Genomic DNA, 64,852 nt, shown 5'->3' on the forward strand with positions numbered 1-64,852 from the left:
ACTTTCTGGATCTGCCCTTGGTTTGGTTGCTGCTCTGTTGCACCGGATACTTAAAGTATGTTCAGGTTTGTAAATCCTGTTCGTGTTTTTGCATCTGGGATATAAAAATTGTGCGTGAATGATTGCACATGACTAAACTGTAACTACCAAAAAGCTAAATGCTTCAAAAAATACTAAAGGGGTAAATTTAGCCACTGTACACAGCATTCTGGGAAATAACTAAGAGGCTAGTTTGTCACGCTGCCTTTGCTGCTAAAAACATCTATTCATGTAAACAATGTTCCAAAGGGAGGGTTCAGGATCCTGTCTTTAAAGCAGGACTAAAATAAAGCTGTTGCCACAGAGGACACATGTTTCTGCAGGACATCGCCTGCCATGACAACATAAACACAGCGAGAACACTGCATGTTTTGTTCAGTTAGTTTATGAAGATGGCTCAGTATAGACACATCAGCATTAATCAGCTTCCTCACTCTTCCGCCTATCCGCAGATAATCTCATTTAGTCATTCAGTGCAGATGTGTTTTCCACTATCAACCGTTTATAATGAAGAGTCATCTCTGCTGCCCCCGATCCAATCTGCAAGCAACGCCCCAGATATAAATAGAAGAAATCACTTTGACGCACTTTGATTTCCTGTCAAAGTTTCGTCAATTTTTCACCTGCTTGGGCCTTTAACACCTCAATCAATGTGTTGAGCCAATTTGTGCAAATACCTTTAATAATAAGGCGTATTAACCCTTAAATGTGGAGCGTGCACTCTGGAAAGGAAGTTTAAATGTGTTGAGCAACATGTGTCAATGTAAAAAATGTAGTGATGCCTTTAGGTGAGCTTTGGCAGCAGATGCTGAGCTGGATTTGATGTTTAAGTCAAGAACAAACAATATATTTAATAAAAATGTTCGGAGAATAATAAGGAAAATTGTGATTTACAGCTGAATGTTTCTCAAAATTCAAATCATAGTACACCGGTATAGCTTGGCAGGTAAATTGTGCGTCCCAAATACAGAGGCTACAGTCCTCGATGTAGCAGCCCTGGGTTTGACACCCACCCTCGGCCCCTCATCCCCTTATCCCCTTGGCCCCTCGCCATGTGTCGTCCCCACCCTCTCCTCCCCTGTTTCCATCACTATCCACTGTCTCCTCTCTCAAATAAAGGCAGAAAAAGCCAAAAGAAACATCTTAAAAGTAACAAGAAAAGCAATTTTTATTTGTCATTTTCTTTTTATAAATGTGACAATTTGCATAACAAAATCTTACAAAGCAATTTACAGCTAGCGGAAATCATAGAACAAAAAAAAACAGCAGTTAGCAGCTGTAGTTAGTGTCTTAAAAAGAAAAGAAGGTAAACACACTGAGAGAATATTTTTGCCAAGGTTGCACAATCCACTAAATTTGCACTTTTAGAAAATGTAATTATTATCATATTTGGAATTCTGAGCCTGAAATGTTGAGAAATGTTTGACCTTTAAAGAAGGAAAGAATTTTTTAAAAAGCAAATAGTGAAGGAATGTGTCTGTTGGAGTTTTATCTTGAATTAATGTCTTTACTAAAGATAAATGAAACAAAAAAGACTTTCCCATCACTTCAGCTCTCTATGTTTGAGTGTCCCCATTGCAGGGGATTTCCAGTCTGAATATGCAGAATGATAAATGTGACGGGGCGGAGCATGAACCCAGGGTGGACGACATCCAGTTTGTTATTGTTGTCTGCCTTGGCGCTAACTCCATGTTGTGCAGAGGAGCTGCTGGCTACAAGAAAACTAACCCTTTTAAGCTGAACATTTACTTCTCGTCTGAGATCAAGGTGAGACTTACTTTTACATATAACTGTGAGTATTTGTGGAGTTTTGAAGGGTTAAAATTGAATCACCTGTCAAAACAAAAGGCGTAAAAAGGCACCTGTTGAGTTTGTTTATTGCAATGTTTCAGTCTGCAAACACAGCCTGGATTTCTCTATAACTTTAAAGTCAGATTTACAGAGTTTAGAATTGGTTGTTTATAAACTGTTTATCAGTACCTGCATACAAGTTTAGAATAACTGAAAACTTTAGTTCTTGAAGTGCAGTCTCTGGCACAGATCTCTATTGGAGCTAATAGCATCAGATCAGGTTTACTAGAAGGGGCTTGTACACCTCCTAGATTAAAAATTGTACTTAGCCTACATAAATACAGAATGTGACAATGAAACAAGTGATTTTAAACCTTATTTGTTCCCTGTATCCTTTACTAGACTTCTTGTTTCCCCTTTGTTTAAATTTACAGAACCTACCCTGCAAGATTTTGGGATGATACAGTTGCATGTCATAGTTAGTAGTGTCATAGTTTTTTTTTACTCGATCATTTCAAAAAGTGCTTGAAATGGATCTGACAGACTGCTTCATAGCTTCCACGAATCGAGGAGGGATTTAAAAAATGAGCTGATCTATAAAAAAATGGCGAGTGGATAGAAAGACATCAGAATCTTAAATGCATCACGTGAATATACCAAGTCTTATTATTATCAAGCATTATACAAACTGTTTTGCATTTTACTAAGGTTTTTTTCTTTTTCCATTTTACAAACTTTCTTGCACTTTACAAAAGTTTTTTTTTGCATGTTACAAAGTAGTTTTTTTGCATTTTACAAACTTTTTTTTTTTTTGCATTTTACAAACTTTTTTTTGTTTTTGCATTCTACAAACTTTTTTTGCATTTTACAAATGTTTTTTCTTTTTGCATTTTACAAACTTTTTTGCATTATACAAACACATAAAAATAATAGAGATTACGAGAAAAAAGATGTACTATTATGAGAATAAAGTCATCATTTTACAAGTAATTTTAATACGTAATACTTTAATTTTTTCCCTAAATGTGGCCCTTATACTCCATCGTATTTTACAAACTTTTTTGCATTTTACAAACATGTTTTTGCATTTGACAAACTTTTATGCATTTTACAAACTTGTTTTTGCAATGTAAAACGTTTTTTTTTTGCATGTTCCAAACTTTTTTTGCATGTTACAAGTTTTTTTTTTTCTTTTTTTGCATGTTACAAACCTTTTTTTTTTTTTCAAATGTGCGAAGAACATAATGTACATGAGGGACAAAGTGACTGTGTGAGTTTTGAACAGGAGGTAATTGTGTATTACAGAATGAAATAACTGAAAATGAAGAGTGCGTCATAAATTTGATGAGCGCTTAAGTTGTGTTAAATTGGGGCCAAAAATTAGATTTAACTTTATCAGCTGTTTTAATGAGGATTTTAATTATAAAAATACTTTGTTACACACCTGATCTTGTGTGACAATGAACTTGTATAAATGTAGATTATATCATAAAAAATAAAAAAAAATGCATACTGGAAAAAGACGTTGAACGAGGGTACAAGAGTTTGATCCCTTCATCAGGTTTGATTCTTTGGGATGTAAATTGGATTATCTCCCTCTGTGGGTAACACTTTATGTAATTAGTTTATCTACCAGGGCTAATGTACTTATATAGTCATAAACTGCAGCGCCTATTATGTAATAATCATTTCCTCTTTCCTTGCAGAGACAGATGACTGTCAGCTCAGAAACAGACAACCAGAAGTTACATTTTTAGTCCATTATTGGCACAGGGAGGAAGACGAGCGGAAACATCTGAAACAATAACTGGACAAACATGTCAGAATCAGACTTCAAGAGTCTGGAGCTCTGTAGAAACTTCCTGAATGTTTGCACTTCAGGCCTGTCGATGAATAACTCCCACTCGATTTTTAATAACAGCGGCCTGGGCAGGGGGCTGGGGATCCCGGATGATGGCTCCGCCTGGCTGAGAATCACCATCTCTGTGGTTTACTTTGTCGTGGCTACAGCAGGAGTGTTAGGGAACCTGTTGGTGATGTTCCTCATGTATTCTACTCACACCATCACCACTGGAACCATCAACTTCTTTGTCTTTAACCTAGCTTTAGCTCACTTGCTCTTCTCCCTTGCTTTGCCATTCTGGGCTGTCGACATTGCATTAGACTACAGCTGGCCTTTTAGCTCAGCCACATGCAAAGCTGTGTCCCTTCTCACCGGGCTGAACGTCTTTGCAAGCTGCTTCTTCCTCACAGCTATGAGTCTGACCCGGTACTGCTACGTGGCTGCAGCTCTCAGGCCCAGTGCCTCCCTCTGCAGCAGGTCCTGCACCTCCCCTGTTGCTACAGCTTTTATCTGGGCTGGAGCTCTCATAGCAGCGACCCCCAGAGCTATGTTTGCAGACCTGAAAAACGTAGGAAGTGGAAACGACACAGCATGCCTGCTCCGCTTCCCAGATGGCACTGCCTGGCTCGGGATAAACCAGCTCCTGAGACTGGTGCTGGGATTTCTGCTGCCCTACGTCACCATCATCCTCTCCTATCTTCTTCTTCTGCGCTTTCTGTGTAGGCACAAGCTGAAAGGCGGCAGCTCCAGGAGAAAGGCTGATATATCTAAGTCTGTAGCAGTGGTGGTGCTTTCATTCTGCGCCTGCTGGTTCCCTTACAACATCCTCACTCTTTGGAGCGCCCTCATCCAGCTCGACATCGTTGATATCAGCGACTCCTACTACTCGGCTCAAACCTACTTCTTCCCTCTTGCAAACTGCCTGGCCTTCACCAGCAGCTGCTTCAACCCTGTAATCTACTGCCTGGTGAGGAAGGAGTACCGCGTGGCTCTCCGCAATGTGCTCTTCAAGCTGAGCATGGCTATCATGTCCAAGATGCCAAGGGCAGGGCAGGCGGGGCAGCTGGCTATTCCTCTCGACAACGTTTACAGCCAGACGAGCCAAACCGACACGAGGAAGTACGCGCCTCTGTCCGCACTGCCAACTGTAGTTTCTACTCTGTAAAGCCACAAAAAGATGATCAAACTCTGAAGCTGTATTTTGGATGGTTTATTGTGAAAGGTTTTGACTTTGACTTTGTGCTGTAGGAGAGTCTTTTCCTCTAAGGATGTACAGAATGTATATTTCACAATGAAAGTCTCAGCTTATGTAAATTCTTTAACTAATTCACTACAAAATGAACCACCATTCCTTTTCTTCTCCTTCGAATATGACGAGTAGTTTGCTGCTGTATAAAGATAATGTACACATGTTAATTACTCCACTTCAGAATAACTATTATTACTGCACTATGTGTCTGGATCGTTGCTGTCTTGTCCAGGTGTGAACACTTTTTTGTCATTTGGTTGAATAAAAGTAAATCAAGTTCCAAATGTGCTTTTATTTTTACTTCTTATTGTGTCACCAAGACCCATCACAAGTTAACAGGTCAAATTGCGCTTTATATTTCAGTCAAACAACTCATGTTTGATAGTTTGAAATGTTTATTGAAGCAGCAGAACATGCAGAAATTTGAAGAGTGATGAGATAATATCTTAAACCCCTCCAGCTGGAGCCTGCAGGTGGATGCTGGTGGTGGTGGTGGGGCTGAAAGTATGACCGCAGTACTGGTGCAGGGCAGCGGTGGCAATGACAGAGCAGAGGAAATCTTGCAGCTTAAATTGGGAGGAAGCGTTGTGGAGAGTGACACATGTCAAGTGTGAAATCAGTGCAGCTCGAGTTGTCTGCCTGAACCAATGACTGTATATATATACTGTATATCTTTTTATACAGTCTATGGCCTGAACCAGCTCGCGGACGTCGCTCCATTTTAAGGAATGCAACAGTGAAATTTGAACACACTTTATACCTATTGTATCAATGTAAATGTAGTTTAGAGCCTTGCTTTAATTTTAACATTAAAGTGTTTGCACAGGCTTAAAAAAGGTCGGACAAAATCAATCAGATTATTTTTAACTCTTGATGCAACTTCAATCATAACATAAAATAAAAAAAAGAAATGTAACGTATGAGTGATGACTATAGCGCCGAAAAAAATCTGTTTTTCTCTGATTCTACTTTTTAAAGGTTTGTGTAAAATGAACTTTTGCTATATTGTAAACATTTCTCACTACTTCCAGATAAAATGTTCTAATTTAGGTCTTTTATTTGCAGAAAATGACAGCTGGTTAAGACAACAAAAAGATGCAAAAAAAAAAAAAAAAAAGACCTTGAGTAATGCAAGAAAACAGGTGTTCAAACAACAAAATACTAATGTTTTAACTCTGTTGGGTGACGTTAGGCTGCTTTGTTCGATGACTTGTGACCATCCATCTTGCTCTTGGTCACATTCAGGAGGTTTTCAGTTGGGTACAGATCTGGATTGGGCTGGCCGTGACATGAAGAGAGAGATGCTGATTTAAGCAAAACTTTAAGTGGTCACTTAATTGTTTTTCAGAGCTGTACAGTATGACTTTACTGATGCCAATCCGGCCCTCTCCTGTCCCAGTCGTCCACAGGATGGTGCTGTTGTTCAACTTTAAAACACTAATGAGACTCCATCTGATCCCACGCGTTCAAAGACTCTTCAGATTTTTAATTATTGGATAACATTAAAATCAACAACATTTTTATAGGAGTGAACATTTTTAATTCAGTTTAAAAAAAACATTTTGAAGTTCATCTCGATTTAATTTCCTTCTTTCATTTTCATTTCAGACGCTGTAAGATACTGCACTGATATTTGATGCTGTGCAGAATTGTACGACAGTTTAATAAGCATGAATATATAACATGCATTCATGGCTTGTCTAATGAGTGTGATAATAACTGAGGAGAAATAGCCGGAGCAGTGGGAGCTGTGAAAAAGCTTCCTGCAGAGGGCAGTGTGTCAGGCAGGTGGCTGTCTGCAGTCCTCTGGCATCACACTTCTCTCTGATGGAGAGCAGCTGACATCACACCGCCCGCTCAGCCTTTCACGTGACATACAGTAAGAGGCCTTTCATGTGAGACGTGAGGGGGCATCGTGCATTATTCAGGGCATGTCGGGTCATGAGCTCGCAGAGGTGAAAACACCCATCCCATGTGATTGACTTCAATCTGAATGAAAAAGGTGTGTCTGTGTGTGTGTGAGAGAGAGATAGAGTATAAATCAGGTTACCTTTTCATTGGATCACTTTTAATTGATACATTTTAAAAGTAATCAGAATGCTTCTTAATCAGGTTACTTCTAATCAGATCACAATCACATCATCTTCGTAAAGCCTTATTTAATGTTATGCATATGTAATGTCATCGATCTCAATGCATTCTCGGAACTAATCGGCTATCATCCGACGACCGATATAGCCTCTCAGAGCAACAGTAAACATTTCGGGCATGTACGGTTTAGCGAGCATTCAGCCACAAAGACTTCCAGTCATGACTTCCTTTTCCGTGCGCCGCATCGTTTACAGTCCAGTCAGCAACATGCGAAGCGACTGTGCGTTCAGATCAAATGTGAAGCGAAATTCGTCCCTCCATGTTTGTTAGCAAAACAAACGGCGTAACTTCTTGGTTCATTAAATAATGTGTTCATCTGTTTCTGGTGAGTCTCAGTTTCACTGTAAACAGTAAGTTACACGCTGCACTCTGGCTAACTTCCACAGCATGACCCCCGAAAAAGAAGCTTCTATTCTTGCGATTTACTTAGAAGTAATGCGCCTTACTTTTGCCTAAATTGCAACATCATGATGTAGATTAGTAAAGAATAAAAATTAAGCTTTGTCAGGTCTGTCCTCAAGAGGAGAAGAAAACTACTTTTAAAAAGCTTGTTTCTTGACGGGAGGTCGGATCGATCATTTGTGATGCATTTGAGGAAGTTAGGGAAATCTAAACGTTGAACGTCTTTTGTGACACAGCATCAAGCGAATTTGTCTCAAGTTGAATTTTTGATCTAGAGCGGATTGATGGCTGAATTTGCTGTAGAACTAGACATAGAGATCAATCTCAATAATATGATGTAAACACCTGAGACACTCTCCGTCACTCCCCTCTTTCAAAACTGCACTCAAAACCCACCTATTTAAATCTGCTTTTAATCTGTGATCTCTAATTATGTCATTGTAACTTTTTCTTTCCTTTATATACATATATTTATATATATATTTATATTTAAACTGTAAGTCTAGTACTTTGATTCTTTTTCATTGCATTTGCTCTTGTCTTTGTTATTTACTACTAGGGCCACATTGAGGAAAAAAAAACATATCTAACATTTGAAGAATTAAGTCGTAATTTAACGAGAAAAAAATTTAAAAAAAATTAAAATAAAAAAATTACGACTTTCTTCTCGTAATCTATTTTTTGTTCTTTAAGTGCCTTGTGACTTTATTCTCTTTTGATTTTATTCTCATAAAATGACGACTTTATTCTCGTAATATTACTTCTTTTTTCTCGTAATCTATTTTTTGTTCTTTAAATGCCTTTGAGTACTTTTTATAAAGCGCAATACAAATAAAATGTATTATTATTATTATTATTATTATTAAATGAGACTTTTAAACCAATAACTTGTTATTGAATGACTTGATATCTGATTCTTGATATCTGAACCTTACATTTCTTGCTCTCACCTCTACACTAAAAATAAAAGCTCTCCAATTAGGGATTTATATGTTTATTTAAATCACTCAGAAAAAATCACCTGAAAAATGAATACATTCCCTTTGTTCAAACAAAACAAATCATATCAATCAAGTATACTTACACTAATAATAATAATTACAAGCGCAATCATACCTACAATAACTACCATTATAAATAAAACTACCAACATTAAACATCCACCATACTACATCAGGGGACTGGAGGGTATGGCTTATCCATGGGGCATGGCTTATTTCAAAATAAAAGTCAAGTAAATTAAGGTTATACATCCAGTAGGCCCAATTCAAGTCAGAAATCCCAACAACTATATATTTGTGACACAGTAGATCAATTGTGCAGAATAATAGCTGCCGAGAAAAATACTTTGTTTCATTCCATAATTCTATACATCCATTTTAGAAACATAAATATGTTGATCGATGTTAAATAACCTTATTCAAAATATACAAGATATCTCATTTCTTTTATTAGGTCCTGCTTGAGCTGCAGCAAAGCAACAAATGTTCATACATCCTCTAAAACGTTGTGGTTCTGTAAACATAAAGCACTTTCAATTCTGTTCTTCACCAGGTTTTATTACACTAGAGCTTTGTCACATTTTTCATTTGGACCAAGAAATGCAACTCTTGTTCTCTCTTATGTAACAAATAATACAAGAGAAGGTGTAAATTAAACTATTTATATGGATGAGATGATCGCCAGGGAACAACTGAAATAAAAGCAGTGTAGTTGCCTCAGCATAGACCCCTCGTTTCATGTGCTTTTTGAGTTTAGCTTCGATGGTCACTGTCTTTCTATATATATGCACATTTTAGATTGAAAATATCAAACGTGCTTTCTAGAGATATCTCTGTGTTCTTGTAACGCCTGATGAACAAATGGAACACAATCAATCTCATGTGTAATTAATCTATGTATGTAATGGTAACGGCACTTAAATAGTAAACAGGACAGACTTTAGAAATGGCCCTGTGATGGCAGAAGAATCCACATTTTGCGTAGTCATTACTATTTTTAAAATAGCAATAAACAAGCAACCAAAAATTAAGCCTGACTCTGCATTTGATCACAAACATAGACTGTATAAAAAGATGGACGACATGGCAGCTCCCCAAAAGTGAAGCTAAAACATTTAGCGCGCCCCCTGCTGGCTGGCTGCAGTATAGGTCATAAAGCCCGCCTCCTCCATGCTAACAAATGGGGCATAAACTATAAAATCTAAATACACGTCACATAATATTTCTCAATCATGGTTTCATTGTTGATTTATGTCCAAGTGTTCATATTTTTGGGGGAAGTTTTAATTAGTTATTTAATGCTATAAAAAGGGCTCTACCGCCATTATTGACAGCTCTGTTGACAAATCGGGCTCCTGCAGCCGAGTAGAGGAGGAACGCGAGAGGAGATGTAGCTAACACAATGACTACAGTCATTGTACTTCCTACAGCCGTGAATCCGCTTCAGACCGACAGAGGAAGCTGTTCTTCTATCAAATACTTGGACATGAGGAATCTTTGTATTTTCAGTTAGTTAAATGTGCGTTTTGGTTAGCAGAAGGGGTGGGACGTCAGTACCACAGCTCCCCCAGCCGATCTCTACCGCGCACGCTCGGCTTGAAATGCACAAGGTGGCAGCACCCGCTTCTGGGGGGTATATTGGCTTCACTTTTGTACGACGAGAGGAGTTTTTAAATAAAATAAATAAATAATAATAATGATAATAATAAAATAATCTTAAAAATAATTAAAATTTAAAATTTAAAAGCAAGAACAATTAAATTAATAAATACATTTAATTATAACAATAATAATAATAATAATAATAATAAAACAGTTCAAAAATAATTATTATTATAAAACATAAAAATAATAATAATGATAATAATAAAAAATTGGAGATGCTTTGTCCATCTTTATATACAGTCATTGGTCACAAAGGAAAACAAACTCTTTGTCAGCATTTTCTTAAATAAATTGAGGTTTTAAAGCCACATGGAAGAAATAATCCTCCAAATTTTGTGGCATAAAGCAGAATAAATAAGATCCTTAATTCCAACAGAGAAGGGAAACGAGGGCACAAGATCAGAGGTAGCACACTGTACCACTGCAGCTAATACAGAGAGTTTCAATATTACATGGGAATAATATATTTTCATGTCTTTATAAATATTTTTTTTTTCAAATAATGGATTGCAGCTTCTCATAAAATGAAAACAGAAGTGCAGTATAACATTTCAAAATACTGTATTGCAATGCAGGCCAAATAAATAAACGCAATATTTCAAAATAAAGGTTACTTAAAACTGCAATCCAGTATTGTTGAAAGCACCACTGCTATTTTGGTTTCATAGGCGAGATCTTTGCAGGATTTCTCTCGTTGTTCCACAGAGCAGAGATGTGCTATGCTGGAAAGTTATTAAGTTATCATCCCATGAACGACGTCGCGCCATAGCACTGTAGTTTCTGGATTGCAGCATTAAGAGTTCATAATATAAGAGTCAGTTTTAGTACAAGTTTAACATGCCTGAAGGCCTACCCTTGATTTGAATACATTTTACATATAAGAATAGATATACATTAAGCTATTTTATACATTTCTGGTAACATAAACATATAACTTTGATATTTATCTTTAAATAAAATGTCTTTTTAAAGGCAAGAGGTTAAGATAAATTATATCAACCATGAAATTTGTAATATAAATGATTCTGACTAACATACAGAGTTAACCAACACACTGCTTATTAATTCATCACCTGACTACAAAAAAAGGACATTCAATATACAAAGTTTACAAGTTGGCATTGTTATTTTTGGCCCAGTGGCACAGACTGTAAGGCAGTCAAATCCTATGCACATATACTACATATCCCTGCGTGGAAACTCCTTATTGTTCTGTTGTTTTCACTGTCTCGCGTCTTTTATAGTCGGTCTGTGATTTCTGCTCCTTTTTTTCTCAGTACATGTCGTATAATGCAAAAGGCCAAATGCCACCCTCTTCTGAAAAAAACGGAAGAGTCAGCAGGTTGGATAAAAAAAGATGCCTTCCAATGAGAAAGCACGTCAAAGTTTTCATTTTTGTACATTAGGATAATATCTGACAACAAATCGACTTACTCGTCCTCGCAGTTTAAAAAGCACATGCAGAACTGTTGCACATCTATGCTTCAGAAACATTAAACACAACAGATGAGGAATCCACTACTTGCTATAATATGGTTTGTTTCCAGTTGCACATAATGTTTATAATCATACTTAGTAAAAATTGATTCATACAGCACTTTTCAAACCAATGTTACAAAGTGCTGTACAACAAAAAGTCTAAAAAAAAAAGAGATAAATAATGAAAATGGCAGATCGTGTTCTTTCAGGTTGATGCGTCACTTTTGAGGCTTGGTTAGTTGAGGCTGGCTTTAGACCAACACAGTCTCTCCGATATGTCGTCCATGATATGAATATTCATTAGAAACTGCAGATTAAAGATGAGCTGGAGCCAGAAATGCAGCTGACAGTATCATCCTTCAGAAATGTGCGATAGCATAACCTTCCGGAAGAAAATGTCCAATAAAGACGGTTTAGTTTGTTTGACCTAAAAGAAGGAGGGGCACTCCAGTGAGTTTTGAACATGCATTAACTTCCGGGCATTTAAAGAGACGGAGCATAAAAGAATTGAAGCGGCTAAGGCCGAGTGATATAGACATTTCATCCCCATTTACACCTGGATTTAATGTGCTATTTGTATGTGTGGATGAGGAAACACACATGCCAATAAAAGGTTTATAAGCACGCAGAACACACATCAGATTAGCCTGACCACATCTGTAGAGGGTCGGGCTCACGTTGTGATTGGACTTAGTGTAAGTCGTATGTATTTGGTACTCTGACTCCGCATGCTAGCTAAAGCTGCCCTCCAAAAACTACAAGTAGTAGCAACAGCTAGCAAGTCACCCCTTGTAAAACATGGTTTAGAAAGGAAGAATGGGGTCGCTGGTTTTAGCTCAGCGGTTAAATCGGCGGCCACAGTCCCCAATGTGGCGGCCCCGGATTTGACCCCCACCCTGCCCCCTTCTCCCCATTCTCTCTTCCCATGTTTCGAACACTATCCACTGTCCTCTCTGTAAATAAAGGCATAAGAGGCCAAAAAATAAACTGGGTTTTTTCTCTTGTAATGTTTATGTTACCTGCTAAGGGACTATGGACGTACAGTAAATTTGCATTCTCGCTAACTAGCATGTTTATATTCAGTCTTATTCTACTAATGATTATTGCATCCCGAGCCTTATCAAATAAACAAATACATTTTCATATTGACTTCAGGAGAGTAATACTAGGTGTAACTAAAAATGCCCATGGATTAAATGTCGTTATCCAGATACAGATCATATATTAATACCAGGTGTAAACGGGGCCTTAGACTCTAACACAAGTCAATCTCCAAACTGCTGGATCCTACATTTCCCATGACGTAACCAGTGGGATCTTTTCGTCAGCCCCCACTTCCTGGTTAATAACCACTTCAATCAAACTCCATCCCCCTAGTTCTTAACAGACTTTTTGATCTGGAGTCTCCAAGTGAAGCCAAGATATAATTTCTCAGACTTGACTAAGCTCCTCCAGAGTCACAGGGGAAGTTATAAAAAGGTTTCACAGACTGAGAAGTCCTCCTGAACGGTGTGAAATCAGTGGACTGCCCCTTTAAATGAAATATTTTCTTACATTTTAACCCAAGTTTTCCTTCTTTGTATTATCTATAAAGCACTTTGTATCACTGTTTTGAAATGTAATATATATTCCTTATTATGATTAATAATATTTTTACAAAGTGAACAAAACACATTATAATCTCAGATTATTTCAAATATTAAAAAGATTTAGTAGCTTTGAGAAATACTGTTTCTGTACACCTAAAGTCGTTGTTGTTCTGGCTTTACTCTGTGTGCCGATAAAACACGTAGATTGTATTTAAAGCAGTGATTTGATTGTTGATTTGTTTGGCATCTCTTCAGATGTGATGGCTGTATTATAAAGGATGCAAAAAGATGCATAAATCATAAAGATAAGAACCTTTGTCAGTCAAAATATCTTATTTGTCACTAAATGATTGAATCAGATTCACATAGGTCTTTGCGTGTACCCTGTATCCAACGGTCATAGATGGCAAATGATTCAACAACATGCTTGTTGCTCGTCACAGGCTTCACCATGAGGGGATTTTGTGCTTTTAAAAGCCTTTTTGTCTGCAGCAACTAAAGCGAGAAGCCAGTGTGCTGCTCGTAGCTGGGAGAATTATGAATCCATCTTCATAACCAGTGTTTCACACATCTGCTCTCACTTCTTCTCATTAAATAAGGAAACTCATTAGGTTCAGTATTGCCATTGTTGTGGCTTAGATTGGCTTAGATTTCAGTCAAACTGTGCAGATGATTCTCTGCACACATTGGTCCTCACGCTAAACTGATTGTCAACTTCTGGTACAGGCAAAGTTCGAATATGTGCAAAGTTTTTTAAAAATGTTGTGGGATGAAGCCTCCAGTGGTCCGGCTGGATCCACTGCAAAGCTTCTCTTCAGGGGGTTTGTAGGAGGATCTGAATCAGTCTTCTTACACCCGAGTGACCATCATGAACTCTGGTCACTTTGGAAGTGGCAGTCAGGATCCATAGCCGTGGCCGATAGACTGAGGGGAGAGAAAACGGTTGAAATTATGACTTATCTCATTTTTTAGCTCCATAACAGTGCAGCTTTAAAGGAATAGTTTTGGAAAATAGGTTTATTTACTTTCTTGCAGAGTTAGATGAGAATATCATATCTCCCAAATATCACTCTCATGCCTGTACAGTACTAAGCTAACTGAAGACTAAGCTAACAAGCTTACTAAGCTAACTGAAGCCTCAGCTAACAAGCTTAAATAGCTAACTGGATCGTAAGCTACCAAACTTACTAAGATAACTGGAGCCTAAGCTAACAAGTTTACTAAGCTAACTGAAGCCTCAGCTAGCAAGCTTAAATAGCTAACTGGATCCTAAGCTAGCAAACTTACTAAGATAACTGGAGCCTAAGCTAACAAGTTTACTAAGCTAACTGAAGCCTCAGCTAGCAAGCTTAAATAGCTAACTGGATCCTAAGCTACCAAACTTACTAAGATAACTGGAGCCTAAGCTAACAAGTTTACAAAGCTAACTGAAGCCTCAGCTAACAAGCTTAAATAGCTAACTGGATCCTAAGCTACCAAACTTACTCAGATAACTGGAGCCTAAATTAACTCGTTTACGAAGCTAACTGAAGCCTTAGCTAACAAGCTTAAATAGCTAACTGGATCCTAAGCTACCAAACTTACTAAGATAACTGGAGCCAAAGCTAACTCGTTTACTAAGCTAACTGAAGCCTCAGCTAACAAGCTTAAATAGCTAACTGGATCCTAAGCTACCAAACTTACTCAGATAACTGGAGCCTAAATTAACTCGTTTACTAAGAAAGCTTAGGCTCCAGTTAGCTTAGTACTGTTAGCATACAGACTGAAAACAAGGTAACAGCTAGCCTAGCTCTGTCAAAATGTCCCTACCAGCACCTCAAAGACTAACTAACACATTTTAATCTTGTTCATTAACCACACAAAAATTGAAGGGTAAAAATTACAATTTTCTTTTTTACTGGATGGTGTGCGCAGGAGTATTTCTTGGCAGGAAGTGACTGGCAGGCAACCAGAGAGGAGTCCAGGAAATAACCGCTCCAGGCCAAGAAATAGTCCAGAAATCCACCTACGTAAAACAGCTAACTGTCATGAGTCACTTTTTTTTTTTCAATCTTTGTACTAAACCTTTGCTCCTAACTTTTAACTCATCCAGGCTAGCAGTTCCCACCTGTTTCCAGTCTTTGTGCTAAGCTAAGCTACCTGGCTGCTGACTTTACCTACATATTTAGCCTACAGGCATGACAATGGTATCAATATTCTCAGCTAACACTCAGCAAGAAAGTGAATTTACTTATTTCCAAAAATGTTACTTTAAATTCTACATTTTCATTATGCGAGAAAGAACAGCTTAGAGTTGCACACAGACATTCACAAGATCATCTGAAGGAATAGCATCTCTCAACACTTTGCCTATGATTGGTCTTTAATACATTCGTCATCATGAATGTGTCGCTTTTATATCTGTGAAACACCTTGCAAACCAAACTGCAGCCAGCAGCCTGCAGTCCACTTTAAGAGTTTAATGCTGGCAAAGCAGGATTAGACGTCTTCCCTAACCACACACTCGTATTTGTTGAAGAAATCTGCTGTGAAAGAGTTACAATCTCACAGCAGACCTAGTGCAGAAACATTTCTATATATGGCCTGGGTTTTCAAGAGGCTACTTTGTTTCTTTGCTCCCTGCTTTAGGATCTAAAAGAAGAAGGTGACAGCGTATTTCAAGGACAGCAAATGTTGTCTCTCTTGAGTTCATCTCGGTGTAAACACGGCTCACACACGCAGCCTCCTCACCTGCGTCACAATCCAGCCCACATGGTGCATTCACGACGCGGAGCCCTGCAGAATTACTGTGACGCCGCCGGTGAGTCACACAGTCAAGGTTTTCTAGTGATGAATGCGTCCTGCGGTATAAAATCAATCTTTTCATGGTAAATAATATTCCGTTTCAGTGTTGAGGACTTGCTATTCCTTCAGAGACAGGATAGATTAACCTCTGTACATGAATTTATCCAGCCCTGGATTATTGGGATTATTCATCCTCCCATTCTCAGACGTGTGCAGCACATGGTGAAATGTTACCGCAGATGTGACAGAAAGGTACTTTTAAAAGATGAGAATAGGTGAAGTGTATGACAGCGGCAAACTTTTCCCCCCCCTGCACTGGCTTTGGCAATGCTTTGGATGTGATGTAGGAATGATGCAAACTGTTTTAGGACATGACTGGTTTAGCAAATAGGGATGATAAAAGACGTAGACACAGGCACAAACCTGGTCTGTGAGGATTCGAGGCTTAATATCAGGAATGGCACCCCCTCTCAGCTCATCTTCCACAGCCATGAGTCTGACAACAGGGAAATAGAAACAAACAAACCGGTTGACAAAAATAGAATTAGGAAGCCGGTGTTCTTTCAAAAATTTGATGTAGGATTATGCGGCCATATGATGATATTAAGGTCTTGACATGTTTCTCGGTACATTCAGCTATCCTCGGAGCTTCCTGACGCTGAATCTGAACTGAACGGGTTGAGACAGTTCAAATTCAGCTGTTCAGATACAGAACTTGTGAAATGAGTGTGTGCAGGGCAGTTCAGTGTGTGCACCCATCTGCTGCTTTTGTGTTTAATTTAACTGAAGGAGGCTTTTTACAAAATGAGATGAAGGTTTGAACCCTGTGCACTCCAGTTATATAAAATACTCAATTTAAATACATTTTTAATTAGGTAGGACTTCCACTTTGTCGCAATGTAACAGGTCTTTCCTGTACAGGTGACTTGCCTGTTCTAATTTTCCAATTTCCTTGAATTTAACCTTGTTTCAAATCACGTAGGTATTTTAATGGGCTACATTTAAAGGAGCAGTTCCACATTTAAGGAAGATGCGTATTTGCTTTCTCTCTGACAGTTTAATGAAAAGATTGACACCGCTCATTCGTCAGTGCATTAAAGGTACCCTGTGGACTTTTTGACCCACTGGTGCTAAAGAGGGAAATGTTGATGAGTGGGCCCATAGACTGTATAAAAAGATGGACGACATGACAGCTCCCTAAAAGTGAAGCAAAAACATAGCGAGGGCCCCTCATGACTGGCTGCAGTATAGGTCATAAAGGCGGGCTCCTCCATGTTATCAGATGGGACATGAGTCAAATCATAACAAAATAAATCAAATAAATGTTTCTCAAACATGGTTTCTGTCATTATAGTTAGTTCTTATCATGCTGATTTACGTCCAAGTGTTCATTTTTCTGACATGTTTATTTTTAATTAATTATTTGATGCTGTAAAAAGGATGATTGACAGCTCTGTTGACAAATGCGGCTCCTGCAGCCGATCTGTTCCCTATTAGCAGAGTAGAGGAGGATCGGCAAGAGGAGACATAACTAAAACAATCACTACAGTCATTGAAGTTTACATATCTGTGAACGTCTGCTTCAGACCAACACAAGAAGCTGTTCTGCTCTTAAATACACCGGCGTGCGGGATCCTTGCTGTTTTTTTGTTTTTTTTGGCTCCACCTGCCAATCTCGACTGTGCAGACTCTGACTCCAAATGACGTCACCATCACAAGATGGCAGCGCCTGCCTCTGTGTCTATTTTAGCTTCAGTTTCGTACAATGAGAACACATGGAGACACGTCGTCCATCTTTATATTCAGTTATTGAGTTTGCCCCTTGTTTGATTCTGTTTTGTTCACCACTTGCATCGGCTCAAAAGCCCTGTTTCCATCCAAATGTAGCAAAACTTTTCTGAAAATCTGCAAAAGAAAATGCACAAATTCCACTCACTGTTATTATGTTAATAGGTCAAATCATGATTAACAGCTGATTGCGCTGATACTCGAATCAAGTGCCATTAAAGCCTTCCAGAAGAAGAGGGCATGAAGAGATTATGTATTAAGAAGAGTCAATGCAGTTAAAAACACTGTGGAAATTTTTAATGAGTTACAAAGGGTGGGTGAGATTAAAGTCTTGTGCATTATTTGCATGATTTATTCTCTGTTTTCATTGCACTTGGTCGCACTTTGCTTTGATTGATACACAAACTTCTCCACCTCAGCAAAGAGTAAAAAACTTCTGCATTTCCACTCAGGTATTTCTTAATGAAAACTGTAATGAAACAATATAAATGTAATGTCAACATAATCTGTGTTTGTTTACAAGAAAACTCCACAGGGTACCTTTAAGTTTTGAGCTAGAGCTAGGGCACTATCTGCAACTAAAAGCTCCCTCATTAACATGTTGTAACCTGCTTGATAAATCCATACACACACATCAATGTAAAAACAGGGGGGAGTTATTGTCAGGCCAATTGTTTTCCCCGCTTCCGTTCCTTATGCTAAGCTATGCTAAGACTGTTATCATTGGCTCGCCATCTTCGGACATAACACTATGTAGCCCCTTTTATACTGCCAGTTCAAGGCGGGAATATTGCGCCTCTGTTATGCCTCGTCTTCTATGTAAAACGCTGTACAAACGCCTTTAAAAGTCTAGACCCCGAATATAAGATGATCCCACTTTTTCAGATGTATGTCAAGGGGAAAAAAAAGTATTATATTGGGACCGATGCGGTGAGTGGAGAATTTAAACTTCATCATGTTTGTAAAGCATGTTTTGATATGTTGTGTTAAGATCAGATTAGAGTCTGAGATGTTAGTAAAGCTGGTGAACACTTCCTCACCTTCCTTCACTTCTGCTTTCATGTATCTTTTTTTGTAGCACTCAAGCATTTGCTTTCCCTGCTGTAAACGCTACCTTGCTGTGCTTTATAAGCTGCAGAGCTTGTTGTGATGAGGGGAATATCACTGCCTTTCCCAGCTTTATGTAGGGCATACATTTGAGACATGCTGTGGATTTTACGCCTAACAAAAAGTTTGATTATTATATACTAAGTTGGGAGCAACTTGTGTGTGACAAGTCTGATGTAATAGAGAACGCCAAGCAGTAATTGGCACATCCTCCCGTCTGCCAGCTCTGCTTCAACCCGAACACTAATCACCTGTTGATGATGCCTTTGATTTGGGAGTCCTTCTCTAGCTGCTGCTGCTTCAGGCGGCGCTCGCTGTCTTCCAGGCGGTTCTGATACTGCATCAGGATCTTGCTCGTCTGCTGTTCCTGCGACACAAGCCTCTGCTCGTACTCTTCAAGCTTGCGATGAGACATCTTCAGCCGCTCCTTCAAGGAATGTATCTCTTCTTCGTACTCTTTTACCTGAAATAAAGACAAAGTCACTTCACCTGTATCGTCACCGGTGTTCTCAGACACTCCTGAGTGACAAGCGTTTTTATTAAGACAGACACAGATCTGTCGCACAGCTCATTTTTGCCAAGCAGCAAGTGGGATAGATGTGCAGACATAACTGAGGAGGAAGTGTGGTAGGCTTAAATCTGTGCTATCAAACATTTCCATGCTCTGTAATAAGGCTTGTTTCTTATATGGAGAAGAGTGTGGGAGTTGTTCATCATCGCAAACGCAACACAGAACAGAGGAGGGTGAAACAGTCAGGACGTATTCTTCTTCTGAAGTGTGTGTGTGTGTTTGCTTTACATAGTTTTACATGCACAATAAGACTAAAAATAATAATAGTTTTTGCACTTTACCACTCAGGAAAGTTCCATTAATCTGACTTCAGTGTTTGCTCATGATTAGCAACTAGCTAACAATAACATCTTCCTTGAGCAGGCGGTGTTTTCTTTCTCTTTTACCGGGTAAGCTCCCATGACTAGAGCCCTGTCTGTCTTATAACATCTGATTGTTATTCACTGATATAGCATCATGCAGATTAATCAACACTGACATTTAACCACATTAATGCAAACGTGCAAACAGCTAATCTGCACCTGTAGTTCCACCATGTGATGTGTATTCACCGTACAAGTAAGCGTTTTTTGCGCTGGCAGCACCTATTTTCTAGAGATGGACCGATATGGTTTTTTCAGGGCCGATACCGATTATTAGTAGTCAAGGAGGCCGATAACCGATATTTGAAGCCGATATTCATTTGCAGTAAAAGTGAAAATATTGGCGTCAAAATTTAGAATAATACAAACTCCAACACTTAACTTTGTTTAAATGCCTTTAAGCATATGCATCAGAGCCAAAATAACCCAGTTTTAAATTGATCTCTTATCGGCCGTTGGATTAAAAAAAATAAAAAAATATATATTTTTTTATTATTTAAAAAAAAAAATTGTCAGAATGCCGAATATCGGCGCCAATTATCGGCCGGGCCGATTACTATTTTCTTCTCAAAACCAAAGCAGTTCAGCGTCCTCAGCAAAAAAACGCCCTCAGCATCAGCTGTTTTTAGTCACTGTGCTCTCACTTCAAAACAGTTCCACTTCTGGAACACCGCCGCGCTCGTCAATGTCACTTCCCCTCTTACCAACCAATCAAAATCAAGAAGGGGTGGGACTTTAGGTATCAGCTTTGTCAACAACAATGGCAGAGGAGAAGTTAATCCTTTTGCTTTTTCGAGGGTATAATATCCAGGTGTAGAGCTGCTGCTGATGTCAGGACACGATTCCTTTACATCGTTTTCATATTAAGCGTACAGAGCGATTTAAAGCTGCTGTGGGGAGTGTTTTTGCTGGTTATGAAACAGACTGAAATGAATTGTGATAAAGAAGCGCAAATCTACTGTCATGTTTGCATACGTGACATTTGTTATTATGTTGCAGCTTTCTCTTTCATGTGCTAATTTAAGCTTTTCTGTGAAAATACAAAATTTCAGGCCGATTCAGGGAAGGTAAGAGATCTTAATCCTTAACTTTATAGAACATGCACTCTGGCAAAAGACAACAAACAAGACTTAGGATGTAGGTGAGGACAGCGGACAAGCAGCGGAGGAGCAGCCCCACCTGATCCCTGAACAAAGTATCCAGAGCCGTATAGACAGAGAGTTGCGACAGTGGAGGTACAATGTGCTCCATGATCCGCCATTGCGATGTCGCAACACTCTCTCTCTACGGCTCTGAAAGTACCATCACATACAGACCCAAGTGACCCTGGCGGTCAGCCAAAAATACTAACGTCAGTCTGGTTTGGTGTACTTGAAGTTTAAGGGCATTTTAACTGATCCAATGTAGTTTGATTTCAATCCAATTAGACAGTTTCCTTTTGAATCAGTTTAAAGAAAAAACAAACAAAAACGTTTTTTCATCCCAACTTTAAATACTCTATCCTGATGTATGTTTTCATAAAAAGCACCTTAAAAAGGAGGCAGTAAAATACAAAATCAGCTGACCCTCTCGAGTCGTGACTCATCCATGCTCTTGGAGTACTCCTTCAGCTGGCCCTCTCGGTCCGGCCGCAGGCTCTCGATGTCAGCAGAGAGATGAGGCATGTTGGACACCCAGGCGACTGTCCGCTCATTGAGGGCCGATGTGGAACCCTGAAACCAAAACACAGGTCAGTCAAGCTTTGGATTTGTGACTTTATATTGAATATTCTCTTATATTTTTCAGGTAGAAATACTTTTCTACACGGTTTTGTATCATTTTAAATCAAGGATTGTAGTTGGATTGACCTTATTGCCTGGTTTGAGCAAATGCTGCTGCGGCGGCTGCAGTTGTGACTGAGGCTTCTTGGAGTTTTTCGTTGGCGTGTCCGTTGACACTTCCGCAGCCGCCGACTGGCCCTGGTTCTCTTTGGCGGAGCTCGTCTGGTACGGCAGCCCGGGAGCCGGACTGTCCGTGACGCCCAGCTGCGAGTCCTGCTGCTGCTGCTGCGTCTGCTGCTGCTGCTGCTGCTGTTGCTGTTGCGACTGCTGCTGAGTTACCCGCTGTTTCGGCTGACTGCCACTGAAGTTTGTGTCGGAGGAGTCGAGGAGGAGGTTCCTGCTCTGCGGGCGGACCTTGGGAGGAGTGGCGGTGGCTGGAGTGTTGATGGAGCGCTGAGACTTGAGGTGTTGAGGCGGGGCGATGGACGACTGGCGGACGGGATGGACTGTAGTTGGCGGTGTGGCCAGAGAGGCGGGGGTGCCTGTGCCAGTGGTTGTTTGAGATGCGACGCCCATCATGTGCTGCTGCTGGAGAGACTCCTGAGAGGAGAGAGAGAGGTCACAGAAAAGAAAGGACAAAAGTTGATGAATTATGAATTATGAAAGGCAATTTGAGGAGAATTTGAAAATATCAAACTTCAATGCACCCCAGTGTTAAAATGCAATTAAACACAAAAGCCCACATGGATTTGACCCAAGATAAATGAAAGAATCACACTCACTGCACCCGCTTGTTTTACAAGAAAAGTCCTTTTTTCTGTTAAAAAAATGCTTGTTGATTTCAAAAAACAATCTGGCAGGGCAACGCAAGAAACCTTTTCAACAATGCGACCAATTAAGGGCATGAAAAGATATTGCAAAGAGTTGATCTACAAAGACACATATAAGTAAGAAGATGAATAAATAGGATGTAACAGAAGAATAACAACCAGGGTGTAACAGTAGTGCAAGACCCAACTTCTATTTAATAACAGTCAGCGGCAAAAAAGCCTGATTAAAAAAGAACATCTGGGTTTTGTCTCAGAGAGGTGGTGCATAAACACCGAACTGATGTTTAGTTTTTAATGATTTAGTGATGAACTGATGCAAAGAGAGAGAGAGAGAGAGAGACAGGCAGACAGACAGACAGCACCTTCCCTGACACATTATCTGCATTAATGAACAGCGGACCTGTGATGTTTGTTGCATTAAGGCCCACGCAGCAGGACAGAACTAGCTCAATAATAGACGACGGTTTAATTAAAAGCTCTTAAACAGACTTGTTGTAATAAACTAATCAAAGTGAACGATCTGCAGCAGCCGAGAACGCCATCAGGCCATCACAAAGACACACTTTCATTAAAAGCTTTGCCTAAAAAACACAAGAATCTGACTGAGCTTCATCAAACCAGTGACGGTTTAATTAAAGTTTATGATGTAACTGTTGTGCTTTTAATGATGGTACTGCACACGCTCAAACTCAGGGGTCCCCTCTGCACTCAGAGATGTAATTGTGCAGTACGCAGATGGTTAAAGGTTGTATAATATGGTGATATTTGGACTATTTGCATTTCTGACAGTGTTGATTGACAGCTAGTTTTTAGACGTGTTGAAACAAGAACACACAGCGTGATTGATGTCAGGCATCCTACACAGTCCAGCAGAAATTATCCAGCTTCAGCGTGGTGTCTGCAGCGCATCGAGAAGAGTCCCTTCCATTTGCTTGTTGTGCTGCCTAGAAGAGAGTCATTTTCTTTCTTTCTTGTTGGCAAGAATGCAGGTTTTCTTTTTACATTTACTTTGGCTAGTATGAAAACTAAAGTGAATCTAATAAATCTGAATGACGCAATTCATGCAAACCTTTTTTAAGTGCTCAGTGGAGGTGTTGAAATCACACTGAGAGTAAATGACAGGACTCTGAGTTTGGCTTGAAACACGAAAAGACAATCCAGGTCTTTTTATGAAAACTGAGAAAAAGGAATCGTCGGCTGTGACTGTTATCAAAACATTTCTATCCCCGTTGGTGATCACACTGTCCTTTTATTGGATTTAAGAGATTGCAGTCTATTACGGCAGTCCTGCCATAAATCATACCTCCATAAAATCCATCATGTTCAATTTCCCAGAGGGATTCGTTCAACTGTATGATGATTTTGGAGCATTATTGTGCCATCTCTTATTTTTTTTTGTTTATTTAAAGATTATTTTTTTGGCCTTTGCTTTTATTTTTAGGACAGCTGAAGATAGACAGGAAATGTTGGGAGTAGAGAGCGGTGGATGACATGCACCAAATGATCTGCAGACCGGGAGTCGAACCTGCGATCAGTGTGACAAGGGCTGTAGCCTCTGTACATGGGGCGCCTGCTCTACCAACCGAGCTAAACAGCGCCCCTTGCCCTCTCTTATTGATGTAAATGGGATGGACACAATAACAGAAACAGCCTTCAGTGTAATTCAACACAACTAACAGGCAGTGTAAACTGTTTCAGGTCTGACCGCCAAGCAACCAGCAACAACAGCCACTGTTAGCAATAAACAGACAAAAGGTCAGTCGAGTTTGAAGAGTTTATTTTATGATTACAGATCAGAGTTTATCGACCAGCTAACTCGTTCTCTACCTGGTGGTGCCTTTTAAGATGCAACGAGGATTGTTCTGCGGTTTCAGATTTAGGTTTGGGTACATTAGACTGCGCTGTCACAATACCAGAATTTCATACTTCAATACGTTGCGCGCAAAAAAAAAGGATACTCGATACCTGCTTCGACTCCACTGCAACAAAAAATAAGTCAGAGAAACTAAAAATGTTTCTGTTGCTGTGTTTGGGGCATTTCTGGACGTTAGTCGCTAGGCAGCGGTGTGGAGCTCAGCCAACAGCCCGCAGGTCGGGACTACATGAAAACGTAGCATCAAGGTGACATGGCTGTCTCTCTGCTCTGCAACAGACACTGTCTAACACTATCTATCTTTATGAGACGTGAAAAGGACTTCACAAAACGCCTTCATTTTCCGTTCTGTGAATGAGAACAGTCCGCTGTGACGTGCTGTATAAGAGCTCCAGGTGTGACGGAGGGTGGAGCAGACACACACACACACACACAGTGGACTTATAAAAACTAAACCCTGTACCTTCCTGCGGGGTTGTACGGAGGTGTAGGCGTGTTAGTTTGTTGTTTATAGCGTAACCACTGTGGAACTATAAGAAAATAATGCTTTATTTCTCTGTTTCACTGCTTTATTTACATTAACGGCGCTCGCTCTCCTCACTTCCTGTCTATGTCGCTCGACCACAGCTGTTCTCTCTTTGTTGCTTTGGGTTGAGACAGAGCTGTGGTGTCACATCCATAAACATACAAGATATTTGTGGTTTCTGCTATAATATGCTGTGTTGATAAAAGGGTAAAGCTACAATATATGGCACAGATCTGTAAATGTATTGTATAATGTTAGAAGGTATCTCTTTTGAGCAAAGAAGAAGGTCCTTTTGTTGCTTGTTATAACAAACATGAATCTGTATTTCTGTGATATTTCACATGTGAAGATCAGTGAGAGATTCCTACCTGCACCTGCAGAGACAGCTGGTGCCAGGCGTAGTCGTTGTTCTGATTCTGCCGTGTGAAATCATCGCTGTAGCTGTGTGAGTGCACGATGCTGGGCTGCACCAGACTGCTCTGTGACCGCAGGCCGGACAAGTCCTCGCTGCGGGAGAAGGCGTTGTTGCCAAAGGCCGGCTGGTAGTCGTGGTGGCCGTTCTCGGGCTCCGGGGCGAGGAGGAGAGGAGGGGGATGCTGAGACTGAGCAGGGGAGTTCTGGGCGGCCAGATGGAATAGCGGGTTCTGGAAAGACAGCGGGTAGTGCATGGCGGCTGCCGCCTGCTGCTGCTGTTGGGAGATGGATTCGGTGGGTCCTCCTATGTGGCCCATCTGGCTCAGTCTCAAACCGGAGCCAGCTGAGCCCGCAGGCATGTGCCCTCCCATCCGCAGAGGGCCGCAGAGGTTCCCGAAGCTGTGGCCCAAGCCGGCGATGGAGGCCTGAGAGGAAGTTAGCATGTCTCCCACAGAGTTCAGGTTTGAGATGCTGTTCATACGGGAGTCCTGAAGGTCCATCATGGACACACTTTTATTCACACTGTGGACCTGAGAGACACAACAAAAACAAGACTCATTGTATATCTATTTAGGTTTTTACAAGGTTTTTTAATTGTAAATGTTTGAGTGTGATGAATCTAAATATGCTAGTAATTGGTTTAAGGGACTTTATGAGAAGTAATGTACTGATACTGCAGAATGAAGACATAAGTCAGCAAACACAACCACAATGGATTCAAGCTCTTTTTATGTTGTACCTTAGGATCAGGTTCAGTGATGTCGGAGCTGCTCGTGCAGTAGGCGGGGCTTGATCGAGCCAGCGGCGGGCGGGTCACGTAGAAAACTTCCCTGGATGAGCGGAGGTCTCGCTCTGCGTGACGCCTCATGTTCAGGTTAGATGAGAGAGACTCTACAGCCGAGACTCCGGTGGTGGGGGATGGCAGGCGAGAGATGTCTATTGAACTGTAGATACAGAAAGAGACGTTACAAAATGCTACACTGGGTTTATTAACATTATGTCTTATTAATACTTTTAATGATTACTTTTAATTAATCATGCTCAGGGTAGAAAGTAATGTTGCTGTATTCCAGGTTGTATCGTTGGCATTTCACTACTATTCAATTTATAAGCAACACATTTTTTCAAGTTATTTTTCAACATATTTCAAGGTAAAACAACACATTGTATAACCATGAGCGATTGTTAGACAACAGGTAATGCTAGCATTTTACCGCTTTCTAGCTAACATTACGTTAGCTGGGTAATACAGTACATTAGTAGCTATTTCCTAGCTAACATTGCATTAGCTAGGAACTTTAGCCTCTCCTTTTTTTATAGTGTAACAATATTAACCAAAGCTTTCAGCCACTTCAGCTACTATCAAACTGAAATACTATCTAGTGCGTAGCTGGATGCTAACATTAGCTGTTGTCTGACCATAGATAATTGGTTATCTAGAAAGATGTAAAAATGTCTCTGCAGTTTCCTATCATTCCAATAGCAGTAAAATGATAATGTATTGTCTGATACCCTACATTTATGTGACTTACAAACACAGGAGTATGACATTATACAGTAACAGCGTTTAAGCTTCCCAGCCTGAGCATGACATCAGAGGAAAATGGCCGCCATTTGAATATAGTCAATTAGCAAGATTTACATAGAGCAATGTTTAAAAAGTAACATTTAAAGACAACAAGAAACAAAAAAACCCCACGAAAATCAACACACAAAAATTAATTTAAAATAAAAATTAATAATGAGGAGAGATATATTTTGTTTATAGGTGTCATAATGACACTCTGAGAGGAGGATGCTGAGGAAACTCCTCGGTATCATGAACATCATTGCTCACACCCTGCACGCCACACTGGAGTCCTACCAGAGCACCTTCAGCGCTAGACTGAGACCACCGAGGAGCACCACAGAGCGCCACAGGAAGTCTACCTGTGGCCATAAGACTATATAACTCCTCCTCGTTCAGCAGGAGGGAAAATGGAGCATGATGGGACTTTTATCACCACGTGCACCTCCTAATAGCATGTGCAATTACACTTTCAATATCAGGTTATATTATATTCACTATGTATAATCATATTTTTCTTTATCTGGCTATATTATGTTTGTGACCATGTCCAATATCACTTTTCTGTAACATTGTTTTTCTTTGAGGCACCGTCTCTTTTGCATTAGTCCACACACTTTGTATTTTCACTTATATTTGAATTGCATTTCTCTAATTTGTATTGTATTTTGGAGATATCTGGCACTATAATTTCCTTCAGGATTAATAAAGTAATCTTATCTTATCCCTATTTACTGGTAATCTAACAGTGCTTTTGGAGTTTGCATGGAGCCTTTAAGGGTATAGCTACTTATCTCAGATTTCTAAAAATGCATATTGTTTCTAAAAAGTTAAACAGGTGTTTACTCTTTAGACTGAAGGAATCTCAGGGTTACAAAAATCTCTCATGAGTCATTGTTATTCCCTTTCCTCACAAAAAGCATGTATTGTATACATGTCTTCACATTAGCTTTGTATGTAAACGTGCTAAGAAAAATGAATATCCTTAGCGGTTTTGAATGCACTTGAACTTGCAGTAAATAAGGATATTGCATAACATGTTATAGAGGATAGAAATAAGACCTTAGCAATATAGGGCTAATGAGAGAATGTGATCCACCTCGTCTGTCGGAAAGTCTGCTTTCTGGACAAAGTTATCTACATCGGAGAGTTTTCTCAAATAATTGAGAAAACCGTGAAAACAATCCAAACTTATAAGATAAAAATTAGAAATAGACTTCATGCCCTTTGGGGACACAAGCCCAGAGATTGAATCAGAGGGGGAGGCTGGAAAGTTCTGATTATCTTTGACGTGGGGAGTGTACGGCTGACGTCTGCAAATTAAAATGCTTTAAAATCAGGACCAGATTCTGATCAAATGATAGACCGCTGAGTTAGAGCAGATTGGCTTTGAGGGAGGGGGATGAAGAGGCACTGAATACAGAAGGCAGATTATGTGGACGACAGGAACACTGCGTTTTCACACAGTTAAATGAAAAGATGCGTTTTCCAAAAGAGCAAGAAGGATAAACAGAATTTCAGAAGACACAAAAATAAGATTAGAGAAAAGTGCCTGCTGCAGATTTTGCTGCTGCTTGATAGGAGGGACTTATAATAGCAAAGACAAAATAGCTGCGGTGGCGTCCTCTGATAATACCTCTGTTTTTGTCTTCCTTTAAGAGTTCTTATTTAGACTATTAGGCTGTAATGAGAGCATCTCTTGTCTCCTGACAATAGCACAGAGCGGAAATGAATTAAAGCACAGAGGCGAGGGGTTTGGGTAAGAGAGTCTGGGAACAGATGGTGCTGGCAATTACTGATTGATAAAACGCTTAAAAAGCCTGAAGAGGTGCATTAGCATTAGCATTACGGGCTCTTAGCAATACACCAGTGTTTTGTGTTGAGCTATTTATTTGTCACTTATTGTGGATTCTTCATCTTCTTTTGTGTCACCATTAATCACACCCTAAGTGAAGGGACACAAAAGTATCCCTCTGTTGATGTGCGAAAGGTGCGTCTTTAAAATGTTGACAATTCACAAAGGAGGGATAAAAACTGTAATGTAAAAGCATTCGCCGTGTGTGCTTTGAGGACATGCAGAGCCAATTCTACGCACACAAGTGACAACAACAACCGTATATAGTGAATGAGACCATGTGCAGATACCTGTTTAAGTCTCGCATCATAAGGCTTTGGAAGTCAGAGGACATGAGGCGATTGAAAGATGGCCGCGAGAAGAGTCGGTCCTTCGGTCGGTCGGGCTGGTGATTTGTGGGCATGTGGAGCTGCGGGTTCCTCAGGGCGACGCTGATGTCATTCAGCAGCCGTGGTAGGGGTCCCAGTTTCAGAATAGCGTCCTACAACACAGAAAGATATTAAGACAAAACTAAACCTCCTACAGTTTCGGAACCTTTATTAAACCAGGGGCTATTTTATGCACAATGTTAGCGGTCACAGCAGCTGTGGGGAGGGTATGACTGAAGGAAAATGTAAAATTAAAGGTGAAGCTGATTACCTCGTGTACTGATGACCTACTTTAGTTCAAAGTGATTATCCTTTTGTATCAGACTTGACAGGGAGACGCAGGGAACGATGAATCACTGACTGACTCTGCCAAGTTCAAGGTAATTATCGAACAAAAAGCCTGTGATAGCCTTTGATCATAAATTACTATTCTTTATTATCATTATTATGATGATAATTAGGGATAGTGTGATTCAGTCTGCTGGATAGGTACCCCCACCAACCTTGTTAAGAAGATTAGATGTCAGCCAAATGTCACCAATTTGTTTTTTTACCATTATGCAGTATAAGTTTTAACGTTAAAGCTCCTGTGAGGAACCTTTGGTTTGTGTGGATTTTTGCGCCCCTTGTGGACAAAGCCGTACCTCTTTATCTTTGCTGATTTTGTCCTGTACATACTTAAAGGAGCAGTTCGCCCCTGGAAAAAGCCACTGTCAGTCAAAGCTGGTGTTCTCTGTAATCGATAGAAGCAATAATATTTGAAACTGGCGCCATAGCTGTGGAGAAAGTTGTTCAAACAGCTCGTGGTTTCGCCCATTCTACATTCCTACAACACCCAGCATGCATTGCGCCCCTCCCTCTGAAAGGAACGGCCCAGCGAGAGGCGCTGGAGTGAAATACTACCGTTTAGCTGCCGGCAACGGCTCAGAGCGGTACAGAGTCAGAAATATGATGAGAATATACCGGTGGATCGTCTAAAAAATCTTCAGGTCTGCAGTCTACATTTCAAACCTGACAATTTTGAACGAGACATGGCGATCGGAGGCGGGCGTACTAGATTGAGGAAGTGTAGTTTAGAAAGCTCCCTGGCCTCCATCATGTCATCTGCGGGGGAGGTTTTCCAGGGCCCCTTGGAGAAGCGGATAGCATCCTCCAAAGGCACAGAGCAACATTGCATTTTTTGTCCTTCCATAATGGCATTAGCTCCCCACAAAAGCATAATAGGACTGAGGTTGAAAATAGGTCAACTGGCCCTTTAAGTGGTGGTTTTTAAAAAATAATCTCATCCTGCTTTCTTTAACAGTCATATGTATCGCTCACTTAAAATTTCTGCCCTGGAAAATGTAAACAAAGGCAGCGTGCAGCTTCATCTGACAACTACCCCCCGTTTTTCCGGGTCATATAGAGTCATCAGAATTAATATCAGTCTGTTTCATAACCACGAGCTCACAGGAGCTTTAAGTTACATGCATGAAGTGCATGGAAACATTTTTTACATGATAGTCAACTTTACATCACACTATAGGATAAAGAGAGCATGGTGCTGGATCGGTACTTACTTAGTATAGCAGATTTAATGTATTGGAGTCTGTGTCTGGAGAGGAGTTATACCAGCATCTTTAATAATCTAAGCTTTATTCAGCGTTTTATGCCAAATCGTATAGTTTCCTGAGGGCTCAGCAGGAAATGTTCTGTGCCCCAGGCGATGGAAACCTCTTTCCATACACTTAATGCAGTCTGAATCACTAATTCATTCAGAAAACACCAAACACAGCAATTACAAATCATAAAATATTAAACCTCTTTCAACCATTGAAACAATTTAGGGCTGAGCATTAAGTACATATAACTTTCATTATGGAACTACTACAGCGCAGTTATGATGAATTAACTGTGCAAGCAGCAGAGTTAAATATTCAAGTTCTAATTCCAACAAAGTGCAAACTGCAGAACCTCATTTTTCAACGACTTTCTTCCGTTCTAGAAGAAATAACTTTCTTGTGCTTTTGTTCACCTACCTTGCTCAGCTGGCCCATGACCTCCCACAGTAAGCTGTGCAGCATCGACAGTTCTCTGCCCAGGTCGATGTAGCCCTCAAACCCTCCGGCGTTCCCTCCGGCGTCCATGTTGGAAATCTCGTAGAGAAACTGCTGCATGGAGCCCCACTCCATCTCCAGGAACTCGTTCATGAAATACATGTACTCCTCCTTGGGTCCAAATCTGCAGAGACAACAGAGGGTACGTGAACGAAGGGCACGAGATGGAAACATGCATGAAAGTGGGATGATGTTATGTTTGCAGTTGAAGATTGTCATGTATTGTGGTTTTAAAAAGGTTTTTAGTTAGTTCTTGCCTTGTTTGTTGTCTTGAGATTAATTCATTTTGAGTGTAAGATGACACACAGTATGTACGTGTATGTTTACATACAGTATCTTGGTTTTGATTATAGTCAAAATGTGATATTTACATTGAACTTGGTTATTTATTTTTATGTAATTCAGTAAAACAGTTTGCCGTCGAGGTAACACGTTACTAAGTAATCTGTTAAAGTGCTGAGATAACTTTTTTGTTGTAACGAGTAACGCAACGAGTTAGTTCAGCAATTCAAGTAATTACTTTTTCATATAAAGTAATCCGTTACTGGAAAAAATTGCTGTGTTTCACTTTCCTGTTTATCGCCACAAAAACACCTGTTTCTGTTTCTGTTTCTCTCCTACTTCTAGGCAGGTAGCTGCGTACCAGCGAAGGTAAACACAGCTGTGTAGCTAATTCAACTAGCGAGATGGTAGAGAGGACAGCATTTACTTCGTGAGAATGTTCCCATAATTTGAATTTTTGGGCGAAAGGGACAAGAACATTATCACGGTGAAATGTAAGTTGTGTCTCGAGGATCAGTGCTTGTCAGCTGCGAAGAGCTCGACTTCAAATGTGAAGAAGCACCTGCAGGACCCTCAGAGCCTGACTTAGGGACCATCAATAAATTACTGTTAAATAGACACAAAACCGATTTTTTACGATTCTTTTTCTATTTTCTATTAATATTTTCAAATAAAAATTCACGTTTTTTTTCAATAGCTTCCATGTCATGTGACCTATTGTCTTCTAATCAATTACAGATATTAATACTTACCTGTACAAATAAGACACACCTTGTTGTATTTTATTTTACTGATGCTAATATTTTCTATAAATGTTTCAATGGAAAATGTTATGTTGCATCTGCAGGCTAAACACACTGGTCGCGACTAAGAGCCTGTGTTATGTTGTTTTCATTGAAGCAGCTGTGCCTAATACTGTGTGCGTCTGCTCAGTTCACTGTCACATTGTTGGCATAATAAAGAGCCGGAAAGGTTTTACTGCGTCTGACGCTCCTGATAATAGTCTGCAGAGTTACAGATTGTGGGCCGTAAACGAGGCTATGCAGTGACGGTAGAGTCAATTCATTCAAAGGTAGACGGCTACACACCGTCCGAACAATATAGCCGACATGTGTAACCAGTCGCAAAGGGGGCTTTAATCTTTGGTAATGTAAAAGTAATCTAACGCGCTACTTTTAACGGTAACGTTGCCCATGGTCCATGTGGTTACAGGTGTGTCTGAGTCTCTGAGTTTCCCTCAATGATAAGATGACCTCTGCCTGGACTCTGCTGTGTTTGCAATTTACCTGCAGGGTTTCGTGTTTTCATCAAATCATTAGACATGGTAGATAAAAGCAATAATAAAAATGATCCTCTGCATTACCATGGTCAGAGTTTAGACCACCCTTACATTGTTTATCTTCATATTTTAGTTATTTTGACTCTATGCAGCTAAAATCAAGACAGAGACACCACAGGGGTGCTGGAGGTAATATTCCTTATCAAACTAAAGCAGCATAAGAAATGTCACAATAAAAGGTGGCAAAAAAAAACGCTTAAATATGAATCCAATGTTCCTGAAAAATCGAATTGCCACCAAATGTTTCATATCTTGATTAAAATGTGCTTTTTTTTAGCCAGAAGAATTGTTTTAATATTCAAAATAAAGAGCGAACACAGGCACAAATGCGTCACAGCTAAAAGCCTCACAGCTCACTGTGGGTGAGTAACAGTTTATAGCCTTTCAGTCAAAACCTCTATTTCCGTGATGTTAATCTGTGACATTCATCCCACCTCACATAAAAGTCAAATACCTAAAAATGAAGTGACTCAGATAAATGTGATGTGATGTCTGCAGTGAGAGGACAGGCGATGGCAGAGACTCACTTGCTGAAGCTGGCCAGGTTCTGCATCACCTTGGCTATGAGTGTGAGCGTGCGGGACGTGCGTTCGGCGGGGTACTCCTGCATCAGGTTGAACAGGGACGGGGACATGATGGCCGGGCACATGAAGCGGAGGAACAGGGAGGAGCTGATGAGGCTGTCGGCCAGGTCCTCTCGGCCACGCTCGGCGCATCTGGCTCTCCATGAGGCGAAGACTTCCTTCAGCTCCCGGGGAAAGATGCTGAAACAAGAACATGATGTTATGACTCACTGTTAAGAGTTTATAGATTAAATAAAGGATTACAGGACCCCCTGCTCAGGATGGATCATGTGTGTTGAAAAAATGTTAATGAAACCAAAATATAAATGCATGTTTTTTATCTAAAAGAAATTACTTCTTCTTTAAGTGTTTTCAGTTTTAGATCATATTTATTTTAGCTTTAGATTTTGAATCATCAAAGATGCTGCATAACAAAGAGGGTTGAGACCTTTGATCAGTCGTGCTGCCTCCAGGGAAATGTAAGATTTGGGAGAGGTGGGACTGTGTATTTTTATTCACACAATATTAAAGTGATTGGTGTGGACACAATCTCTATTAACAGATTCTACATAGAGATGTAGAACTTCTGGTTTCCGTTTGTACTACGCTTGTAGTCCGAATATACTGACCAATCACGTATCAACAGGCTGCAGCATAGGAAGAGGTCTGCAGGATGTAATCCTCTGTAATGACATCCCAGCTCCCATCGACGGTCATCTGACAACAACTTTGCTTCTTATTAATCTCTATAAACAGACATCTGCTAACAATCCGCTCAAAAATCAAACATTTCAACTTGAGATAAATTCCCTTTACGCTGTGTCACAATAACCGTTCAGCATTTAGATTTCCTGACTTCCTCGAATGCATCAGAAATTATCGACGTGCCCTCTGTTCAACAAACAAGCTTTTTAAAAGTAGTTTTCTTCTTCTCTTGAGGACAGACCTGACAAAGCTTCATTTTTACTCTTTACTAATCTGCATCATGATGATGAAATTTGAAACATAAGACACGTTAAGTGCAAGTAAATCACAGGAAAAACTGCTGAAGTAAGCCAGAGTGCAGCCTCTGTGTAACTTATTATTTACAGTGAAAAACAGAGGGGTGAAATTCGCTTCACTTTTCCGAACACACGGTCGCTTCTCAAGTTGCTAACTGGACTGTAAACAATGCAAAGCGGAAGTCTTGGCAGGAAGTCCTCATCGCTAAACGCTGGCTACACCCAACATGCCCACATGTTCACCGTTGCCCCCAGAGGCTATATCGTTGTCAGACTATCGCCGACGGGTTCGGAGATTGGTGTCCAAAATGGACCCCAGATAGAATATTGTGTATTTGTCCCTTCATGACACCAAACCATACAGATACAGAACAGACAGTTTCCTGGGAGGTACAAACGTAGAGAAACTGACCAGAGAGAGTTGATGATCTTGCAGAGTAACAGCTCACAACACATGCGAAGGTTGGCTTGATGGTCAGCGAGGACTGATGGCGGGACGCGCATGGGATCCACCTCACAGTTCTCCTCAGACTCATATAGGGCTCGAACAAAGTCACCTGCAAGTTATAGATCACACTCAGTCATCATGTTTCCAAAACTGTATCATTTAAGAAAAATGTAGCCGTACAGATGGACCAGGAGGACACAAATGAGCATCTAGATTATACAGTAGATTATTACAGTGTTCAAAAATGTTGATAAGAGCTAAAATACAGAGTTCATTGTATCAGCTATTTTAGATTTAGTCTTAGTCTTTAGACAAAAATGCTTATTTGTTTTAGTCACATTTAGTCATATATAGCCTTGTTGTCGATGACAACCCAGAACATTTTCAGTCATTACATGACCCCCTACAGTCTCCCTTTTCTCGTTTTTACCTGTTTGCTCCAGGTAAAATTAACACTTTAAATTTCAGCAGGTCATCCATACAGTAAAAGAACGATGAAGACGCAGCATCTAAAAAATTACTTCTCATCATCGTTTCTCATGTCAACAGTGTAACTGAAGCAGACAGCCGATGGTCGCTGCTTTTTGTGCAGAAGAAGTTTCAAATGACGCGTAAAATGCCCTTTTTTCTGTGAGCGTGCACAGAAAAAGGGGCGTTTTTAAAAGTTTGCCGATTTTCAACCTCAGTCCTCTCATGCTATTAGGGGGAGCTAATCCCATTATGGTAGAAAAAAATGCAATTTCGCTCTGTGCCTTTGGAGGACGCTATCTGCTTCTCTAATGGGCCCCAGATGACGCGTTTTACATAGTCTGGTGGAGGCCAGAGAGCTCGCTAAACTACACTTCCTCAATCTAGGACGCCTGCCTCCGATGTCATGTCTCGTTCAAAATCGTCAGGTTTGAAATGTAGACTGCAGACCTGAAGATTTTTTTGACAATCCACCGGTATATTCTCGCCGTATTTCGGATTCTGCACCGCTCTGAGCCGTTGCCTGCAGCTAAAAACGGTAGTAGTTCACTCCAGCGTCTCTCACTGGGCCGTTCCTTTCAGAGGGAGGGGAGCAATGCATGCTGGGTGTTGTAGGAATGTAGAATGGGCGAAACCACAATCTGTTTGTACAACTTTCTCCACAGCTATGGGGCTAATCTCAAATATTATTGCTTCTATCGATTACAGAGGACACCAGCTTTGACTGACAGCGGCTTTTTCCAGGGGGCGAACTGCTCCTTTAAGAGAGAAAGTTCATAACAACCTTTGTGATACCCGCTATCTCTAACTGGTGGTTGAGGCTTTAAAATATAATGGATTTTGAATATCCGAAAGCCCATCACAAACATTTTAGTCTTGTCTCGTTAACGAAAACAGAACATATGTGTCAACAGAGTTTTTTTATTCATTCATTTATCCATTTTTTAGCTCGTCAATGTCTCGTCTTTGTCATTGAAAAGAAGGACGTTGAAATGTATCGTCATAATTTTCGTTAATGAAATTAACACTGCTAACGCATAAATAAAATGACTGCTGTTTGGAGGATTTGTAATAAATGAGACAAAACATGAAAATGTCTGGTGTGTTTTCCTTTGTGTTAAATACATTATTCTTTAATGCTGATTATGTGGATCAAGAACAACCTTAAAAAGCTTGTCCAACTATTCCTATTTTTCCGTCATTGTATGAGAAAAGAAATTAGCATTTTATGTTGTGACAGAAAAGTTTTTCAAGCACAGATCCTGTTTGTTGATGTGACATTTAGGCAGCTCTTTTTAGACTGGCATTCCTGAAAATGCTGCTCACACACTGAGTAAGAATGTCACAAATATATCCCAAATGTAGCTCAAACACTCTCACATTAAACAATGCTTGAAATTAGCCTACTCTGACACACTTCATGAAACTATTTGATTTATTTGGAGCTTCGAGTCGTCCTTTTATCCAGGCAGTGGGAGAAAACGCACACTGCACTTGTGCTCGTCTGCAGCAGCCTCACCTATAGCTTCCTTGAGGTATCTGTGACCTATCAGTTTGAGGTACTCTTCCACAGCCTTTGTAGCCAGCGTGTTCTCGCGAAAGATCAAGTGCTCACGGTCCATGAATCGATCCACCTCACACATCGCCATGTCGGACAGGAACTCCTGAGAAGAGATTACATTTTTCAGCTCAGAGTACAAACCCACACATCATACAGGGAGCTGAGAGACGTACAACAACAATGATTTATGGGAGCGCGGCGTGCAATCATGTTACATCTGACCCCTTGTTTACCTTTGTCTTCCCTGTGCTTTGAAGGATGTGCACCAGAGCAAACGCCACCTCCTCTTTGCTTTTAACACTCAGCAGCGGCTCCAGGACTGCACACAGTGTTCGGTAGTTGTTGGTGATGTACTCTGCAAACTCCTTGTACAGCTCCATCGGGAGGATGTTCATTGTCTGGTAGCGGGACTTGACGCGTAGCGAGGCGTTGATCACTTTGGCACTTCCGACACCGCCGCTTTTGGCCAACACGCTGGACTGTATGACCGGGTACCACTGCTCGACAAACTGCCGGCCCGTGATGCTGGAGATGGGGATGCTGACGAGGCCGAGATATGTGCTTTTCTCCTACATTATCAAGCAAACATTGGTTAGATTTTAAATGTAGCGCAATAAAGTGTTTTTTAGATCAACCCACAATACATTACCTTGCGTCTTTTTTTATCAGTTTCCTTATACAGGTGCAAACGAAGGCTACGAATGGTAGGCAAATTGTTAAACTCAAAATGCTCGCCCCAGAAGACGGTGTCGGTTCGGGGTTTGCTGGTGGTGCGCGCGTACAGCATGTCATCCAGACACAGCTCACAATAGTAGCGTTTCTTAGCCGGGAGGTCTCGAGCTTCGATGATCCACAACTTGAGCACGTTGTCCACCCGCCTGCTGTTGTCCTGAAACCGAAACGAGGAGTCCTGTTACTGCATTATAACAGTCCTTATTTATATTGGTTCCTGATTTTACACCCTGGGTCATGTGACCAAAGGAAAGGTCACAAGGTGGATGATAACTCGGAGTAATTGCGATTTCAAATGAGAAATATATATGTTTCTACCTTGTTGGGTTTGACAGCTCGTTGCAGATTTTCAATCCACTTGTCTCTCTCTGAAGCTGAGCGACAGGCAAAACATTTTGTCCCTGAATTGGTGGTCACCTGTGGACATCAATAAAGCTTCAGCACGTTAATTATCATGAAATTTACCTTACATGGCTCCAACAAACGATATTTTCTGTAGTGATTCATCTGTAACTCCGTAGCCCAAAGGAACCTCTTAAAATAGCTTGTCTTGTAAATAACACAAAGAGACTTCATTTGCAGTCATATCAAACGGGGGAATACAGTGAATTCTCATATTTCCTGGAAGCTGAAACCAGAGAATCTCTTGACTTGATCCGAGACTAAAAGACTTAAGAAGATTAAGCGATTCGAAACTGTTCTCTATTAATTTTTTAATTACTTGACTAATCTTTTCAGCATAAATTCCTTAAACCACTAAGTAGTTTCATTTCTCTCATTTAGAGAGAAGTAAGAAGTGGCTTTACAGCCGCACCTCATGTCTTTAAATACTCTTTAAATTGATTATTTTGCTAGGGTTAGTATAAGTAAAAATAAGTCTATTATTAGGCAGGGGAAGAATTAAAAGGTTATACAACTAAGAGCACCTCAAAGCAGTACTCTTGTCCTAAAATGCTGGAGTGAACAGGTTTGATTATGGCCTCTTCATCCAGAACTAGGTCCAAAGCCTCCGCAGCACTGCTAGGAGAGAGCAGGGATTCATGGGAGTGTGACTCTTTGAAGCTCTGCATCAATCGTGTCCTGGTGAGAGAAGAAGAAATGGAGATTTATTTACTTACAGAATCCAGATAATCATTGTTTTTATATAATGATTAAATTTGTATTTAGATGCAGAAAGGAAAAATGAGTCACTGCAGCTCAGATCCATGCGCATCACTGCTGCAATTTCTGGCAGATTTCTGGAGATCTGATCCTTTTATAATGAGTTTACGTAGAAAGATAAGACGACCAGATTTTCAGTTCTGGTGTTTGCAGCTCGGTCTGTTGACTCGACACATGTGACTCATGCTGCATGTTAGGAAATGGCCCACAGTATTGCCTACTGTGTAAATGGAGAAAAATAAAAAAGTGAGACAAGCAGTTCGGTGGGGCTGGTCTGCAGAAAAACTGAAGTGCTGTTATAAAAAAAGCACAGAGAGCTGATCACAGGGTAATCTTTACAAGAGGGTTGCTCTTTTGAGAAAAGGTTGCGGTTCAAATGGAAGCAGAAAGGTGAGGAAAGGCTCTCTAAGGTCAGTAGACCAATTGAAAAAATGAAGCAAGGAAAACCCTTTGCCTCTAGAGTGACTTGAGTGGATTGTTCCCCTTCTTGTGTGTGTATGCTAGTTCAAAATATAGAGCTAAAACCAGCAGTTGATTGGATTAGCATATTATCTTAGAAAATACACTTGTGAAACACGCTTACCTGAGAGTTAGACAAGATAATCAAAATCGCACTCATTTTGTACATCAAATATAAAGCCTAAAGGTCAAAATAAAGTCCCTAATGATTCATTTAACATTTTCTGAAACTCGCTCTGAGGATGAACAAACTGAAAAGCTAGAGCTAGCTTGCTTCGTCATGGTGAAAGCAATAGTTCTACATTTAAGGAAAGACACTTTTCTTGCCAAGAGTGAGCTGACAAGTTAAACAGCACTCTCATTTTTGCCCTTAATATGAAGCTAAAAGCAGCTGTTTAGCTTAGCTAGACATAAAGACTGGAAGCAGGGGAGAAACAGCTAGCTTGGCTCTGTTGAAAGGTGATAAAGCTTTCAAACCTACAAAGTTCAATAATGAACATATTAAAAATAAAGTCACAAAGGCTTTATTTGCTAAAATATACACAGTATATACATTTTTTAGCCATAGAAGCTTTTTTTTTCTTTTTCAGAGCCAGGCTAGCTGTTTTCCTCCATTTCCAGTCTTTATGCTAAGTTAGCTAACCACCTCCTGGCTCTAGCTTCATATTTTAAAAACACAGTGGTTTCAATCTTCTCATCTAACTCCCTGTGACAAATTGAACAAGCATATTTCCAGATCAAGACTTGAATTATTCATCTACAATTTTCTGTAACAAGTTTTGAAGAAGAATGAACTGAAATGTGGAGTCCACCTGCACCGAAAAGCTGGAGCTAGCCTCACAGTAGCCTCTAAAGCTCGATTATAATCATGTTATATCATTTTACAAAGGCTTCATGTGCAGGACTATTTTACCAGCCATAGAAGCAGTGACTAATTTCTCCTTTTCACTCTGGACAGAGCCAAGCTAGCTGTTTTCCTCCATTTCCAGTCTTTATGCTAAGTTAGCTAACCACCTCCTGGCTCTAGCTTCATATTTTAAAAACACAGTGGTTTCAATCTTCTCATCTAACTCCCTGTGACAAATTGAACAAGCATATTTCCAGATCAAGACTTGAATTATTCATCTACAATTTTCTGTAACAAGTTTTGAAGAAGAATGAACTGAAATGTGGAGTCCACCTGCACCGAAAAGCTGGAGCTAGCCTCACAGTAGCCTCTAAAGCTCGATTATAATCATGTTATATCATTTTACAAAGGCTTCATGTGCAGGACTATTTTACCAGCCATAGAAGCAGTGACTAATTTCTCCTTTTCACTCTGGACAGAGCCAAGCTAGCTGTTTTCCTCTGTTTCCAGTCTTTATGCTACGTTAGCTAACCAGTTCCTGGCTCTAGCTTCATATTTTAAAAACACAGTGGTTTCAATCTTCTCATCTAACTCCCTGTGACAAATTGAACAAGCATATCTCCAGATCAAGCCTTGGATTATTCATTTACAATTTTCTGTAACAAGTTTTGAAGAAGAATGAACTGAAATGTGGAGTCCACCTGCACTGAAAAGCTGGAGATAGCATGCCCTACTTTTAACACAGCCTTTGATATTTGCTTGAAATAAGGGGAAACAGCTAGCCTGGCTCGGTTGAAAGATGACAAAGCCTCACAGTAGCCTCTAAAGCTCGATAATAATCATATCATTTTACAAAGGCTTCATGTACAGGACTATTTTACCAGCCATAGAAGCAGTGACTAATTTCCCCTTTTCACTCTGGACAGAGCCAAGCTAGCTGTTTCCCTCTGTTTCCAGTCTTTATGCTAAGTTAGCTAACCAGTTCCTGGCTCTAGCTTCATATTTTAAAAACACAGTGGTTTCAATCTTCTCATCTAGCTCCCTGTGACAAATTGAACAAGCATATTTCCAGATCAAGACTTGAATTATTCATCTACAATTTTCTGTAACAAGTTTTGATGAAGAATGAACTGAAATGTGGAGTCCACCTGCACTGAAAAGCTGGAGCTAGCATGCCGCACATTTAACACCGCCTTTGATATCTGCTTTTGTTGAAGCTTCAACCAGCAGCAGTTTAGCCTCGCTTGGCATACAGACTTGAAATAAGGGGAAACAGCTGCGATAAAAAATTAAGTTATATAATTTTACAAAGGCTTCATGTACAGGACTATTTTACCAGCCATAGAAGCAGTGACTGATTTCCTCTTTTCACTCTGGACAGAGCCAAGCTAGCTGTTTCCCTCTGTTTCCAGTCTTTATGCTAAGTTAGCTAAAAAGCTTCTGGCTGTAGTTTCATTAACAGACTCATTTGACAGTGGTATCAATCTTCTCATCTATCTCCCAGTAAGAAATTGAACCAGTGTAATTCCCAAAAGTTGAATTATTCATCTACAATTTTCTGGAACAAGTTTTGATGAAGAATTAACTGAATTGTGGAGTCCACCTGCGCTGAAAAGCTGGAGCTAGCACACCGCACATTCAACACCGGCTTTGAACATGAGAGAGGAAATGAAGGGAAGAGAACAAGCTGCAGCTTTGAAGAAACACCTGATAATTATGCAGCAAATGAGGAGCACTAATTTAAGGGCAGATTTAATGTTAGTGAGAGGTGTAGAGAAGCGTCTACTTTGAGGAGCTGACAGTACATGAAAAATGCTTTGGTACACCGACTTGGCAGAAGAGGTAGAGCAGCTGCGTTGGAAAGCTAGAGTGTGAAGTTGGACGTGGAGGGTTTATAGCAAAGTCAACTTAACACTAGCGAGTGAATTAAGCGTGTGTGGGCAGAACTCAATGCAGGCTGTGAAGGCAGCTGTCTGAGGCAGCGGTGGAAGCTGGAGAACGACTGTGGTTAGAGGGGAACACACACCGACTGAGGCACAAAGTCGCTTTAACCCCAACGCCATTAAGCTACCCCCATCGCCTCCGTCAGCGCTGGCTCCACAGATTCCCTTGGGTTTATATATAATTCATTTCAACGTTTGAACTGGGCTTCTGCATTGGCTCACCCTGCATTTTAGAACAAAGGATTTTTTTTTACATCAATTGCTAAACGACACATTTCACATGTCTGAGTCTCGGACATCCACACCTGCCCTAAAAATGTCTATTATGTTTCTCCCTTGGTGAGGGAAAGTGTACCGTCAGCACTACATTTTTATTTTCTGCCACTCTTTACGTTTCCCATATGCGTGTCGTGACTGGATTGTGTAAAGATTGCATAAAATTTTGAACACAATGCAGGCCGGGATCTTCTGGGACGTGACCTCCAGTCAGAATACAAAACAAGAAAACGCTGCCATGAGAGCCTCTGGAGCTGCGAGCTTTTATATCCTGCCATGAACCAATAACTGAAATCACACTGACACGATAAATGTGGGGGTAATGTAATTCTACTGTAATGTTAAACAGAACTTTGAAAGTGTAATATTTTACAAAAATAAAGTATGTAATACTTGTAATGCGTCACAGATTGATGGCAGCTTTGCAATGATTGGATGAGTTGCTTTAAAGTGCTGCTATTAATAGAAATCAAATACATAGCTTTAGTAACTGCCTGAAAAGATAGAACCATGTGTGTATGTGTCACAAAGGGTAACGTCCTTCATGCAGCAGGGCTTTGCTTTTGTCAGAGTGGTTGATGAGAGGCCACAGTACAGGTGAGGAGCGTCAGGTGGGCTCCTCAGAGCGCCAGTGCCAGTTTGAGATTCATCCCCATTCTCATTCAGCCATGAAAAAACACAAGTAGCTCTTTAAAAAGCAGCAAAGGCGTTCATCTTATGAGTGTAAACTTATCATCTCTCAGGATGCCGCTAATGTGGATGTTAGGGTGTAAGCATGCAGCGTGAGAAATAATCTTGATATGGCACCGGATGAAAAGTCAGGAGGATCATCAAAGCCATTTTGGGACTTTGAACATTTGCCAATTTTAACCGAAGTCTATTAAAGCGAGACAAATGTACTAAATTATTCACGACAGACACTTTGCCTTATCACAGCAGGAAAAAGCACAGGTGTAACTTAACTTTAACAACAGAACCGCTCCATTTATGTAACCCAGAAACTTTTAAATGCAACAAATGCCATTAATGATATCATTTAGACCTGTACTTTTCCTGCTAGTCAATATGTCTGATGTGAAAAAAGTCCAAGGACCAAGGGTGATTAATATTATTTCACTACATTTCCCAAGAGTCTTGTCTGTCAAGTTCTTTAAAGACAGTGATTACCTTTTTAAGCCCTTGTCACATGCTAAATATTTATATATAAGTATGTCCAAATCCCCGTCTTTACTTTTCCCAGTTAAAAATAAAATACTTTTTGACTCTTCTTGAACTCTGGGCGATGGTTAAATAAATGTAATAAATGTATCCGATCTTTTACCTAGACTGTTAGACTTTTTGTTCTACCATTTGGTTTTCTGTTTTGTCTTTTGTTGGATTTTAGATTTTATTGTTGCATTTTTGCCTTAGTTAATTAAACCCTTTACCATCGTCTGCACCTGGGTCCTTTACCTTTTTATTTTACCCAAACCGTGACAATGTGATTAAGGGTGACTAGCTAACACTATCCATCTTAGCAAACCGCACTTGACCGTTAGCTTGTTGCTAGCTAAAGAAAAACATAGCAGGAGGTGATTTTTGGGATTTTAGATCCACAAGCTTTTCCATTTTTTAAGAATATGATTGAAGTCTAAATATATTTATTAAATTACACTTTATTCTCCCCCTCTTGACAGGTGAGGGAGGCATGGCTGGAGGTATCTCTCTACAGCTACATATAGCCTCTTCTGTTTGACTGTGACTTCTGTTTAACTGTGACTTTAAAGACACCATCGTTGTATGATCTGACTGAAAGCAGAGGAAAGAGGTAAAAAAATAGAGTCAAGAAACTAACTCAGTAATATCTGTTACACAGTTAACAGAAGCATTCGCTAACGTTAGCCACCATAAGCTAGCTACTAGTCATACTAGACCAAGAAAGGCTTTAACAACAAAACCTTGTGACAAGTTGTATGAAGACACTTAAGCTAAGGTAACCATTAAAATTCAATCTTAAAATGGTGCTTTAGACTGATTTGAAGTGTATGCCTTTAAGCTTTGTCCTGATTGCATTTAAAACCTTGTAGCTGTTAAAATAACGATGTATCAAATTCGAATGGATGTATGTTACTTTATCAACTTTATCACTTTTTCTTTAATTGAATCAGTATTGGACTGACAGACTATCCTACAGTGAAAAAGCTTTACACTTATGATAAGGACATGTAAACTGTGATAAACACTATCAGTATGGCGAGTAACAACTACACCGTTCTGCTTTAATACAGTACATTGGCCTTTACACAGACTATACCATACACTATAATTACAGTGTGCAATCAGCTTGTCCAAGAGTAAGAGGAAACCTTGAAGGCTGGGTAAAGAGGTTAGCAATGTTCTTGCAGCAGCTTAGAAAAAATGTAGCCTTCAGCAGCAAAATTAAGATGTTTCCATAAAGCGTCAGTTCTAGTGTAAAGGCATAGGAAGCCCATTAAAGTAACACCCGGTATACAGAGCAACATTTTAACAAACCAAGCAAGTGTTCAAAAGTTAAAGCTGCTCCCAAACGAAGAGCAGACATTTCTTTCGGTTACATCCAAACTGATTACGGTCTCTTGTTCTGTCTGCATGGTTTGCGTATTCTCCCTGGCTTTGTGTGGGTTTCAGCAGGGTGCTCCAGCTTCCTCCCACAGTCCAGGATAATTATCAAGAGCAACACAGAATCCACGCTGTAATAATTTGTATTTTGCCTAATCGCATAATTTATGCATGGTCTTGCCTCAACACAAACTGTAACATACATGTGACAAGTAAATCCTATATCTATTATAGACGTTAGAAATTATAAGGTACTGCTGATGACAGGTTTGTAGCTCTAAAATCATAAATAATCATTTTGTAAGCAAAAAATGACTACATTTTTATTAAAGAGGGGGTACTATGCTGTCTCACATTTTAAGACATATATATTTATATAATGTTACAATGTTGGATGTTCATACTAAACGTGGGTGACGTTTCAAATCTGTAAAAGTATGTTGGAGTAATCCCCAGGCTTCTCAGTTCAGTCTGCAGGCTGCTGTGAACGCCAGGTTTCACACCGTTTTTTCTATACGCTGCACTTTGTGACGTCACAGAGAGCTGGCAAATCAGAGGATAGTGGGCTTGTAGGGGTGGGGTTTCTTAAAGAGACAGAGCTGACTGAGTTATTTCAGGCAGAGGCTGTATGAGGGCCTGCACTGTAAATTATGCTAAGCTACTCCACAGAGTGAAATATGAAGCTTGAAATTTGCATAATACGCCCCCCATTAAGGTACACATATTTACTATTAACTAGTTGCTTATTAGCATTTATTTTAGAAGCATACAGCCAATTTATGAGTTAATATAACGCACCTATTAATGCCCCAAGTCTGCACGACAATATTCTACCACTAGGCCGATTACTCAGAGGTTTCCCTCAATTACCTCCTAATTACTGCTTAGAAATTGATAGTAAATTAGGAAGTTTTTGTATATGAATTATGAGCTTAACACGTTTGCTCAGCATTTTGGTACTACCCACTCAAGCCTTTTGAAGCCTGTATATTTGGTGAATTGTGTAAATCAAATCACTCTCAGGTAGGAATATATTTATCAGACTGGTGATGAACTGGCAACCTGTCTATGTTGTTTCACTGGCTTTTGCCCAACACGCGCTGGGACAGGCTCCAACCTCAATATGACACTTAATTAGAAAACACCTGGACCTACCTTGAACTGAACATTTCATAGAGTAAAGGTTACGTACCGTTCTTGGTCGGCACTACGGAACCGGGGCAGAATCATTTGTCTGAAGCTGCTGGTCCGGTCCAGTTTGGGCTGACTTTTGGCCCTCTTGATTGAGCCCTTCAGCCTCCGGTTGAGAAAACTCTGAAGATTCAACAAGGAGAAAAAAGATTTCTTAATGGGGATGTGAGCAGCAAGCTAATATTTGCCATCCACTTGCATGAGGGGAGTGTGACAGACAGCTCTGTACTCACCGGCTGTCTGAAGGGCTGTGGGGTGGCATTCGGAGGAGTTTCCATGCTTGACTGCCTTACAGAGGCAAAACTTGCCCTGCGAGATTGGTCTATGGGAAAAGAGTGCGGCAAAAAATAAATAAGACATTAAATCATTATACCGAGTCAACAAATGCAGGTGTTTAATCTGCAAGATAGACTTTGTGTTTTTTTCCCCCGAATCTGGATCCACAGACAGCTTACAAATACATGTAGTGCACTGGAAAAGGTGAAGAGTGCACACTGCCAAGATGTCAGACTAATTGGATACTGAGTTTAAATTTATCATGTTGCTATAGGGCTGTTGCAGAGTTTTTTTTTCATCAAAGACTGCTCAGAGTTCACCTCTTGTGCTCGTCTAAATTAGACAAAGATAACACAAAGAGTTCAACAAATAAGACACGATTTTGATGTCAGGTCACACCAACTTTGGCAGCCACTAATTGGAAGATATTATAGAATCAGAGAACAAAGTAACCATTTTGAAGGTGAAGATTTTTTACTTTGTGAAGATTTTATGAAATGTTAAAGCTCCTGTGAGGAGTTTTCGCTGGTTATAAAACCGACTGAAATTAATTGTGTTTACTCTACATGATCTACAAAAACAAACCAGAGTATCAGCGACACTATATTAGTATGCCTGCTAGCGGGGGGTAGTTGTCGCACGTAGCAATTTTTCCACTGCAAAAATTTAAAGTAAGTGATACATATGACTGTTAAAGAAAGCAGGATGAGATTTGATTTGTTTTAACAGGACAAAATCAGCAAAGGGATAAGAGGTACAGCTTTGTCCACAGGTCTGTGAAGGTTCTCAGTCATCCAGGTCACGGTAATTCTAAGGTGAATCCAAAAGGCAACTGGACTTGGTTGAAGTTCTTGAAGACGTTTCACCTCTCATCTGAAGGGCCTCTTCAGTTGTAATTGACTGGTGGATGAAGCTAGAAATATAAGCCTCTGTAGGTCATTAGTATGCTAATAGACGTGTAATCAGGGGTGAGTCGTTAGCCTGAGCTGTGAACCCAGTAGCACTGAGAGTCATTAGCACCCTCTGGTGTTGATGGGTCGTTAAGCTCACATGCCCCTGAGTGCGATCTCAGCTGTTTGGGTGGAGAATTCAACACTGCATTGTAAGTGGGTGATAGGTGGTGTCTCAGGCCACCACCTCTGTTATGGGATGGTTTTTCCAGCTTAATAAAGATGGCTTCCTCTTTCGAACCAGCGGTCTTCTCTGAACCTTGCTGTCTTCAAAGGAGTGTCCCTTGTCCTTTAGATGTAGGTGGACAGCTGAGTCCTGACCTGAGGAGCTGGCTCTCCTATGCTGGGTACTAACGACTCTCAGTGCTACTGGGTTCACTGCTCAGGCTAACGACTCACCCCTAATGACACATCTATTAGCATACTAATGACCCACAGAGGCTTATATTTCTAGCTCCGTCCACCAGTCAGTTAGAACTGAAGAAGCCTTTCGGATGAGAGGTGAAAGGTCTTCAAGAACTTCACCCAAGTCCAGTTGCTTTTTGGATTAAGCTAAGAATTTGTCCACAGGGGGCGCCAACATCGACACAAACCAAAAGTTCCTCACAGGAGCTTTAAAGCAAAATTACATTTTGTCTATATTTACAATAAACAGCATGTGTGGGCTTACAAATTGATTAGACACTCGAGTGACTCTTTAAAACAAGATAAGGCCATAAACAATATTACAGAAATTTGATATCAACATCAGACCAAAAGTCAGTTGAAATATGTATAAAAAGGAATGAAACACATGAAGGGTGAATAGTGCACAATTACGCCATAAAGCGTATATCTCATCTGATCATGTAGCTTTAATGTAAAAACATATTTAAGTCATATTTGTTCCATTATCACTAAAACGTACAACATGTTGCACCTTTTATGAGCAGTAAAGAGCGATATTTTGTTACATTTTGACATGTTATTACATTTTTCATTACCTTGCAGCAGCTTTGGTCACAAAAAAGGGAGATAGTGTTAAAAAAAAGACGTGACAAACACATAATAATGACAAACAAGCTACCGGCACGTCAGACTGAAAATGCAGAATAGTAGGTGCAAGCGAAGCTCACCAACGAGGACGGACAGCAACAAAAAAAACACACAAAGAGCAAGATTATGGACTGAAAGACACTCGGACGCTTTTCATCAGGCTCCAAGTGGAGAAACTACTGTAGTCAAGGCTTGTGGAAATGACAAAAACCCTGACGTGAGATGAGATCTATACTGGACCCGTATATAGTCTAAAGAACCAACATGGTCTTATGAGTCATCTTGAACTGTACCGTCTTTGACTTTGGGCTTGTGCAAACTCTGCAACATGGTGAAGGATCTATAAAAGTATAGACAGCCGTCCACAGGGAAACAGATCCGACGCTTTATGTACACAACTGTGTGTTTGCTAAAAAAGACAAAGCAGAGGAGCATCCTTGAGTGTGAAAAAGCCACAAAACTTTAAAAGTCCTTGTCTCTCCATGAGAACAATAACTGCTGAGAGGTTGTATAAACAGAAGAGACCCGAATCTGCAAGTTTTAAATTTGGGAAGTTTTGCACCGTGGAAATGTCACTGGTTTTTTTTGTAGTTTTTGTATTCAGTGCAACTCAGAGAAACAATGAATTGTGTAAACATCTGTTATACTGCTCATTGTTGGCTTTATACATATTTATGTACACCTGTTTTTCCGCCTATTTATACCTTATACATGTAATAGTTCTACGTTCTTTTTAGCCTATTTTGTATGTCTATTTCTATAACAGACTCCTGTACTGGGCACGTGTACACATACTTTGCCTAAAAGCTGCTGATTCAGATTCTTAATTGTCTTATTTTCCAGCCCTGTTCAGACCCACAAGTCAAATTTGTTCAGCAATTTAAATACTGTATGTCCGCCCCTATTTACAATACAAACAACTAATCAGATCTCAGGCCTATAATTCGGTCATCTGTCTTCAGTAACCCTAACAAAAGGAGATTGCGCTAAGCAGTCACACGACACTGGTGATCAGCTCGATAGATCAACCCACGGTTTCTATAAGTGCATCACATTAAAGGGGCGGAGTCTGCAGTGTATGACCAATCACACACAGGGACAAGTCTGCCATGTGCTGATCTGCAAATTTTACAAACTATGATTTTGGAGGTGGTCAGTAGGTGGTGTTTAGTACAGGTTGATCTCTCATCTCGAACATAACCTGCTCCAGGGCAGGTTAGGTGTTCAGCATAAGTTACCATGGCGATCTATCCCGGTAAGAAATGAGCACCTTCATAGTACTGAAAACTTGGGAGTTAACCCTTAAGTTACCTCGATAACAGCTTCGTAGTATACCCCCCTGGCTAGTTAGCTACATCGCAACATTCATTAAAAATAGAGGTGAAAAAAGGTGACATGAATGGATAAGGCTAACGCCGCTGTTCACATTGCTATGAGTCGACATTGAGGAACAAAAACTACCTCATAACACATTTGTGCTGCTAACGGCTAACTGTTACTGTAGCATCTACATCTCTTGTTTCTGATTGATTAGGGTAAAACATAACAAAATAACCTCCTTATAAATATATAAGAAGTCAGATAGCATAAACAAGATGTCAAGCGGAATATAAAAGAAAAACTTTAAGTATAAGAAGAGTCAAATGAGTGTGATTATTAAGATACCATCTCTGCTATAGACAGTTCAGGGTCTGTTATGACAGCAGTATAAAGGCGATGAAGCATGTTGATGATTTTTTTAAGCCTTTGATGTGAAATGAAGCCTTATTCTTCTTTCATAGTCATATATTGTTGGGATTTTTTCTCATTTCTGTATCAAAATCTCCCATCATGCATTTAAACCTTTGAAGTTTGGCATATTGTCAATGATTCATCCATAGATCGCTCTTTATGAAAAGGACCTGTGTGTAGGATTTAGCAAGATTCCAAATGCTAACGCGGCTTAGGCATCATCTTCCCTACTCCGCATCTGATTGGCTAGTAGTCATTTCATGCCTTTAAAGGTCGGGGTTGGTTATGTTTAAGCATGCAGAGTGAGATGGGTTAGGGTAGAAATATCAGTGTAGGCCAATTCAAGGCCGAGTAGGATGTGTCATGCCTTTGTCATTGAAAAAAACAATGATCAGGGTTCTCCAACCCTGCTCCTGGAGAGCTACCTTCCTGCATGTTTTAGGTTCCTCCGTACTCTAACACAGATTTGAATGAGCTGCTCGTTATCAACCAAGGTAGCTCTCCAGGAGCGGAGTTGGAGACCCCCGCCCTACAGTAAGCGTCTAGGACAACCAATGGAGGCTGTGAAATTTGCAACAAACAAAAAAATGGCCTGCAATGAGGTGTTTGTCTCTTCTGGGCTACTTAAAACAAGGCTCCCTGCTCATTTAAAGGTAACGAACACACATCCACAATAATATCATAATCCATTTCCGCCCCCCTAAACCTCACACAGTTGGTCCTTTAAAGCTTAAAAACGTGACAGTGTCTCATGTTATTGTTCACTCCTCTTCTATTTTTGTCTGCGGTTGATCCGTTGCAGCCATTTATTCAGAAATTACCTGTTAACCACAGGAGCTGCTTTTTTTCCCTCTGCAACGGAGAATCAAGACACTCTGTCATCCTATGATTTCTCGCTCCCAAAGCCTGTAAATAGGCGACTCTCCAGGTCTATTCTCAATCCCGGCTAATTGTTTGGTGTCCATGGAAACAACTCCAAGGGCTTCTACTTGAACTGCAGAAGATATCGGCACACAACTGCACAATAAAGATGATGAAAACACTAAGCAAGACGCTGCACAACACTGTGTCTCTGGTAACATGTGTGCGAGTGAACTAATAAGACCTTTCGGCTGCCCACAAGTTGATTCTTCCGCTACTGAAGGAAATATTTCAGCTTCCTTTGTGAGCTACAGCGATCGATCGAACGGCCCTGCAGAGGAGTGTTTAGCATATTTCATATCTCTTACATCGCCGCCATTAAAACTGTCACCTGCAACATGTGGTGCTTTAAGTAAACGTGACACATTAGAACACATGGATGCGTTCACATGGGCTATTCTGAATGTAAATTGCTGTCAGGATGGAGTGTGTGGGCGGCAGCAGCCTCCAGCTAACTGTGATACAGAGGGAGAGAAAGACAGAGAGAGGAAGACTGTGAGGGGGTGTTGGAGAAACATACTCAACCTTTAGCATAGATCTCTCTATTAATACACGTTTGGACACTTTGTTTTTTTATATAAATTGAGTTTAATCCTAACATTTTTCACAGGATTGATTATTTTTCGTGAGACAGAAGAAACGATGCAGTATTTAGGGATACAATGAGCCATATCTCAAGCTAAGTGATCACAACATAAGCAACCAGACCGAATGCAAATTAGACAATTTTTTGTTAATAACAATAAAGTTGTAACAAAGCTATTTATTCACCAAAAGATGTACTTAAAAACAACAAAAGGACTGTACTGTATCAGCACCAATACTGAACTTATTATTGGGCACATTCTGGTATCGCTATGACAACATCAATCCACAGTAAAGACATTTACTTTTTCAATATAAGATAATCTAGTGTTTCCACCATCAGTTACTTTCCTTTGCTAACTCAGTTTTACCACAATAACTATCCATGACCTCATGCTGTCTTACATAACAAGACAACTCTCCTAAAATGCTGCCTCACAGCCTTATTTGTGGTCAAAAAGAGTCCAAAACATGCTAGCAGCTCTTTTAGGCTCTATATTTGCAACACAGCGGTTTAAGCTACATGCTAACGCAAGCATGCTAACAACAATCTGTACAGTCAACGGTATGTCCCATATTACTTCTTAGCAGGTTTTTAGTTTAAAGTGTGTGTGTGTGTTTGTTCAGAGATGTCATAAAATAAAGTAGACTCAAACTAGATTGAATGCATCCTAAATTCAGTACATTTTTATGACTGCACTACACATGATAAATATGCTAGCTCCTGAGGAAAATGTTCATTAATTGTGGGTGACAACAAAACAAAAAGGCACACACATTGCTTTCTGTTTCGTTTTTATAAAGTTAAATTGGCAATCATTGATATCCTATCTGACTGAACTTTATACTATGACAATTATAATGTAGTATATTACCCCTTAAAATTAGTATGCAGTATGGATTTGGGCATGCTAATGTTTAAAAAGCCAAATGTTAACCATGGTCACCATCTTAGTTTAGCATGCTGCCAATTAGCTATTAAAAAAAATCATTATCATCAGCTTTGCAGATATTTGGTTACAGCCAAAATTATTGGTCACATTGCAAACAAAAAAAAGCATTTTCACTCAGACAGAAAGTCACCAAAGTCAGTATTAAATATTGTCTGTGAACCATGAATGTCTGCATAAAATGTGATGGCTATCCATAAAATAGTTGTTAAGATATTTCAGCCTGGATGAAAGTGGATGACCAAACTGCAGATAAACCTATACTGTCATCAGCCACTTCGACTTGAGGTATCTGCTAGAAAATTGTGCCTTTGTGTTTCTAACTACAAAATATTCCTCAAGAAGTGCCTGTTTGTACTGAAGATTAAATGAACACATTTTCACACATATCAGGAAAAAAAACTCTCTTAACACTTCTGACTGCTGTCATTTGTCCAGAGAGTTATTAAAAAGTTTGGTCCGTGTCTGCTTAGTCAGAGTGTACTGCTTGGACAATATACAGCTGTCAGGTTGGCGTAGAATGATGTATTAATATACTCTGGTGACTTTTCAAACTGCAGCTGAATATGAATATAAAGCAAAAACTCACATACCTTGTATTATTTAATGTATAAACACCTAAAATTAACTTGCTACAAGTTTTTGGTATGGACATAAAAGTATGAATGCATTCAACAGCACTGATTCAAATAACAAGTGAAGCAAATATAGATGCTTTTAGTGATGCTGCTCTGCATCCAACCAGAAGACTTTGACACTGAGCCATGAAAGCATCTGGGATCTTCATTTGCATTTTCACTCATGATTAGAATCTGTACTGTTTATACTAATAAAGAAGGCTGCGGCTCTGATACAGGTGTCATACTCAGTCTGTTTTATGTCACATATGTGAGAACACAATTTACGTCACTGAGAGTGGGGGCTGAGCCTTATGGGAAATCTCAGCGAGATGATTTTATTGCGACTATCCATTACAGTGAAGGAGCATTCCAGTTCATCTTGGAGTGACAGGGTTTCCAGAAACAGATTACACACACGCACACGCATGCACACACACAATCTCGTTACGTCTGGTCTGGAGCATCTGACAACGAGGAGCCTCTGGTGACTCAAAGAGAGGCCTGTTTGGGGCAGATGTCACATACATGTCATATGGAAGTCTCCGTGATTGCCACATTTGGACTTGTAAATACTGTTAATGTCAACAACCGACTTATATTATATCTGGGAAGTTACCATTTAACGACAGATCTCATATGCCATAACAATAGTTGGTATGTTAAGGTGTAAAAATAAAGCTAAAACAGGTTTTAAATTGCTCTTTGAATCATCAGAAACCTGGACACGTAGCGCACGAGCAAAGGGAAAAATATATTTTTGTTTTTTCATTCTTTAACTTTTTGGAAATTGACTCCTTAACCCACCATTTGACTTCAGAAGTGCTAGCTAAAGACAATAACCGCTACCTGCCAAAGGACAGTGGGTCAATAATGGTTCATCTGCCATCTTGAAATTCTTCACAGCATCACAGCAGTTGAAAACCGCTGACAGGTTAAATGTGTGTAGAAAGTTAAGGCCATTCATTAGCCGCGAGTTGTCCAAACAATCAGCCTGCGTGACTGACAGAAGCAGAACCTCGCTGCATCAACCTTGCTGCTCTTTGACAGGCCGGCAACACGGCCTCAGGAGGTTTGACACGGTCTAAGTGTGAGCAGCAGTTTACAAAACGAGATCGGAGATGCCGAGCACACAGAGAAATACACCGCTGACATTCACACAATCAGCTGCTAGATGCAATGAAGTCTTGTCTTGCAATATTCACAAAGCAGCCATTTTCCTCTGACGTCATGCAGCAGTGGGAAGCTTGAATGCTGTTAACCTGTCGTGCTGCTGTGTTTCAGGTTCTAAGTCTTATAATTGAAGGGAATCTGACAAATAGTTATTATTTTACCGCTTCTTGATTGATCAGCAAATAAAAAGATAATGAACAGTAAAACTCTGGAGGAATATCTGGCCATATTTCATTTTAAAACAACATGTTTGAGGACCTGTTAGCTACAGTCAGACAACAGCTAGCATTAGCGTTCAACCACTTACTGCTAAATTTAAAGTTAGCTACAAGGCTAAAGGTCAATGGACAGTGAAAATCTGGAAGGTAATCTAACTCTATACAAGTAAAAACAACATTTAATGATCTGTTAGCTACAAATAACAGCTAGCATTAGCATTCAACCGCTTATGCGCTAGGAAGAAGCTGAAAGACAGCAAAGAGTGAAATCTGACAATATTTAAATTTAAAACAATATATTTAATGACTCATTAGCTACATTCAAACAACAGCTAGCATTAGCATTCAACTACTTACTGCTAATAATACCATTACCTAGGAAATGGCTGAAAGACGATGAACAGTGAACATAAGGAGGGAAACTTGGCCTTATTTCAAGTTAAAACAACGTATTTCATGACCCATTAGCTACAGTCAGACAAGAGCTAGCATTAGCATTCAACCACTTAGGCTTACTGCTAACAAGAGGCTGAGAGACGATGAAGAGTGAAAATACAGAGGGAAATCAGGCAATATTTCAAATAGCAACATATTTGATGACCCATTAGCTAAAGTCAGACAACAGCTAGCATGAGCATTCAACTACTTAATGCTAAAGTAACATTTAGCTAGGTAGAGCCTGAAAGACTATAAACAGTGAAAATAATTTTGGCCATATTTCAAGTTAAAACAACATATTTGATGACCTAATAGCTAGGGTCAGACAACAGCATTCAACCACTTAATGCTAAAATTACTGTTAGCTAATAAGAGGCTGAAAGCTAATAATAAAGTATGATAGTGTTATAGTATACAATAGTAAAGGTTTAAATTCCTGCAATGTTAGCTAGAAAGTGTTTGATGTCTAATATTAGCTGTTGCTAAGGGTAGCTAATAGGCTATCAAGTTTTTATCTTGACATATGGCGCAATGTCCCTCCAGATTTTCACTATTAATCATTCACTCTACTTTTGAACACCTAACAATTGTAATACAGTAGTAAAACAAAATACAGCATTTAAGCTTCAAATCCTTCAAAATCCTGTGCGTGACATTGGAGGAAAATGGCTGCAGTGTGAATGTGGTGAACTGTTAAATAGTTTAGTTCCTTTTGACACATGACAAACAAACCAGAAGATTACTAGCTCCATCCTGAGCCCAACATATACTCAACCAATAAGGGGAAAATAAAAGTTAATATAAAGTTGAACAGAAAAAGGGGCAAGCGACATTTCTGACTGTGTTCAGAGACACTCCGGTGCTATTTTTAGAGACAGCACTGTAATCAGGTAAATATAAAATGCTCATAAGAGGCTGTGCTGCAGGATTAAAAAGCAGAGGTGGGTGGAGGGGTTGAGAAAGCAGGGGCAGTGTGGGCGCCAGGGAGCCACGAGAAAGAACCTGAGATCGGCTTGAAAACTGACAGATATTTTTGGATTAACCGAAAGAAAGTAAAAGCAGCGTAACCACGATTTCTCAAGGCCAACAGAAAAATGCTAATCACATTTAAGTGGAGAAAACAACCTAAATAAACAATCCAAAGTACATCTCTCCATCACGTGTGGTTTCCAGCATTCCCATCTCTCTCCTGCCAGTCCTTCTGCCTTCCTGTGTGTGTGTGTGCTAGCCAAGGGGAGTGTGGCCTAGTTACCATAGGAACATGATCATAGCGTGTGCACTGCTCTCCATCAAACTACCTTCATTTTTACTAATGTGTTTAGAAGCATAATTGTGAGCTGTGCTTGAAAATGAGCAGACGAGAATTAAACAGCTGAAAATTGTCAAAATCAAGATGAAGGAGCAATTTGAAGCTCTTAACACTTTTTGTAGTGAGATACTTCTTTCTTTATTATCTCACCACACACAACACAGCTGAAAGTAATGAGATTTTTCTACAATATCAACTGCCTCTTGTTTGTTTCCTTCCTTCAAAGCTCTATGGCGAGTAGGTTTTAATGTTTTAAATGACACAACAGATTTACAAGCTGCGCTAACTAACAGAAAATTATTTCCTTTCCCGTCCCTGGAGGGAGAAGAAATGGCTGCTTTTATCTGGAGAAGTAAAGAGAGCATATTGAGGAGGAAGACTCAGAGTGTATCAAAGCTGGAGTAAAAGGCAAATGGCGCTATCAAACCTGGAGGATGTCAAAATAAAACTCTGGGAGTGTGACAAAGCAGGGCTCAGAGGGTGAGCGATGCACCGGTGGAGGAGTGAGTGGTGAAATATCCTCAATATATGGAGGTACTTCTGTAAGGATTTCATAGTGCTGAAAAGGACTGGAAAGCCACGGCAGAGGAAGAAGAGCAGGATGTCACAGCTGAAGCCGGAGTGTATGTTAAATCTGCCATTAACCATTTGCTACAGCGGGGTCGAGGAACATATAAAAACATATATATAACAGAGAAAATCGTATTGAAGCGAGACAGACTGGGGAGACGGCTGGAAGGAGGTAAGATGACAGGACTTTCACCAATGCGGGGCTAAAGCGGACTCACTTGGGGTTAAAACTCCAGGTCCGCCACAGCAAACCTCCGCTTGACCAACCAACCCAAACTGACTCTGATGCGGCAGCCACGACTTTGAAGATGTGTCCATGCAGCTATATGGCACAGACACAAGGGTTTCTCTTTAGGGTTCTCACTTAGAACACAAAAAATGACAAAATATTTCTGAACACAAGAAAATTAAACATTATTGTGCATGTAAATGAAAAATAAGGAAAGAAATAATTCATAAAGGTGACCAAAGATGAACACAGGGCGTTTTCATTTTGGTACCTGAAAGAAGAAATGTAGCTCGTTGCTAAAACTTTGGTTGGCAATTGGGTTGCAACTTGGTTGCAACAGCTTTTTTCTCATGCAGCAAGTGGAATTTTTTTTTAATCTTATAGTAAGAAGAGTCTTTCGGGATTCTGGAAATACCTTTAAAGCATCATTAAGTGTTGCTGAATGACTGCCTGGGCTTTATCAAGCACCATCAGGTGTAACTCGAATGCAATGTTAACACACGAGGGACGCAATCTTGGCCCACTGCAGAGCTTCTGAATCGCAATGTTAGATGATGAATTAAACCAAATATTAAAGCTGCAGGCGAAGTGATTAATGTACTTCTTTTAGCAGCAATAATCAACTTATCATAGCTGCCTAGTGTAGCCTTGTGGGCTAAATGTCATGATGCTGCTTAACCACAAGCTGTTAGCATGATTAATTGATTAGCATGCCTACTGACACATCAGTTTTTAATACCCATGTTATTAATTCATCGTTCTATGACTGGAATTTCAGGTCATAAAACAGCCGATACGATAAAAAGTATTTTAGAAAACGTGGAAGACGTTTGTGAATTATCTCCTCCCAGTCATGACTTCCATCCTACTTTATATAACTGTCGGTCACAGCTGTACCAGATGCTAACTAGCCTGGCTGCTAACTGAAATGAGAAATATGAGGAGGACGACATGAGGATAGGTTTGTAAGGCAGTTCTGCGATAGAAACAGATGAGTATTGTGCAGTAGTCTGTTGTTTGTCTGTGTTAATTGAATACACAGGCTCAAAATGGAGAAGAATCACTGGAGGGGTAAAAATATCTTTCTCTGTTGGGATGCTGAAAAATGAGGATGGGAAATAAATTCATGGCCCTGAGGCAAAAGAAAACAATTTGACTAGATTGCAGGACAGGAGCTCTGTGCATTTTTTTTTTTAGAGAAAATTCAAACAGACTGTCAAAGCCTTTCTGTCCTTGGCAGCGAGAGAAAGCTCCCACCATGCGTCGCATTGAAGATGGCTGAAGAGCAGCAGAATTATGACGGAAAAACTTGGTGCTGGAGTCGAATCAGCTCGATGCCGGCTGTCAGGCTCCCAGCTGACAACTGTGGCGGAGCGGCGAGGAGTCCAGATTCCTCAGCAGATCAGGGGGAACCGAAAAAGATTAATAGACGCCCATGACTCTCGCCTTTCTATTTCAGCTAAAGCAACAATATAACTCCATGACAGTTCATATTTTAGAGGCGACTCATACGGAGGAGGGAGAGGAAATCCTGCAAGGGCCAATGAGTCAGAGCGAGCCGGACTTATCTCGTTCTATCAAGTGTGCAGCCGCAGACATTTCATTAACTGGAGATCTTCTCTCTCCTCTGCGTTTTGTTTGTTAAGATGGGGAACAGTGTGCAATTGTAAGACACCTCAGTGCTGCACTGTTGGCCTAAAAATATGAACAGGGTGCTACATAACTGAGCGCCCAAACATCAAGAATGGGATACAAATCTATTCAGCTAAAGGACCTTTGTGGAAAGAGCAGTGAAAGTGGGACGTCTTATTCAAACCATCACACAGATTCTGTCAAAGTAAACCAATGAGAGAAACCAAAAATAACCCAGCTGAATCCCAACTTGACTTTATTCTGATGTAAGAGAAATTAAATGATCCACACTTCATTCATCTAATTTGCATATCCCCGCTCGCTCACCCCCCCTGTAGCCTGTGCAGGTGTTTAACATACAGCCCCCGGAGACGGATATTTAGCAAACTACATGTATCAGTGAAATCAATGCAGGCTTGTAAGTAGTCCTGATTGACTTATCAGAAGAGGAGTGCCATCAACTGCCAGGTCCTCACATTCACTTCACCTTTTGGGAGGAGGAGGAGGAGGAGGAGGAGGAGGAGGAGGAGGGGGGATGCTCTTTGCAGGGACCCAATTTAAAATTCTATTGAAAATAAATCAGATGAATTAGTAATAACCGTCTCAGCGTGGGGAGCGCTGCATTTTGTGCCATGATATTACAGGTGATGTGATATCTACTATTATGCATACAAAATGAAACTTATGGCATCTTGCACATGGGACAACCTGAGCTCTTCCTGCCTGCTATTTAAGGCCGATGTGCAGATATTACATGCAAGACAATGCAAGTTTCGAATGCATGTTTGTGTACTCTAAAATTATACAAAGCAAATTAACATATATTATTGGCTAGAGCACACATGTAGTTGCAAAATGCACATTATGCACGATGCAAATTCAGCATGTAATGCAAGGAAAATGTGTAATCTGAGATTCAAGTGCAAACCCTCCTTAAATGGTCTTATCAAGTATCCATCAGGCCAATGCGAGAGGAGGGGGCAGCCTCACAGAGCAGCAAGCGGTGGCTCATTTTGATCTTAAGCCAACTTCCTCAGCAGCCAACACAGAATGTCTACAAAATATGAAAGTTTTTTTTTACCTGTGTTCTGATATCCCACTGTCACTGAACTCACCACAGAGGTCACTAAACCTGCAATGCATCACAGACACTGAGCACCTGAGGTTAATGATGCCTTTTACTTTAGCTATTACAGCATGTATAGAAGCTGCTGCCTGTGTTGTAGAATAATATTCAGTCCGTAATGTGAAGATTTAAAAACTTCATTAGTGTGAGTCAATATTTCAAACAGTGCAAGTTTTTTTAAAGTTTCCTCACTTACCCAATAACACGGGACTTCCTGGAGACGAAATCTTGACAGCTTAGTTACATCTGTGGGTGCAAACTGAAACCGGTGGGCTTTCAGGGCACTTGGGCAGGGGCTGAGGTTGCTTTTTGGGACAAAGGTAGAGTCAGTTTGTGCAGACCTGAGAGACCAAATAAAAGGCCGGTGTTGTCCTCTGTGAGAGATACTTGTATTTCAATCATCAGGGCTAATTTGATGCGTTCAACGTGGGCAGCAGCTTCCCTCCTGATCTCACCTATGCTGCAGTGTGTCCATACATGCCTCTGTCAGTCAGGTGTACTCTGGGCTCCTGTCACCTTCAGCTCAGTCCATCACTGGAGCCAAGGCTTTCCTCTCAGCAGCAGCAGCAGCTCTCCTCTTCTTCTCCTGCCTCGCTCCCTGTCCTCCAACTCTGTTACAATCCAGGATCCCAGTGCAGCTTCCTCGGTAATAAAGACAATCTCCTCTGGGGATGGCTTTTGTCATCTTAATCGTTTGTTCCGGACACATGTGACTCCAAACAGCCCCTGCGTCGCGTTATGATCTGGGGGTGATATGAACTCCTGTTAGCGCGTTTGGTTTAACGATCCACAGAGCCAATTAGTTCATTATCTGTCACTTATTTGGAGATTTAAAACACTGCAGAGATTATCGACACATGCAGGGATCTGTACGGTTACAACTATTGCAGCTGCATATTAATAATGCCGAATTGTAATAATTATAAAAGGTGATAAGCCTGTGTGCTATGCCAACTCTTAGCACACAAACCTACTGCACATTACGCACTAAAACCTTAAAAGCGAAAAAAAATAAACATCCCAAAATGTATTAACAGGCAAAATCCCGAAGATGTGCAGCAGCATTTGTGCAATATCTGATTCATGCACGTTTTTTACGCGCTCCTTTCGCTCCCAGCTCGGGTAAATTAACGTTTAAAGCGCCTGTAGTTCACCCTGCGTGGCATAACGACGTCCCCATAATCCAGAAATTCATAACGATGAAGAGAGAGAGGGGGGGGGGGAATCCGGTGCCAAAATTGCCGCGGTGTCCTTTGCGCTCGTGCAGCCCATCCGTCACACCTAATTTTGATTTAACGGCAGTGCGTGAAAAAAGGTGCTCGGTAAACGGAGAAGTCTCTCCCTTGAGGGCGGAGATAGCGCGCGAGATAGACAGAAACAGAAACCAACGCCTCCAAAGGCAGGAGAGTCCGCCCCGCGCTCCAACATCTCTGGAGTTTGTAACATCCGAAAATAACACGCAGCGATGACGGCCGGACGCCCACCGAGAGGAGTGATTAACGATGGGGATGAGGCTGGGGAGTATAGCAAAGTTCACGCAAGTTTCTTCTTGCATATGTAGAGTGGGTTTCATATCTCCCACTGTCTCTTAAAGTGAGGAGGCTGCACTTTGAATAAGGATAAAGTGTGCACGCCTGGACATATCCACATCTGCAAGGTGAATTAAAAACAAATGGGGAAATAGAAGAACAAAAAGCACTATACATCTCTGAACAAGATCCCCAGGGGCCATAAAAAGCTCCAAATCCACTGTGCAGAAAGTGTTTCATTTAGACACTCCTGTAGCACAAGAACAGGACAAGACACCCTGCGTAAGTATACAACCTTAAAGAGGACAAAACAGTTTTAGGATCCTTTCAGGAATAATGCCCCGAGCGCTCTCATGTTTATCCAAATCAGACACAGATATCAAAGTACAGGTGCATCTTTTTTCCAGTCTATCTGATAATATACTCACATGCCCCTAAGAGTTATTGTTATCATGTCTTTTGTTCCGACTAGCAGACAGAAGTCAGCTCTGTGTGAAAAGGACACAAGTGGCTGCATTAGTGGGCACTTGTTCCTTCTGGTACCAGCAACACGTACATTCCGATCAAGTAATGATTTGACAAAATGAGTCAGAAGATGTCAGCAATATTTTTTGCTTTCAGTGCAACGACTGGGAGGTAAACAGTAGCACGAAACAGTCTGACACATTACAAGATAATCCAGCAGGAATGGGCATTATTGTTACTTTAATTCCAGCTATTTTTTTAACCTACCGTTAAAGCACAATGTGTGTGTTTTTGTCAAGCAGATCTAAAGCTGGTCTGAACTTAGCTTTAGTACCAAGCGTACATAAAATGATCCTACTTTTCCCACGATGCATCTCAGCTCATTTTTTCGTACACTTTTCCTCTGTAGTAATACAGGGTTTCTACAAAATAGCAGTCTTCAAGCCAAATCTGAGATAACCTCGCAATGACATCACAAGGGTCAGTCGCAGAAAGGTTGGAAAGCTCCCACCAGAGCCACAACAGGAATTACGTAACTGTAATTCTCCCCATGAAAGGTAAACCGATTGGTATGTAAAGACTTATGGAGTGACCCTTTAAAGGACCAGTTCGCCCAATGAAAAAGCAGCTGTCAGTCGCAGATGGTGTTCTCTGTAATCGATGGAAGCAATAATGTTTGAAATTGGCGCCATAGCTGTGGAGAAAGTTCGTGGTTTCGGCCATTCTACATTCCTACAACACCCAGCGTGCATTGCGCCACTCCCTCTGAAAGGAACGACCCAGCAAGAGACTGTTTCGCAGCAGGCAGCGGCTAAGAGCGGTACCGATCAGAAATACGACAAATAATATACCAACGTCCTAGATTGAGGAGGTGTAGCTTAGTGAGTTCCCTGGCCTCCGCCAGATGGCGCGTTTTATGTAGGTGGAGGTTTTCCAGGGCCCATTGGAAAAGCGCTTCGACCATAATGGCATTAGCTCCCCCTAACAGCATGATAGGACTGAGGTTGAAAATTGGCAAACTGGCCCTTTAAGTTTAGGATGAGAGGTTAGCAAATAAATGAAGTTGGGTATTTTTGCAAGTTAAAATCTCCTCTGGTGTTTGGACGATGTTTCTTCAGCTTAACTTCTTTTAAAGCAGTTTATCGGGTTTAAAATAAACCCAATCACCCATCCACAGGAGGAATCAAACTCTGCAGGTGATTCATTTGTGATTTAATAGACCACTATCAGTTTCATTCTCGTCACACCGTCCGTATAGAGTGGAGGCACCAGCTGTTGTTCTGCTTCAAAGCGCTTTTATTTTGATATCTGCTATGCAAACATGTTACATAAATGTGTATTGCTAATTGTCAAATCCTGAATGTGTCATAGATCGTTTCGTGGGCACGTATACATATATAAGGATGTTACATAAAGCCCTGATAAAGAAGGTGGAACCTGGTTAGGTCTTTATTTGACAGACATGACACTGTTCGTAAATTGTGGGTAAAATAATTAATGTTTGGAATCATTAAAAATACACTGAGAAAGAGGATAAACCCGCTGAATTGGAGGAGAAATCCGATATATATTTGTTTCTTTTCACAGTTTTTAGTCGGTGACTTTGCTTGTGTCGATAAAATAATTGTTCTCTAACGTTTCTGGACATCTTATTGGGATTTTAAAGTGTATTCCAGCTGCATCCAACACGAGCAAAGACAACAGTGCAGGAGGAAGTGAGAGAAGAAGTGATAAAACCAGATAGAGGAGCAAACACCCGTGATGTAACCGAAGGCCAAAGTCTAACCTGGGACGGCACATGCAGTCTTCAAAAAAATTACACAAAAAATATAAACTGGAAATGACACATGCCCACACTTTCACTCTCAACTCGCACTCACACACACACACACACACACACACACAGAAACACACACATCTCCATGGAAACTGATAAAAAGAATAGCTGGTGCGCAAAAAGAAGAGATTGAGAAAGCAGGCAGGAAAACTTGGCGGTCAGCAGGAAACAAATCGAGGGAATCAGGAGGGATTTTAGCAGAATGAAGAAGGTCGTCAGGCAGGGGAAAAGATACATTAACCTCCTTTTAATGTAAATATAACTTAAAGGATATAAGACTGATATATTTCTAAAGAGGGGGACGTGAAAAACATTCAACTTTCTTATATTTTTCTGCATTTTTCGCCCTAATTACAGTTCAATCTGACAAACTAGCTCACAGCGACGCCGCTAATCCGTCAGAACACAACCCGAGCAGAAAGACTGGAGTAAATGTGCAGGGATGAAAGTTGCGCGGATGTTGCAGATAGCAGAACAGAGAGGGTGGGCAACAGAAGAGGGGAGAGGACAAGGGAAGGAGTACAGCACAGTACACCACCTACACTCGTCTCCATGGAAACTAGCACACTAGAACGAGTGATAATGCAGTTCAGTCTCTTCCTGTTCTGAAAACTGTTCAATTGGTACCATATGCAGGGTGCAGTATGTGGGAGACAAAGCCTTCAGAGTGCTGTTGTTTCACATGATATGAGGAAGGATTGCGGTGGATAAATATTTTGACTGCATACGTTACATCGGTGAATCCACCAGAGACGTCGGCTTTAGCCCGACGCTGAATTCATCAGCATCGCTTTAAGGGATAACTTGTTGTTTTTGCATTAATGTGGGGTGGGTTTTTTTTTTTCCTTCTTCGTCTTCTTCTTCTTCGCCAAAGCAAGTGGCACAGTGTGTGGGCAGCTTTCAAATAACGAGTGTTGAGGTTGAGAGAAATGAAAATGCATGATAAAATAAACGCTTCTTTTTTTATAGCTTGTTCCTGCCGACGATGTGGTGTGAATTAAAGTGACACTGTAACCGCGCACAAACACGCTTTTTAGTGCAAATCTAAACCCTCAGAACGTGAGCATACGAGCCTGACTCGAGGCAGTGCTAAGGAAGGACGTCCACAAAGTGTGCTAAATCATATCTCTGAAGTATTTTAGACAATGTGTCCTTGCTCCACCCACCACTCCTTTTTTTAGCCGTCCATCCAGGGGCCTTTTATTCTATTTTAGACTCATTTTCTCCAACCTGCTTGTTTAACAGCCAAAGCAGCCCAGTATGCTGCTGTTAACACAGCTAATGCTCCACTCTGCTATTGAAA

General features: G+C 40.4%; 2 protein-coding genes across 4 annotated transcripts; one reads left to right on the forward strand and one right to left on the reverse strand.

The window, feature by feature from the left end:
* The first annotated feature begins 3,647 nt into the window (after positions 1-3,647).
* LOC138609532 (relaxin-3 receptor 1-like) lies at positions 3,648-4,867 on the forward strand. Its single transcript, XM_069682162.1, has one exon. It carries the CDS (start codon positions 3,648-3,650, stop codon positions 4,836-4,838), a length of 1,191 nt encoding a protein of 396 aa, XP_069538263.1. The 3' UTR covers positions 4,839-4,867.
* Positions 4,868-12,857: 7,990 nt separating this feature from the next.
* Positions 12,858-60,717, reverse strand: syngap1a (synaptic Ras GTPase activating protein 1a). 3 transcript variants are annotated; one of them, XM_069680979.1, is made up of 20 exons: positions 59,915-60,717; positions 56,950-57,053; positions 46,192-46,280; positions 45,960-46,081; positions 38,431-38,584; positions 37,823-37,921; positions 37,422-37,661; positions 37,006-37,341; positions 36,731-36,875; positions 34,708-34,852; positions 33,259-33,495; positions 31,033-31,234; positions 28,937-29,127; positions 25,964-26,168; positions 25,179-25,754; positions 21,669-22,181; positions 21,387-21,533; positions 19,140-19,351; positions 16,417-16,489; positions 12,858-14,133 (listed from the first exon to the last, which is right to left on the reverse strand). In XM_069680979.1, the coding sequence occupies exons 2-20, from the start codon at positions 57,047-57,049 to the stop codon at positions 14,107-14,109; spliced, it is 3,813 nt and encodes a 1,270-aa protein (XP_069537080.1). In that variant the 5' UTR covers positions 57,050-57,053; positions 59,915-60,717; the 3' UTR covers positions 12,858-14,106. The 3 variants fall into 3 exon arrangements, with proteins under 3 accessions (XP_069537080.1, XP_069537079.1, XP_069537081.1); XM_069680978.1 differs by having other exon boundaries at positions 37,422-37,682; XM_069680980.1 differs by lacking the exon at positions 16,417-16,489 and having other exon boundaries at positions 37,422-37,682.
* Positions 60,718-64,852: the final 4,135 nt, after the last annotated feature.

The sequence above is a fragment of the Semicossyphus pulcher genome, unplaced genomic scaffold, assembly GCF_022749685.1.
Source record: "Semicossyphus pulcher isolate SPU_LCO1_2020_fin unplaced genomic scaffold, fSemPul1.0.p SCAF_5, whole genome shotgun sequence".
NCBI lineage: Eukaryota > Metazoa > Chordata > Actinopteri > Labriformes > Labridae > Semicossyphus > Semicossyphus pulcher.

Bases quoted from the DNA above. Each gene is read 5' to 3' on its own strand.
- LOC138609532 (XM_069682162.1), top strand. From the start codon at position 3,648: ATGTCAGAATCAGACTTCAAGAGTCTGGAGCTCTGTAGAAACTTCCTG.
- syngap1a (XM_069680978.1), bottom strand. From the start codon at position 57,049: ATGGACACATCTTCAAAGTCGTGGCTGCCGCATCAGAGTCAGTTTGGG. The intron at 34,853-36,730 runs GTGAGGCTGCTG...TATAACTTGCAG, and splicing joins ATACCTCAAGGAAGCTATAG to GTGACTTTGTTCGAGCCCTA. The intron at 31,235-33,258 runs GTGAGTCTCTGC...TTGTCTCTGCAG, and splicing joins AACCTGGCCAGCTTCAGCAA to ATTTGGACCCAAGGAGGAGT.